Raw genomic sequence first — 72,089 nt, 5'->3', positions numbered from 1 at the left:
GACTATGTCAGTGTTTGAACTTATGACAACAGCCTTTTCCTGCGGTTCATATGCAGACAGAATGAACAGACACAACCAGTCAGACAGAGAGAGCAAAACAGACAATGTGTGATTCGGTTCACAGCGTCCCTCATCAGTGACACCCCAGACACAGTGTCACGTTCTGACCTTTATTTCCTTTGTTTTCTCTTTATTTAGTATGGTCAGGGCGTGAGTTGGGGTGGGCAGTCTATGTTTGTTTTTCTATGTTTGGTTTCTGTTCCCGGCCTAGTATGGTTCTCAATCAGAGGCAGGTGTCGTTAGTTGTCTCTGATTGAGAATCGTACTTAGGTAGCCTGGGTTTCAATGTTGGTTTCTGGGTGTTTGTTTCCATGTGAAAGTTTGTCGCCATACGGTACTTTTCGGTTTTCATCACATCGTTTATTGTTTTTTATTTCAGTGTTCAGTTAGTTTTTAATAAATCGTCATGAACACTTACCACGCTGCATCTTGGTCCGATCCTTACTCCTCTTCAGACAAAGAGGAAATCTGCCGTTACACACAGGCAGAGAATGTGTTCCAAATGGCCCCCTATTCCCTGTATGGTACACTACTTCTGACCAGGGTCCATAGGCAAAAGCTCTGGTCAAACGTAGTGCACTATATAGGGAATAGGGTGCCATTTGGCACGCGGACAGACAGTCCCAGTGTTGATTACAGCACTACAGACATGGAAGACTTCACCTCTCCACACGACATGGCTCACAGATCCTATAGAAGCAGCTGGAGAAGAGGACCAGAGGCCATTTACCGAGCTCCAGATACATCTCAGTGACTAAGTCACGTTGTCTCGTGGACTAAATTACCAGCTCTTAAGATGATTTAGAAACAAACACCTCTTTTTTTGCTTTGCTTGTCCTTAGGGTGCTTTTTAGTCATTCAGTCTTCATTGTTATTCTTTAGTTTTGTTATCCTTTTATGTTTGTTTGTGTAGTAAATATTTGTGTTTTTATTTTCATTGTTTTATTAGTTTGTTTTCCTGTGAAGCACATTGCGTTGCATTCCATGTCTGAAATGTGCTGTTTAAATAAAGCTTGATTTGATTTTGATTTGAAGTGTCAGTTTTTCAATGTAAGGCCATCATGCATGACTATACAGTATGTAGACCAGGACTGCAGAACAAAGTGTAAACACAGTATATCCAGACACTTCAGCTGGAGCTGATTTAAGGGTTAAATCTGCACACAGATCTCTAGTTTTTGGATGCTATTAGTGGGATTCAACTGCAACAGCACACTGTCCAATTCACCATACAAATATTTGGAATCTTTAAGTGGTGTTATTTGGCAGTCTCCTTCCGTCTCCCCCTCAAAACAGCATGGAAACTGCAGGTTGAGAAAGATCAAATAAAATAAAATCAAATTAGTAAAGAATAGTAAAGAATTAATGGAAAAAAATGTTTGAAATGCATCTGAGTGTTGCGCTATGGTGCGCAAATGGTTTATGATCAATCGTCCTAGTTGTAGGTGTTGGCGGCTGGTGCCGGCGCATCTCACACGCATTGTTCAAGACGACCAGGTCAGCTTTCACTTGGATATCAAAATTCATAGACAGAGGGAACAGCAGAGAGAGCACTCTGCTCCACGGGGGGCCAAGTCCACGTCCCCGTCCCAAATGGCACCGTATTCCCTACATAGTGCACTACTTTTGACCAGCGCCCTATGAGTAGTGCACTATGAAGGGAATAGGGTGCCATTTGGGATGCAGGCTTCATGCACCACAGGAATATAAAGCCAAAAACCATACCACATGGCCCTGTGTCTTGGCTTGGAAAATCATCGAAGAACATCGAAAAATGATAGACGTGTTTCAGAGGGATTATTGATTATTGATTCCTAGTGTACTATACATTGCACTACTTTTGAACAGAGCCCTAGCAAAAGTAGTGCACTATATAGGAAATAGGGTGCCTAGTCTATAGCACAGCTTTGTACAGCGGAATGGATTTGGCAGCGGCTGTGGAGCTGCGTGACACTAAATGAACCACACTTCCCCATTGGCAGTGGCGCTCCCTCCTCTGCCAGTCGTGGAACAAGAACTTCAACCGTTTTTAGATTACCACAGAGTTTTAGAAACATCCATGTCACACAAGATGTCGCCACAGCTTTTCATGCATTTTCATTCAACGATATTCAATTGCAGAGCATCATATTTGTTTCTCATGATGTATGATGAGTTTAAGGAAATAACCATTGAGATTTCCCTTTAAAGAGCTGCTGCCTGTCTGTCTTCGTGCTTGCCTTGCAGCTAACCACCCTCTGTAGATAAAGCCCTGAACAGACAGAGTCTCGTCTTCTAACTCCACAACAAGAAGACAGTGTCCTGCTGACACTGCCGAGCCCAAGACGCTCTGTCAAAGACACAAGACGGATGGCCAGTGGAAGGAAGCTCTTTATCAGAGTCTTTATACAGCTTAAGTCAATAAAGTATACTTAAAGTCTTTGGTGGTCCTCTGGTCTAGTGATATCAGCATCTGGAATGCAGCACAGTAGGGACCACAACCGAACACCCCACCACACTGTATCTTTGCAATTAGCTGAAGATAAACTTGGGTTGTGCACTGTCCTGGTTTATACTCTGTTCCCTAAAAATATTTACAAAGTGAGATTTCCCACACAAAGCAGAAACAAATGCAGCCTCTGTTTATGGTAATTGTCTCTGGCCCTAATTAATTTGTTGCCTGACTATGAATGGCCATGGGAGTAGTGAGGGGTTGATGGTGATGTGTGTGTGCGTGCGTGAGACGGGACAGGACGGGACGGGGGGTCTGTGTGTCTGCTGCTCTGTGGAACAGTCTGTCCGTCCATCCATCTCTCTGTCTGTGTGTGACGAGGGCTTGAGGAATGAGGGGGAGACGTGCGGTGGCAGACAGGGCGGTGACCCCACTACTCTGGAGGAGATGGGACCCTGCTGAGAGAGGCCTGAGGCCTGCGACTCGACTGCTCAATCACCCTGACTCAACCCTTCAGTCAGTGGGGCTGACACAGAGGCCACAGCCCTGACACAAGCATCACCCAGCGGTTAATGAGAACCTTACGGCCAGAGGAGAGACGGACGGACCTGACTAACACACAGATGTGCGTGACGTTGTAGCCATTAAGCAGTAGTTAGAGGACATATGAAAAGTTAAAAGAACAGGTGAGGAAGAGCTAGCCTGATGACTCACAGTGAATTCTTCTGCTCTGTCATTCGCTACATACTTTAGTCTTGAGACTACCATCATTGAAGTTGTTTGTGATGACGAGGGGCACGAGGGGTGTTGTACAAAATAAAGAAATCAGCGATTGGATCATCTCTAACCAATCAGAGTATCAAAGCCAATGATGAATTTTCAAACTGCCGCTTTACCCATGTGTGTTCTGGCTCTGGCCCAACCCATGGGATTTCTGGACCAATCAGACGCATTCGGTAAAGGGTAGGGGATGTACTCAGATACAGACTCATTGTGGAGAAGAAACTAGCGTCCGTGGGTGTGGCGTAGCATCTTGCCGGAGCATAGAGTCTGGGAAGTCAGGCAAAGGAACAGCTGCACCTGGACATAAATTACAAAGACATTTCAGATGTCACTATGTTTTGAATGAACCAGCAAGATGAACCACAAGCAGTTGTGGCACACGCCCACACACACACACACACACACACACACACACACACACACACACACACACACACACACACACACACACACACACACACACACACACACACACACACACACACCACGCACACACACACGCGCACATACACATACACGCGCACACACACACACACACACACACACACACACACACACACACACACACACACACACACACCACGCACACACGCGTACATACACATACACGCGCACACACACACACACACACACACACACACACACACACACACACACACACACACACACACACACACACACACACACACACACACACACACACACACACACACACACACACACACTTGTATTAAACCATATGTTCAGACTCTTTGCTATCTGTTGCATCAAAGCTAAAGCCAGCCAAATACTTTCCATGGGTTGCAGTAGCCCCCAAAACACAAAATACTAGACTGCAGTTTGAATTACATTTAGGTAGGCAATATGAAAATGTATACTGTGACAACCGGGCCATGTTTTCTAGCAGACCTACCTGGGACTAACAGAAAGGTATTTGGAACAAAAACATCCTGACGTGAGAAGCTGGATGGCTGCATTATGATTATAACTCACTGTTGGTAATCAGATCCCAGACAAAAGGGGAGGTTTTCAATTTGGGTTTTGATAGAAAAGAACAAGAGAGAGCCAGACTACGAGGAAATATTACTCTGAAATGAGACCTTGATAACGATTCCCCGGGACAACAAAACTCCGTTGGGTTCCCAAACCGTGACCTTTGTGTAACAGGGATGAAAAAGGAAACAATTCAAACCACCTAACTGTCTTCTTCTCTTCCTCCGGAGCGGCTGCTTCATTCCCTTTTGCGTTGTAAAACAACCCCGCACGTAAACCAAGGTTTCACAATGGAACCTCAAGCTCCTGGGAAAACCACCACAGCACAGACGTCTGGCAAAAGGTTCAGGCTGAACCCCACTGTACTATCAAACCAATCTCCCCTTGTACGGAGAGGACCACCTTGAGAGTAACAATTTCCATAATGGTGAATAAAAACGGTGTCCACTTCCCTTAATCTAAATAAGAGCTCCCATTTATTTATCTCTCCGAGGCTCATATCAACCTTTTTGTTTGAACTATAGAAGTTTAATATAAGTGGAGATAAAGCAACACTTCAGATTAGTTGCCTCTGATGATAAGTCCGTGTTTACAGAGTATTAACAGAGAATTGACGCTGCCACATTTGCCGCCCCAACAAGAATTCAGAGCATAAACCAGACAGCGTAGTTAATAAGGAAAGGTACAAATTGCTTAGAGAAGGTACTGACATTGCTTAGATTTGAACCTGTGTCAACAGAAATCTCACCCACCGTGTATATGAACAACTATTTACACGAGTATTTGCTAACAATGCCATTTCAGAAGACCAGAACTGTTTGACTTTTCTCCTTTCCAGGAACAGCAACAAACCGGTCCAGGAACATTAAAACCATTAACGAATGTATGCCGTTTACTTCCAGGGCGTTCTCTTTGAATATCTACCAAGAGGTGTTCAGTCCAAAGCCAATGCTTTGTTAAGGACCAGTTAAAAAGTTACGAAACCCATCAAGAAAAAGCCCATACCTGATAGAGAGTGGAACACTCAATAGACTGAACACTCTACCTGAATGACAGAGAAACACTCATTAGACTGAACCCTCTACCTGATAGAGAGAGGAACACTCATTAGACTGAACCCTCTACCTGATGAAGAGAGGAAAACTCATTAGACTGAACCCTCTACCTGATGAAGAGAGGAACACTAATTAGAATTAACCTCCTACCTGATGGAGATAGGAACACTCATTAGACTGAACCCTCTACCTGAGAGAGAGGAACACTCGTTAGACTGAACCCTCTACCTGATGAAGAGAGGAACACTCATGAGACTGAACCCTCTACCTGATGAAGAGAGGAACACTCATTAGACTGAACCTTCTACCTGATGGAGATAGGAACACTCATTAGACTGAAACCTCTACCTGATAGAGAGAGGAACACTCATTGGACTGAACCCTCTACCTGATGAAGAGAGGAAAACTCATTAGACTGAACCCTCTACCTTATGAAGAGAGGAACACTCATTAGACTGAACCTTCTACCTGATGGAGATAGGAACCCTCATTAGACTGAACCCTCTACCTGATAGAGAGAGGAACCCTCGATAGAATGAACCCTCTACCTGATGAAAAGAGGAACACTCATTAGACTGAACCTTCTACCTGATGGAGGTAGGAACACTCATTAGACTGAACCCTCTACCTGATAGAGAGAGGAACACTCATTGGACTGAACCCTCTACCTGATGAAGAGAGGAAAACTCATTAGACTGAACCCTCTACCTGATGAAGAGAGGAAAACTCATTAAACTGAACCCTCTACCTTATGAAGAGAGGAACACTCATTAGACTGAACCCTCTACCTGATGAAGAGAGGAACACTCATTAGACTGAACACTACCTGAAGGAAAGAGGAACACCCATTAGACTGAAGCCTCTACCTGATATAAAGAGGAACAGTCAATAGACTGAACCCTCTACCTAAATAGAGAGAGGAACACTCATTAGACTGAACCCTCTACCTGATGGAGAGAGGAACACTCAATAGACTGAACTCTCTACCTACCCTATAGAGAGAGGAACCCTAGATAGACTGAATCCTCTACCTGATGGAGAGAGGAACACTCATTAGACTGAACTCTCTACATGATGAAGAGAGGAACACTCAATAGACTGAACCTTCTACCTGATGGAGATAGGAACACTCAATAGACTGAACCCTCTACCTGATGGAGAGAGGAACACTCGATAGACTGAACCCTCTACCTGATGGAAAGAGGAACACCCATTAGACTGAAGCCTCTACCTGATATAAAGAGGAACACTCAATAGACTGAATCCTCTACCTGATGGAGAGAGGAACACTCGATAGACTGAACCCTCTACCTGATAGAGAGAGGAACACTCATTAGACTGAACACTCTACCTACCCGATAGAGAGAGGAACCCTCGATAGACTGAACCCTCTACCTGATGGAGAGAGGAACACTCATTAGACTGAACCCTCTACCTGATGGAGAGAGGAACACTCAATAGACTGAACCTTCTACCTGATGGAGATAGGAACACTTATTAGACTGAACCCTCTAACTGATAGAGAGAGGAACACTCATTAGACTGAACACTACCTGATGGAAAGAGGAACACCCATTAGACTGAAGCCTCTACCTGATATAAAGAGGAACACTCAATAGACTGAACTCTCTACCTACCCGATAGATAGAGGAACCCTCGATAGACTGAACCCTCTACCTGATGGAGAGAGGAACACTCATTAGACTGAACCCTCTACCTAATGAAGAGAGGAACTCTCGATAGACTGAACCCTCTACCTGATTGAGAGAGGAACACTCATTAGACTGAACCCTCTACCTGATGGAGAGAGGAACACTCATTAGACTGAACCCTCTACCTGATGAAGAGAGGAAAACTCATTAGACTGAACCCTCTACCTGACGAAGAGAGGAACACTCATTAGACTGAACCCTCTACCTTACGAAGAGAGGAACCCTCGATAGACTGAACCTTCTACCTGATGGAGATAGGAACACTTATTAGACTGAACCCTCTAACTGATAGAGAGAGGAACACTCATTAGACTGAACACTACCTGATGGAAAGAGGAACACCCATTAGACTGAAGCCTCTACCTAATGAAGAGAGGAACTCTCGATAGACTGAACCCTCTACCTGATTGAGAGAGGATCACTCATTAGACTGAACCCTCTACCTGATAGAGAGAGGACCACTCATTAGACTGAACCCTCTACCTAATAAAGAGAGGAACCCTCGATAGACTGAAACCTCTACCTGATAGAGAGAGGAACACTCATTAGACTGAACCCTCTACCTGATGGAGAGAGGAACACTCGATAGACTGAACTCTCAACCTACCTGATAGAGAGAGGAACCCTCGATAGACTGAACCCTCTACCTGATAGAGAGAGGACCACTCATTAGACTGAACCCTCTACCTGATAGAGAGAGGAACACTCATTAGACTGAACCCTCTACCTGATGAAGAGAGGAACACTCATTAGACTGAACCCTCTACCTGATGAAGAGAGGAACACTAATTAGAATTAACCTCCTACCTGATGGAGATAGGAACACTCATTAGACTGAACCCTCTACCTGAGAGAGAGGAACACTCGTTAGACTGAACCCTCTACCTGATGAAGAGAGGAACACTCATGAGACTGAACCCTCTACCTGATGAAGAGAGGAACACTCATTAGACTGAACCTTCTACCTGATGGAGATAGGAACACTCATTAGACTGAAACCTCTACCTGATAGAGAGAGGAACACTCATTGGACTGAACCCTCTACCTGATGAAGAGAGGAAAACTCATTAGACTGAACCCTCTACCTTATGAAGAGAGGAACACTCATTAGACTGAACCTTCTACCTGATGGAGATAGGAACCCTCATTAGACTGAACCCTATAACTGATATAAAGAGGAACACTCAATAGACTGAACCCTCTACCTGATGGAGAGAGGAAAACTCGATAGACTGAACCCTCTACCTGATGGAGAGAGGAACACTCGATAGACTGAACCCTCTACCTGATAGAGAGAGGAACACTCATTAGACTGAACACTACCTGGTGGAGAGAGGAACACTCATTAGACTGAACCCTCTACCTGATGGAGAGAGGAACACTCATTAGACTGAACCCTCTACCTAATGAAGAGAGGGACTCTCGATAGACTGAACCCTCTACCTGATTGAGAGAGGAACACTCATTAGACTGAACCCTCTACCTGATAGAGAGAGGACCACTCATTAGACTGAACCCTCTACCTAATGAAGAGAGGAAACCTCGGTAGACTGAACCCTCTACCTGATAGAGAGAGGAACACTCATTAGACTGAACCCTCTACCTGATGGAGAGAGGAACATTCGATAGACTGTACTCTCAACCTACCTGATAGAGAGAGGAACCCTCGATAGAATGAACCCTCTACCTGATGAAAAGAGGAACACTCATTAGACTGAACCTTCTACCTGATGGAGGTAGGAACACTCATTAGACTGAACCCTCTACCTGATAGAGAGAGGAACACTCATTGGACTGAACCCTCTACCTGATGAAGAGAGGAAAACTCATTAGACTGAACCCTCTACCTGATAGAGAGAGGAACACTCATTGGACTGAACCCTCTACCTGATGAAGAGAGGAAAACTCATTAGACTGAACCCTCTACCTGATGAAGAGAGGAAAACTCATTAAACTGAACCCTCTACCTTATGAAGAGAGGAACACTCATTAGACTGAACACTACCTGAAGGAAAGAGGAACACCCATTAGACTGAAGCCTCTACCTGATATAAAGAGGAACAGTCAATAGACTGAACCCTCTACCTAAATAGAGAGAGGAACACTCATTAGACTGAACCCTCTACCTGATGGAGAGAGGAACACTCAATAGACTGAACTCTCTACCTACCCTATAGAGAGAGGAACCCTCGATAGACTGAATCCTCTACCTGATGGAGAGAGGAACACTCATTAGACTGAACCCTCTACATGATGAAGAGAGGAACACTCAATAGACTGAACCTTCTACCTGATGGAGATAGGAACACTCAATAGACTGAACCCTCTACCTGATGGAGAGAGGAACACTCGATAGACTGAACCCTCTACCTGATGGAAAGAGGAACACCCATTAGACTGAAGCCTCTACCTGATATAAAGAGGAACACTCAATAGACTGAACCCTCTACCTGATGGAGAGAGGAACACTCGATAGACTGAACCCTCTACCTGATAGAGAGAGGAGCACTCATTAGACTGAACACTCTACCTACCCGATAGAGAGAGGAACCCTCGATAGACTGAACCCTCTACCTGATGGAGAGAGGAACACTCATTAGACTGAACCCTCTACCTGATGGAGAGAGGAACACTCAATAGACTGAACCTTCTACCTGATGGAGATAGGAACACTTATTAGACTGAACCCTCTAACTGATAGAGAGAGGAACACTCATTAGACTGAACACTACCTGATGGAAAGAGGAACACCCATTAGACTGAAGCCTCTACCTACCCGATAGATAGAGGAACCCTCGATAGACTGAACCCTCTACCTGATGGAGAGAGGAACACTCATTAGACTGAACCCTCTACCTAATGAAGAGAGGAACCCTCGATAGACTGAACCCTCTACCTGATAGAGAGAGGAACACTCATTAGACTGAACCCTCTACCTGATGGAGAGAGGAACACTCAATAGACTGAACTCTCTACCTACCCGATAGAGAGAGGAACCCTCAATAGACTGAACCCTCTACCTGATGGAGAGAGGAACACTCATTAGACTGAACCCTCTACCTGATGAAGAGAGGAAAACTCATTAGACTGAACCCTCTACCTGACGAAGAGAGGAACACTCATTAGACTGAACCCTCTACCTGATGGAGAGAGGAACCCTCGATAGACTGAACCTTCTACCTGATGGAGATAGGAACACTTATTAGACTGAACCCTCTAACTGATAGAGAGAGGAACACTCATTAGACTGAACACTACCTGATGGAAAGAGGAACACCCATTAGACTGAAGCCTCTACCTGATATAAAGAGGAACACTCGATAGACTGAACCCTCTACCTGATGGAAAGAGGAACACCCATTAGACTGAAGCCTCTACCTGATATAAAGAGGAACACTCAATAGACTGAACTCTCTACCTACCCGATAGATAGAGGAACCCTCGATAGACTGAACCCTCTACCTGATGGAGAGAGGAACACTCATTAGACTGAACCCTCTACCTAATGAAGAGAGGGACTCTCGATAGACTGAACCCTCTACCTGATTGAGAGAGGAACTCTCGATAGACTGAACCCTCTACCTGATAGAGAGAGGACCACTCATTAGACTGAACCCTCTACCTAATAAAGAGAGGAACCCTCGATAGACTGAAACCTCTACCTGATAGAGAGAGGAACACTCATTAGACTGAACCCTCTACCTGATGGAGAGAGGAACACTCGATAGACTGAACTCTCAACCTACCTGATAGAGAGAGGAACCCTCGATAGACTGAACCCTCTACCTGATGGAGAGAGGAACACTCATTAGACTGAACCTTCTACCTGATGGAGATAGGAACACTCATTAGACTGAACCCTCTACCTGATAGAGAGAGGAACACTCATTGGACTGAACCCTCTACCTGATGAAGAGAGGAAAACTCATTAGACTGAACCCTCTACCTTATGAAGAGAGGAACAGTCATTAGACTGAACCTTCTACCTGATGGAGATAGGAACACTCATTAGACTGAACCCTATAACTGATAGAGAGAGGAACACTCATTAGACTGAACACTACCTGGAGGAAAGAGGAACACCCATTAGACTGAAGCCTCTACCTGATATAAAGAGGAACACTCAATAGACTGAACCCTCTACCTGATGGAGAGAGGAACACTCGATAGACTGAACCCTCTACCTAAATAGAGAGAGGAACACTCATTAGACTGAACCCTCTACTTGATGGAGAGAGGAACACTCAATAGACTGAACTCTCTACCTACCCTATAGAGAGAGGAACCCTCGATAGACTGAACCCTCTACCTGATGGAGAGAGGAACACTCATTAGACTGAACCCTCTACCTGATGAAGAGAGGAACACTCATTAGACTGAACCCACTACCTGACGAAGAGAGGACCACTCAATAGACTGAACTCTCTACCTACCCTATAGAGAGAGGAACCCTCGATAGACTGAACACTATCTGGTGGAGAGAGGAACACTAATTAGACTGAACCCTCTACCTAATGAAGAGAGGAACCCTCGATAGACTGAACCCTCTACCTAAATAGAGAGAGGAACACTCATTAGACTGAACCCTCTACCTGATGGAGAGAGGAACACTCATTAGACTGAACCCTCTACCTGACGAAGAGAGGAACACTCATTAGACTGAACCCTCTACCTGACGAAGAGAGGAACCCTCGATAGACTGAACCTTCTACCTGATGGAGATAGGAACACCCATTAGACTGAAGCCTCTACCTGATATAAAGAGGAACACTCAATAGACTGAACCCTCTACCTGATGGAGAGAGGAACACTCGATAGACTGAACCCTCTACCTGATAGAGAGAGGAACACTCATTAGACTGAACACTACCTGGTGGAGAGAGGAACACTCATTAGACTGAACCCTCTACCTAATGAAGAGAGGAACCCTCGATAGACTGATCCTCTACCTAAATAGAGAGAGGAACACTCAATAGACTGAACCCTCTACCTGATGGAGAGAGGAACACTCAATAGACTGAACCCTCTACCTAATGAAGAGAGGAACCCTCGATAGACTGAACCCTCTACCTAAATAGAGAGAGGAACACTCATTAGACTGAACCCTCTACCTGATGGAGAGAGGAACACTCATTAGACTGAACCCTCTACCTGATGGAAAGAGGAACACCCATTAGACTGAAGCCTCTACCTGATATAAAGAGGAACACTCAATAGACTGAACCCTCTACCTGATGGAGAGAGGAACACTCGATAGACTGAACCCTCTACCTGATAGAGAGAGGAACACTCATTAGACTGAACACTACCTGGTGGAGAGAGGAACACTCATTAGACTGAACCCTCTACCTAATGAAGAGAGGAACCCTCGATAGACTGATCCTCTACCTAAATAGAGAGAGGAACACTCAATAGACTGAACCCTCTACCTGATGGAGAGAGGAACACTCAATAGACTGAACTCTCTACCTACCCGATAGAGAGAGGAACCCTCGATAGACTGAACCCTCTACCTGATGGAGAGAGGAACACTCATTAGACTGAACCCTCTACCTGATGAAGAGAGGAACACTCATTAGACTGAACCCTCTACCTGACGAAGAGAGGAACACTCATTAGACTGAACCCTCTACCTGACGAAGAGAGGTACCCTCGAAAGACTTAACCTTCTACCTGATGGAGATAGGAACACTTATTAGACTGAACACTACCTGGTGGAGAGAGGAACACCCATTAGACTGAACCCTCTACCTAATGAAGAGAGGAACCCTCGATAGACTGAACCCTCTACCTTATGAAGAGAGGAACACTCAATAGACTGAACTCTACCTACCCGATAGAGAGAGGAACCCTCGATAGACTGAACCCTCTACCTGATGGAGAGAGGAACACTCATTAGACTGAACCCTCTACCTGATGAAGAGAGGAACACTCATTAGACTGAACCCTCTACCTGACGAAGAGAGGAACCCTCGATAGACTGAACCTTCTACCTGATGGAGATAGGAACACTCATTAGACTGAACCCTCTACCTGACGAAGAGAGGAACCCTCGATAGACTGAACCTTCTACCTGATGGAGATAGGAACACTCATTAGACTGAACCCTCTACCTGATGGAGATAGGAACACTCATTAGACTGAACCTTCTACCTGATGGAGATAGGAACACTTATTAGACTGAACCCTCTACCTGATGGAGAGAGGAACACTCATTAGACTGAACCTTCTACCTGATGGAGATAGGAACACTTATTAGACTGAACCCTCTACCTGATGGAGAGAGGAACACTTATTAGACTGAACCCTCTAGCTGATAGAGAGAGGAACACTCAATAGACTGAACCCTCTAACTGATAGAGAGAGGAACCCTCGATAGACTGAACCCTCTACCTGATGGAGAGAGGAACACTCATTAGACTGAACCCTCTACCCAATGGAGATAGGAACACTCATTAGACTGAACCTTCTACCTGATGGAGATAGGAACACTCATTAGACTGAACCCTCTACCTGATGGAGATAGGAACACTTATTAGACTGAACCCTCTACCTGATGGAGAGAGGAACACTCATTAGACTGAACCCTCTACCTGATGGAGAGAGGAACACTCATTAGACTGAACCCTCTACCTGATGGAGATAGGAACACTTATTAGACTGAACCCTCTAACTGATAGAGAGAGGAACACTCAATAGACTGAACCCTCTAACTGATAGAGAGAGGAACCCTCGATAGACTGAACTCTCTACCTGATGGAGAGAGGAACACTCATTAGACTGAACACTCTACCTGATGAAGAGAGGAACACTCATTAGACTGAACCCTCTACCTGACAAAGAGAGGAACCCTCGAAAGACTGAACCTTCTACCTGATAGAGAGAGGAACACTCATTAGACTGAACACTACCTGATGGAAAGAGGAACACTCAATAGACTGAACCCTCTACCTGATGTAGAGAGGAACACTCGATAGACTGAACCCTCTACCTGATGGAGAGCCTCAAAAGCCACGCAGGAACAAATGGGCCGAGTACAGTGGCGCGTGGGTACTGGAGAAGAGAGGAGAGGAGAGGAGAGGAGAGGAGAGAGCATTGACACGCAGTCAAGGACCACCATCAACGCAGCTGCTAGCCTGCTGCCCACACCACACCACACTTACCACTCTTCCCCTCCCATTAATTTGCAGTGCACTGATGCTAAACTGTAATGAAACTGCAATTTGCACACATATGTGAAGGAGGGAGGGGGAGAAGGAGGGAGGGATGGGGCATACATGGTTCTACTTTGGGGCTGTTGTTAACCTCTACTGGAAACATTTACAATTAATTGGACAGAGAAAAGACATCCATCTGTTGCATGAACCCTTCGCTAGCCTGTAGGGATGTGGCACTTCCTGGGATGGGGAGTTTGAACAGGAGAGACAAAAAGATACAAGGCATTATGCGAGGGACGTGTATTTCTTTCAAGTAACAGTATGAAATCTTAACTATTCTACCTGTGGTTACTCAGTTTCTCTAGAACTGTCGGGATCATAGTTAGAAGAGAAATGTAGGGCCTCCCGAGTGGCACAGAGGTCTAAGGTACTGCATCGACCGGCCCGGTCGGTTTGGCCTACCACGGGTCAGGTCAGACAACAGCCTATGGGGTCATTGTTTGTGAACTTCCCTGTTGGACAAAATCACTGGTCAGCCCCTTCTGCAGTAGGTTTGTTTTCCTGTAAGGAACACTGCAATCCAATGCTGCTACGGTTCACTTCCTTCTCTGAGGCCTCTCTGCTACAATATGTCCCTGACATGGTGGCGGATGGGGGGGGGGTTGGTGTTCGAGGCATCGAGTGTCATGTAAACAGTCTCAGGACTACTTCATCTTCTCGACTTGCGCAACAACCTGGTGGGGACTCGTGCCACCGACCAGCGGGCTGCATGCGGAGCCCCTGGGTGGCTTCAGTTACTCATGGCCCTGTGTGTACTTTAGCTTAAGCATCCCCAGACTCATCAGGGCTAAGGACATTCTGCTGGGGTGGTACAGGACAGAGAGAGCAGGGTGGGAAGGACAGGGCAGGGGGGAGCTGGTGGGAAGGCAGTGTGGTCCCGGGTGTGATGGTTGAAGCACAGTGATTTAGAGGCTGTTGATTCCGGGCAGGCGGCCCAGGCTGCCGCCACTGACCCACGGTGGATGAGTCCCGCCGCCGCGTAAGTCACTCCACTTAAAACGTCCTCATGTGTTTAGATCCGTTCAAGTGGGAATCGTGCGCTGCACATTCACACACACACACACACACACACACACACGCGCGCACACACACACACACACACACACACACACACACACACACACACACACACACGCGCGCGCACACACACACACACGCACACAAACACACGCACACAAACACATGCACACACACACACACACACACTGCTGTTAATGTATCATTTTTCTTTCTTTCTTCTCCCCCTCCAGCTAAAGCGTTCATAAACAGACGGTGAAAGCCTCATCAATCTGTTGTCAGGAATATTAATGGCATTGTGAACACGTTCCACGCTCGGTGTGTCCCGAAGCTTAGCGCGGCCAAACACTGGGCCATTAGAGCAGGTGTGAGAGTCACACCGTGCTTCTGTGTGATGGAAGGTAGGTAACCTTAGAGAGGAGATGAATGAAATAGTTCCAAATGAGGCTTTCTCATCACCAGCCATACTGAGATGGAATGATAGAATAGCCAGTCAGCCTGACATTTTAAAAGTCAACGGTCACTTTTTTACTTCAAACTTACTTAACACTTACTTCACTAGACACCTCAACTTCAAAACACAAAGAACACAGCAAACCACCTGAGTTCACTCACTGGCACCATCCACTACTACAAGAAGAAAAGCACAAAAGATGTGTGGCACTATCCAACTACATATGTTTATGATAATGACGAACAGAGAGCAGCGAGATTCATCACAAGACGAATACAGCTGACACTCATACGTACAGCCACACAGAGAGAGGAGAAGGATTGTTCTAGTCAAAGCATGTGTTGCTGCATCTGTTTCTCGTTGTGCTTACAGTTCACACTGGGATTCAGTCTATGATGATGACTACAACACCCCTAACTGGTGGCCCCACACACACACATACATACGCACGCACGCACGCACGCACGCACGCACGCACGCACGCACACACACACACACACACACACACACACACACACACACACACACACACACACACACACATTGCAGCCCCTGAGATGAACCCAGCTTGGGCTGGATGGGACCCACAGCTAAGAGTTAGCCACCAGAGAGGCTTTAGGAGTAGTAACGAGCTGTGAGGTGTGAGGCTAGCGGTGCCTGGAAGAGGGATGGGGAGTGAGTGAGGTGTGAGGCTAGCGGTGCCTGGAAGAGGGATGGGGAGTGAGTGAGGTGTGAGGCTAGCGGTGCCTGGAAGAGGGATGGGGAGTGAGTGAGGTGTGAGGCTAGCGGTGCCTGGAAGAGGGATGGGGAGTGAGTGAAAGCAGAGTCCTGTCTGTCATCAGGTCATGTTTCTCATTAGGGTGACCTACAGCAGGGCTGTGTTCAGTAGGGGAGTGGGAGGTAGTTTGAAGAGGAGGTAGGCTTTTACCTGAACATGTCCAGATTAGGTAGCCTACTGTTCACTTAGGGTTTGAAGTGTTTTGAAACATTTTGAAATGGGGAGTTTGTGGATACACAGACTTTAAAGAAATGTTTTGCAACTGTGTGCCCTACTGTCCACGACACAGAAACGAAAGCAATGCTATATCCCCGTGATGCGGAGGAAGAGGAGGAGGAGGAGGAGGATGAAGAGGAGGAGGAGGAAGATGAAGAGGAAGAGGAGGGGGAGGAGGGAAGGAGGAGGGGGGGGACCATATCCGTAACCTGATGGGATATTCTATTCCTACCTCCATCCATCTGCGGATCACATGCTGAATGAAACAAAGCGGACAAGAATTTCCCAACTGACCCTGCTTTCTCATGGGTCAAAATTTTGTTTATGAATGAATGTTGAACTTAAATCAAATGAATCTTTCCCATTTCATGTAAACATAAAAACACAAGCAATACGAACTGCATTAGACTGGGGTTTTCTTAACTATGGTATTCCCAAGTATTCCCAAGTCGTTAAAACAGCTTTATTTTTAAAATTTGATTTAATTGAACCTTTATTTAACCAGGAAGGGCTCATTGAGATTAGAAATCTATTTTTCAAGAGCGTCTTGGCCAAGATAGGCTGCACCAAGTCATAAAACAATTACAGACAGACAACATGGAAAACTATAGGTAATCTAGTAAAAAAACATAGAATTCACAAGAGTATAAAAAAATCATAAAACAGCTAATTAAAAACATTGACAGGTCAGAGAATCAGTCTCAAAAAACACCGATCGGGACAAGTTCTTCCAGTTTAAAAATATTTTGTAAGGCGTTCCAAGCCGATGCCGCAGAGTACATAACAGCCCTCTTACCAAATTCAGTTCGGACATTTGGAACAGTTAGCAGGATAAAGTCCTGCGAACGAAGAGAGTGCCCACCACATTTCTGAACAATAAAAATGGTAGGGCGACAGGCCTTCAGATAGATATACTAAGATGTCAAAGGGATTAGGGTGGGAGGCATCACAACAACAAAATAACAAGATAGTTGAACATGGCTGTTTGTATGTGTAGATCCAAGCCCCTTGCCACTCCGGGACACATTGTTAACTTATAGCTGTGGTCTGTCTTCCCCTCCCTACCCTGTGATTCTCTCTCTACTGCCTCTCTACACGTAGCCACGGCGTCCCACAGCTGCATCCCACATGTTTTCACACTGTTCAACAATGCGGCTGGATGTCATTCTGCTGTTCTCAGACCTGCTGTGGTGCTTCTTCTTCTTCTTCAACAACACACCAACCAGCCCCAAAAATGTTCAGTGGGGTAACAAAGTAATGATGCGAGGACAGCTTCAGAATGCAGGGAAGGAAAGACGGGGGGTAATTCTTCAGGTCAAATCTGGCAGGCAGGGGCTCTGCTCGGGTCACAGCAACACAGAGTCATTTCCATAATTGCCCCACAGTCAAATCAGGCTGGATTCCTCTGGATCGCTCTAGATTGCTGTAGATAAGCAGCCTATTGGGCTCTGGTCAGGACCCCCAAAGAAGAACAGGTGTGGTACTGGAAGTGATTTCCAGCTCCTCTGTGTGTTTCCACTGTTTTTGTTGTAGTAATTGCCACAGGACATTCCCCTTGCCTTTCGGATTGCTATCGTGTAATTTCTCTGAAGAGAGAGGCGAATGAAAGAGGATTTGTCCTGGGTTTGACTTTGTCTTATCAGTGGTCTTCAGAGGAAGAGCAATACCTTCAATTACAGACGTAGGGTAGGCAGCAGACGGCTGATGTTGGGGTAATACTGCCAAGTCTACCTACTTTAAATATGGCCTGATAGATCAATGTATCAATCAGGTGGGACCTCACTTCCGAATTCCAAACTGCTTCACAGCTGGGGGCCAGTTGTGCCAGCCATCTTCCTTGGCCACCAAAATTAGGCTCAAATCACTTCATCTGATGGCAAACGTTATCACTACACATCCAAGTATATCTGACCAAATTATGAAAGACAAGCATCGTCATTTTGAATTCTGTAAAGTGAGTGTGGAAGAGGTGAAAAAATGATTGTTGTCTATCAACAATGACAAGCCACCGAGGTCTGACAACTTGGATGGAAAATTACTGAGGATAATAGAGGACAATATTGCCACTCCTATTTGCCATATTTTCAATTTAAGCCGACTAGAAGGTTTGTGGCCTCAGGCTTGGAGGGAAGCAAAAGTCATTCCGCTACCTAAGAATAATAAATCCCCCTTTACTGGCTCAAATAGCCAACCAATCAGCCTGTTACCAACCCTTATTCAACTTTTGGAAAAAATTGTGTTTGACCAGATACAATGCTATTTTACAGTAAACAAATTGACAACAAACTTTCAGCATGCTTAAAGAGAAGGACATTCAACAAGCACAGCACTTACACAAATGACTGATGATTGGCTGAGAGAAATAGATGATAAAAAGATTGTGGGGGCTGTTTTGTTAGACTTTAGTGCAGCTTTTGACATTATTGATCATAGTTTGCTGCTGGAAAAACGTATGTGTTATGGTGTAACAGTATAGCTTCCGCCACTCTCCTCGCCTCTACCTTGCCTCTACCTGGGCTCGAAACCATGGACCCTCTGCACACGTAGACAACAGCCACCCTCGAAGCACCGTTACCCATCGCTCCACAAAAGCCACGACCCTTGCAGAGCAAGGGAACAACTACTTCAAGGTCTCAGAGCGAGTGACATCACTGATTGAAACACTATTAGCGCGCACCTCGCTAACTAGCTAGCCCTTTCACATTGGTTACAAGGGCTTTACACTCCCTGCTATTTTGTGGATAAAGAGTTACCTGTCTAAAAGGACACAGAGGGTGTTATTTTTTTTGGCCCTTTTTTCTCCCCAATTTCGTGGTATCCAATTGGTAGTACTGCATCGCCACAGGAGTCGCTAGTGCGCGATGAGACAAAGCTATCCCTGCCAGCCATACCCTCCCTAACCCGTACGACGCCATGCCAATTGTGCGCCACCCCATGGGCCTCCCGGTTGCGGCCGGCTGAGACAGAGCCTGGACTCGAACTCAGAATCTCTGGTGGCACAGCTACCACTGCGCCACCCAAGACAGAGGGTGTTCTTTAATGGAAGCCTCTCCAACATAATCCAGGTAGAATCAAGAATTCCCCAAGGCAGCTGTCTAGGCCCATTACTTTTTCAATCTTTACTAACGACATGCCACTGGCATTGAGTGAAGCAAGTGTGTCTATGTATGCAGATGACTCAACACTATACATGTCAGCTACTACAGCGACTGAAATGACTGCAACACTTAACAAAGTGGGTGGCAAGGAATAAGTTAGTCCTAAAAATTTATAAAACTAAAAGCATTGTATTTGGGACAAATCATTCACTAAACCCTAAACCTCAGCTAAATCTTGTAATAAATCATGTGAAAATTGAGTAAGCTGAGGTGACTAAACTGCTTGGAGTTACCCTGGATTGTAAACTGCCATGGTCAGAACATACGGACACAACAGTAGTTAAGATGGGGAGAAGTAAGTCCATGATAAGGTGCTGCTCTGCCTTCTTGACAGTACTGCCAACAAGGCAGATCCTACAGGATCTAGTTTTGTCGCACCTGGACTACTGTTCAGTCGTGTGGTCAGGTGCCACAAAAAGGGACTTAGGAAAATTGCAATTGGTTCAGAACAGGGCAGCAAGGCTGGCCCTTGGATGTACACAGAGAGGTAATATTAATAATATGCATGTCAATCTCTCTTGGCTCAAAGTGGAGGAGAGATTGACTTCATCACTATTTGTATTTTTGTGAGGTATAGTCATGTTGAATGCACTGAGCTGTCTGTTTGAACTACTGGTGCACAGCTCGGACACCCATGCATACCCCACAAGACATGCCACAAGAGGTCTCTTCACAGTCCCAGAGTCCAGAACAGACTATGGGAGGCGCACAGTACTACATAGAGCCATGGATACATGAAACTCTATTTCACATCAAGTAATTAATGCAAGCAGTAAAATTAGACTTAAAAAAACAGATAAAAATACACCTTATGGAACAGCGGGAACTGTAAAGCAACACAAACATAGGCACAGACATACACACACACACACACACACACACACACACACACACACACACACACACACACACACACACACACACACACACACACACACACACACACACACACACACACACACTATACACACATGATAACATACGCACTATACACACATGATAACATACGCACTATACACACATGATAACATATGCACTATACACACATGTACAATTACATTTTGTACTGTAGATATGTGGTAGTGGTGGAGTAGGGGCCTGAGGGCACACGGTGTGTTGTGAAATCTGTGAATGTATTGTCAGTTGTTTTTCTTGTAGAAACTGCCTTAATTTTGTTGGACCCCAGGAAGAGGGATCCATAATTAATACAAATACAAATAATGTATGTTAATGTTTCAGAGAATTGGTGGGGGGATTGGTGTTTACTTTTACATTAAGATATGTAACCTAGTGTTGGCTAATGCTTGCCATTATGTAGATCACATTCTCAAAATATATAATCAAGTAAGTGCTATAGATAGGGGATGCAGAATACACATGAAACGACATATGTAGAAGACTTTACAATCCTAGAAAGAATCACTTCTAGAATGTATTCTCAAGTGCACTTGACTTCTCAATCTCACCTCTTCAAATCTTCTGTAGGCTAATGTCGGTCGACAGCCCGTCCAGTGCTGACAGCCAGGTATTCATCGTTCCGTTCCACAGTAGTGTACAGCCAAGTGCGCGCACTCGTGCTATCCTACGTCACTGTGCTCGCTCCTCTTCTCGCGCGCTGGTTAAAAAGAAGGAGGAAAGAGCAAGGGGAAACATGTGAGCGCTCTGAGGATCTAGTGAGAGACAATTTTGTGCTTACTTTTTTGACCCAATGCACTGTGCTGAAACGGATTTTAAATCAGAAGGAAGGACACAAATTAAGCTTACTGCAATTCTCAGAGTTTGCTTATTCTTTGCTTTGTTTTCTTTACTAGAGAAAAATGTGTATTTCTGGGGTATGCCATCATAACCAGCACTACCATTAATTTATTTTAAATAACATTTTTTTCTTTAGCAAATATTTAATTCTGATTACTTTATGCGTATACCTTTATTAAACTAAATTATTATAATCGTTTACCTGTGATACAGCATATAGGTCTATATAAATATAGAGAATAGAGTATTTTGTAGGTTTGCACCGTTGCTTTCAACAGTGATTTCTCTCACATCTTTTGGTTCCTACGTTTTTTCAATATGAGACATTTGAAATTTGTTCTCGTGTTGGCTATTGCAGTCAACGTTTGGGAATGTGGGGATTCGAAATTTGGCGAGAAGGGGGAAATAAGCCCGAGGAGAAGGAGATGTTACGACGGGAGCATGCCCAAGCGTCTGAAGAAGAGGGAAAGAAAACTGTCAGTGGACAGCGATGCAAGCAGCGGGGAAGTTTGTCACAGGTTGTACCCTCGTGTGTCATGCTGCCCAACCAGGCGTGCTGCTTATCAGATAGTCCACCGGCGTGATGCCAGGGTATGTTGGGCTCGTTGCATTCTTTCATTGTGAGAGCTGTCTGTAGGCTAAAGCCAAACGCCCCGGGGAATGTATGTACTGCGTTGTGTGTCTTTTCGACTTGTTGTTGACAGTAGTAGAATTAACGATATATGAGGGAGGTGGGACTGTGAGGGGAAAATTCAACTGTCCTGCTACTCTATGCTGTTTTTTTGAGGTTTCTTTATCAGTCACATTAAATATGTAGAAAATCCACAAAACTGTAAAAACAAATGAACCTGATTTATCAGCCAACTATGTTGTTTAAAAGTGGGAAATGATATAAGCCTCCTGATTGTTGGTCTCGAGCGTGTCCAACGCGTTACAGTGTTACCATGGTTATGTTATAACCTTTTACGTTCATCCCCGCGCTTCAAAATAACACCACACGAGCGCAGTCCAAGGGAGTCAGCACCGTTGGCTATCGTTCAATTATACTAAGTTATTCTTTGCATCCCACACCGCGGTTATGCGCACGTGTGGCATGTTTGTCACCGCACTTAGAATGTATTTTGCAACAATGTTGCATGTTTTTACGTGTTTCTTCTTTCCAATCAGTTCCTGCACACCATGTGCGCGTTTACTGTACATAGCCTACGCTGATGTCCGTTATAGACAAATTATTAATTATCGTCATGTTTAACTGCATGGATAAATCTTTAACAGTATTCATAGGCTACGTGGAGTTCACGGTAGAATTCGCCATATTCTCATGTAAACCGCTCCCAACTAATCGACTTATGCGGCTGGGTGGTATCTCACTTTGTGTTGTGACAAAAACCATATTGCGTCATTTAATTTGCTCAAGTCATGCAAATAGGAGGAAAAACCCTGTACGGAACAAAAATAACTTCGACTTCTCCTCCCTACTACACTGCCCACACACAGAGCTCTTTTTGCTTATGGCAAAAAAATAACAACACCATTGTGTTTGTTAGTTTCACTAATTGGTGAAGCTGGAGAACATCAGTCTCCCTGTTCAGTCCCTCGACTCTGTCCAAGTGTTAAGGCTGCTGAGAGGGTATTATTTGTCCTTCACTCCCCCCTCTCACACCCACCCCTCACTAACTTACACCTATTCCCAAAGGGCAAGAGTTTTGTTTAAGATTTTTAACACCACTCTTAGTGTTGCCTACAGCACAGCCACTTTTCTCTATAGGGGCTATGTGTGGTGGACTGCCTCTCTCTCTCTCTCTCTCTGTCTCTCTCTCTCTCTCTCACACACCCTGTGATTCCTGATGGTGAGACCTTATGAGGCTTGTGCAGCCCACATTGTCTAAGATTGAATGACAAGCAAATGTTTTCAAGTGTGACCTTTGTGCATTGATATGTTTGTTCCGGCAATTTTACTGACAAAAGCCATTGTGCCGATCCTATCAAAGAAATGAGTCCTCCTGTAACAGCTGCTCCTCTACAGTGAGCTACTTACACGTCTGGCTTTGTGATCACGTCTCTGTGAGGAGGACAACGACCACCATAAAGGAGCTTATGGAAATGCATTTTGCATTTGGGCTGTCCATGTGAATTGGCAATCTTGTGTTATTGATGTGTTACAACACATTTCCCCCCACATGCCAAGGTATGTCACACAGATGGATGTTGTGCGCGTGTGTGGGTCGGTTTGTTTACCTCCGGAGACTTGTGTCCCTTGCATTTCTGTTCCCCCAGTAATGCTATAATAGCGCTTGTACAGACCAGGATCGAGCCTACTGACTGAGAATTTCTCTTTCTCTGCTTTTGAGTAGCGAGTCGGCGGTGAAATTTTGCTGCTAAACACAACAAACAAAGGTCCTCTTGTTCTGGTTTGTGGTGATGGCAACATTGGAGCCCATCCCAGCAACATATGGGCACAGGGTATGGCAGAGAGCCCACAAATGCTCCTCTCCATGGAATGTGTGCCAGCCCATGGCACGCCGAATCAATGGGCAATTTAGAGCAGGAGGGCGGGCGGTTAGGCATGCCCACGGCAGTAGTACTCGCATATATTTGGAGGGGTTAGTACTAGTATTAGTATAGTAACATATACTGTTACCACTTAGCAGACACTGTTATCCAAAATGACTTAGAATACAGTGAGTGGATACGTTTTAGTATCTGTATCCTGCAGGGATTAAACCCACGTCCCTGCCGTTGTTGGCGTCAATCTCTTACCAACTGAGCCACACCTGACCACTACAGTTACAGAGCGAGAGTAAGTTAAAACACACAGACATGGACAACCAGGTTTTAGCCCAAGCTAAGCCTACCCTGCCTAATGCTGACCTGTCAACACTTCTAAAGGCTAACGGCTTTTAGCTGCTCTGCACTCTTTATTAGTATAGTATTAGTATGAGTATATTTATTAGTATGTTTATTAGTATATTTATTGCTTGTTTATAGCCGGGTTTATCAACCTCTGTGTGTGCTTCTGGCAAGTTCTAATCACCCGTGTTTTACAATGTCCCGGTAAGAGGAGTAGAACAAACATTCTTTGGCCATCTCTAGTCGTGGTCCTGAGGGGCTATAAAACAACCAAAGGGCCTGTGTTCAACCTGTGGTCAGAAAACGGTCTCAAACACGACCGCAGGGTGGCCGTATCCTTAAGAAACAGCTTTCTCTTCCAGACCTAGTCAGGTTATTGTTGAACTGAGAGAGAGAGAGAGAGAGAGAGAGAGAGAGGGAGGTGTCCATATGTTGGACCCAGGTCTGTAGGCCTAATTGACTAGGACAGACTGCTAATTTGTTGATACCAGTGCGGGAATGATGTGCCTGTCTATCTCTAAATTGGTGTTTACACACGGACGGACCTCACACAGTGCAAAGCACTACCAGCCTGCCTGCTGCCTAAGCAGCACACATGTCTGGATGCAGGACAGATTATGTTGTGTTTTATTACACCTAATTTGCTACGTAAATAATCCCTGCTAATTTCTGGGGCCTAAATCTCTTGTTTACTTTTGTTTAGCGACCTAAGTAACGTTTCAAACCCTCTAATTCGGCTCCATCCATTTTGGCCCCAGCCGCCCTGACATATGAAATGTAATTTGAACTTAACTGTTTGTGCACTTAGGTAAACAAGTTGTGAGGGAGAGAATCTTTTTTCTCAGAATGTGCCGCGTATTCTGGGTTTAAAAAGTGACATTAAAAGGTAATCAGGTCTAATTTTGATGTGGGCTTAGTTTCTCTGGAGAATATTTTTCCGTGTACCATCAATAAAGCTGCAGCGGTGGTTAATTAAAGTTAGGTTATATCATCTCCATGCTAATGTCTTACAATAATGTTTATTATTAACTGGGTGGTTCGAGCCCTGAATGCTGATTGGCTGAAAGCCATGGGATATCAGACCGTATACCACGCGTATGACAAAATATGTATTTTTACAATAACGCACCTCAGGAGTTTGTGGTATATGGCCAATATACCACGGTTAAGGGCTGTGTCCAGGTACTCTGCGTTGGTTCGTGCATAAGAACAGCCCTTAGCCGTGGTAAATTGGCCATATACAACACCCCCCGGGCCTAATTTTACAATATCGCTGACATGCCATCAAATTACAAGCCATGTTGAGGTGTAAAACTTTCATGCTCACTAAGTCCGTATTTTAATCAGTCATTGTTCCTTGTTGCGTGTGGTCCCTCCCCCTAGATCTTCTCCACCAATAACACGGAGTGCAGCCGTCTCCTGGAGGAGATCAAGTGTGCACACTGTTCGCCCAATGCCCAAGTGCTGTTCCACTCCCCCGAGTCGGACAAGGTCCCCCTCAGAGAACCCCACCTGCCACGCCTCTGCCAGGACTACTGCCGAGAGTTCTACTATACCTGCCGCGGACACATACCAGGTAACCATTGTACTACACCTACCACTAAGATATACCAGGTAACCATTCTACTACACCTGTCACTAAGATATACCAGGTAACCATTCTACTATACCTACCACTAAGATATACCAGGTAACCATTCTACTATACCTACCACTGAGTTATACCAGGTAACCATTCTACTACACCTGTCACTAAGCTATACCAGGTAACCATTCTACTATACCTACCACTAAGATATACCAGGTAACCATTCTACTACACCTGTCACTAAGATATACCAGGTAACCATTCTACTATACCTACCACTGAGTTATACCAGGTAACCATTCTACTACACCTGTCACTAAGCTATACCAGGTAACCATTCTACTATACCTACCACTAAGATATACCAGGTAACCATTCTACTACACCTACCACAGAGTTATACCAGGTAACCATTCTACTACACCTACCACAGAGTTATACCAGGTAACCATTCTACTACACCTACCACTGAGTTATACCAGGTAACCATTCTACTACACCTGTCACTAAGATATACCAGGTAACCATTATACTATACCTACCACTAAGATATACCAGGTAACCATTCTACTATACCTACCACTAAGATATACAGGTAACCATTCTACTACACCTACCACTGAGTTATACCAGGTAACCATTCTACTACACCTACCACTAAGATATACAGGTAACCATTCTACTACATCTACCACTAAGATATACAGGTAACCATTCTACTACACCTACCACTAAGATATACCACGTAACCATTCTACTACACCTACCACTAAGATATACAGGTAAACATTCTACTACACCTACCACTGAGTTATACCAGGTAACCATTCTACTACACCTACCATTAAGATATACCAGGTAACCATTCTACTACACCTACCACTGAGTTATACCAGGTAACCATTCTACTACACCTACCACTAAGATATACAGGTAACCATTCTACTACACCTACCACTAAGTTATACCAGGTAACCATTCTACTATACCTACCACTAAGATATACAGGTAACCATTCTACTACACCTGCCACTAAGATATACAGGTAACCATTCTACTACACCTACCACTAAGATATACAGGTAAACATTCTACTACACCTACCACTAAGATATACCAGGTAACCATTCTACTACACCTACCACTAAGATATACAGGTAACCATTCTACTACACCTACCACTAAGATATACAGGTAACCATTCTACTACACCTACCACTAAGATATACCAGGTAACCATTCTACTACACCTACCACTGAGTTATACCAGGTAACCAAGAAGGATGATGATAGTGCCATCACTACCTCAGTCAGTGCTTGCACTGTATAAGTGGAGTGAGGCACACATATGAACACAAATCTCTCTTACTCGCTCTCTCTCTCTCACACTCTCTCAATCTCACTCACTCTCTCCCTCAATCTCACTCACTCTCTCTCTCTTACTGACTTCTAGACACACTACATACAGACTAATGTCTGAATAAGGAAATATTACAGTTCTGAGCAGGTCTCATCAAGGTCCCCAATTCAAAGTCAGCAAACAGTGTTGAACATATAGGTAGCTTGGTTTTACTTATGCAAGACGCAGTGGAGCGTAAGGACTCAAGAAGGAATATTTATATATGTAGGCTTACCTCATCTGACCTCACCTCCACTTGGTGGTAGAGCCTGCCTGCCTCACGCACCCATACACTGGGTCTACCCACCCTGGCTGGCAGACGTAGCCTGCTGCAGCCATCAGCCTAGCACTTTGTTAATTAGTCTGACTACACACTTTAGACCTGGCAATCAGGAGCTCTCTCTCTCTCTCTCTCTCTCTCTCTCTCTCTCTCTCTCTCTCTCTCTCTCTCTCTCTCTCTGTATCTCTCTCCCTCTCACTCTCTCTCTCTCTCTCTCTCTCTCTCTCTCTCTCTCTCTCTCTCTCTCTCACTCGCTCTCTCTCTCTGTATCTCTCTCCCTCTCACTCTCTCTCTCTCTCTCTCTGTATCTCTCTCTCTGTATCTCTGTCTCTCTCTCTCCCTCTCACTCTCTCTCTCTGTCTCTCTCTCGCTCTCCCCCCTCTCTCTCTCTGTCTGTATCTCTCTCTCTCTCTCTCTCTGTCTCTGTATCTCTCTCTCCCCCTCTCTCTCTCTCTCCCTCTCTCTCTGTCTCTCTCTCTCACTCTCCCCCCTCTCTCTCTGTCTCTGTATCTCTCTCTCCCCCTCTCTCTCTCTCTCTCTGTCTCTCTCTCTCTCCCCTCTCTCTCTGTCTCTCTCTCTGTCTCTCTCTCTCTGTGTCTCTGTATCTCTCTCTCTCTCTGTGTGTCTCTGTAACTCTCTCTCCCCCCTCCCTCTCTCTCTCTCTCCCTCCCACCCTCTCTCTCATCCCTCAGACTGCAGGTTAAACCAACCCGGTACAAGACGTTGTTTTATTGCGCTTGCCGAATTGTGCAAATGTGTAAATACTTGTGGATTTCTTATAAATTTCTGAGTGTGGCAGGATTGTCAGTATTTTTAGTCCCACTTGGACTGGTTGTAGATGTGTTTTAAGGAACATTACTTTTCTTTACTCACATTTACTCAAACTCTTCCTCAATCTATGGAAATTGTGTACACACGCATGCGCACGCGCGCACACACATATACACACACACACGTACCCACACGCCCTAAACAAAGCCCCTACAATCTGCCAGAGAGCTGAAAATGATTGATTTTATGACCCTTTCCTTCCTTGGCCCCGTCCTTCTTTGGCAAGCCCTCCTGAGCTGCCCTGGCTGACGTCAGCCCCCTGACGGTGCTGTGTGCTGTTTGGGGATGTGTAAGCTGTAAGCACCCTGGCTACAGTCTAGACATGACCGGCTCTGACACCTCGTGCCACCAAGGGAGCTCCTCACACAGCCTCAGACACACACAAACTACGGCCTGTTTCAAAAACGCCACTCACACCATCAGTTTGTTTTCCTTGGTGATAAATTCGATGGAACGTAAACACAATCAGAGCTGCCTCGCTGGACCTGGGCCTCGCCTCGTCCCTCAAACTGCTCCCCCGTACGTGTAGGCAAGGCAACGCCAGCCCCGGAGGGAGTCTCCTCCCGATGTGGAATAAGCGAGGAGATGACATGGAGATGACTAGACATGCACTTTCCTCCTAGATAGGATGGTATTGTGAGATGATAGGAGACCTGCTTGATAGGCCGCCCTCCCTGAAAGCTCCGTCCTCAGAAGTAGGGCCTTTGAAGGGCTGTTACCTGCCTGCCGTGCCTCCCAGTGAAGTGCACATTCCTTGTGATCAAACGGCACTGCTTGCCCCCAGCCAATTCTTCTTCCTATCTGTGTCGCCACGGCAGATTAAATCTGCTTGCGTTTGCTGAACAGAGAACAGTTTCAACCACACATGTGGTGGCTCTACACCACCAGCACTATCAACATCAACCCCCCTCCCCATGTACATATTACCTCAATTACCTCGACTAACCTGTACCCCCGCATATTGACTCGGTACCGGTACCACCTGTATATAGCCTCGCTATTGTCTTTTTCTTAACTCTTATTTTTCATAAAACTGCATTGTTGGTTAAGGGCTTGTAAGTAAGCATTTCACTGTAAGGTCAACGCCTGTTGTATTCGGCAGAGAGAGAGAGGGATAGAGAGAGATGGACAGAGAGAGATGGTGAGAGAGAGGGAGAGAGAGAGATGGAGAGAGAGAGAGAGAGGGGGAGAGAGAGAGAGAGAGAGAGAGAGAGAGAGAGAGAGAGAGAGAGAGAGAGCAGCCAGTGAGCTGACAGACAGCAGTGAAAGCTTAGAGTTAAACCCAGAGCTTCATACCAGGAGCTTGAGCCAGAGAAGGAGTCAGTCACCCCCCCCCCCCCCATCAATCCTTCCCTCCCTTACTCCCCCTCTACACAGATCAGCATATGTGGTGACGAATGACACATTTATTTTTCTACAAAGGTTGTGTATATGTAAAGCTGCTGAAGTGCATCAAGATGTCAAGTACTTTGGGTGGCCACCCAGGTTGTGTTGGAAGACAACCAGATGGAAGTAGAACTATAGCGCTAGCTCACTGCCTGGGATGTGGACAGAGGTCTTTTCCCCTCTTTCTTTCTTTCTTTCTTTCTTTCTTTCTTTCTTTCTTTCTTTCTTTCTTTCTTTCTTTCTTTCTTTCTTTCTCTCTCTCTCTCTCTGTCTCTCTCTTTCTCTCTCTGTCTCTTTCTCTCTCTCTCTCTCTCTCTCTCTCCCTCTCTCTCTCTCTCTCTCTCTCTCTCTCTCTCTCTCTCTCTCTCTCTCTCTCTCTCTCTCTCTCTCTCCCTCTCTCTCTCTCTCTCTCTCTCTCTCTCTTTCTATCTGTCTTTCTCTCTCTGTCTCTTTCTCTCTCTCTCTCTCTCTCTCTCTCTCTCTCTCTCTCCTCTCTCTCTCCCTCTCTCTCTCTTTTCCCACCAGGCCAGTACAATAAAACTGGTACATAGTGTGGAGGGAGAGAGAGGGAGAGAGAATGCAGTGCTCGGTGCCACATGTTTATGGAAGTAGTTAACCATAAATTGTCTAAAATTAGATGGCCCTCTAAGTACATATCATTCTGGATGCAGACAGAGGTTTTTCCCCCTATGGATTTAAGAGTCCCTTTCTGGATTTGTGTCCTTATGTATATTTTGGGGGGAGGTTAAGCAACGTTTTTTCTACAATTTGTTGGTTTTCTGTTCAACTGTAATATGCATTTGTAGTAATCACTATTGCCTCTTAAGAACATGTTTAATTAAATCTCAAATATAAAGCACTGGCAAACATGAGTTTTTTGGGCGCATGTACAGTATGTATCACAAAAGATGAAATTCAGAACCCTTCCAGAACTGTACTTTGCATCGACACATGCAAAGTGCTGACCAACAGTATTAAACCTGGACGGTAGCCTTTACTGTGTCTTTAAATGTCCTCCTGCTCCCGTGAAACTCCCTCTCCAGCTCCCCATTAGGCTGTGTACTTATCCCTCATTTCTCCATAAAGACATTTACGGCCTGAGTCTCACTTTAACCTAGAGGTCTCCCTCCCTCCCTCCCTCCCTCCCTCCCCCTCCCTCCCTCCCTCCCTCCCTCCCTCCCTCCCTCCCTCCCTCCCTCCCTCCCTCCCTCCCTCCCTCCCTCCCCTCTGCATCTGAGGTCCTGGGACCAGCATGGTTAAGATAACTGCAGGCACAAAGTAGGTGGGTGGCATAGGCCTGGGAGTGTTTGTGTATGTGTGTGTGTGTTCTGAGTGTGTGTTCTGAGTGTGTGTTTGATCTCCGTGTTGTATTTAGATGTTTCATGGGATATCCTATCACCTCCAGTGGTAGTGTGGTCAGCCTTGTGGTCGGTGTGGGGGGGGGGGCAGGATGGAGGGAGGGATGTGTGGGGGCCGGAGAGCGAGATGAAAGAGGGGAGAGACTGTCCTGTTTGTGTTTTTATCACTGCTGTGTTTGCTCTCCTCCTCCGCCCCTCTGAGGGTTGTGTTAAGGGAAACAATATTGGCATGGTTGTTTTTAGGTCACGGGCAGGTTTTAAGATACGCTGCTTGCTTGCGTTCTTTTCACCCTGTTCGTGGTTTTGCCCAGCTAGCACAATAAGAAAGGGGGGGGGGGGGGGTTCCTAGAATCTTGGAATAATGTTGTGACTGTGGGTCTCTGAAGGTGGCCAATCAGGCGGTGTTGGGGCTGCTGTGTCTAATGAGGATATATTCCCAGATTACTTTGTGCCCCAGACCCTGGTGTTGAACCAACTTTAGCTCTAGTACAACTAGCAGCTCCTAGAGAAATCAAGGTGGTCTTGGGAAATAACCGTGTGATGTGGACATTTTTGTTTTGAACTTCCCCAAAGCACAAGCAAGCAGTGGAACACAATCAATCAACATTTGGGAACATCATTTCTTGATTTGGGTTTTGAGGCAGACAGAATATTTCTATCCCTAAAAAATGTGCAACGTTAGTGTTTGGAAGACTGGGCTGTTAATTAAACATGGTCAGTTTTGAATTAGAGTTTCTCACATTTCACATGCTGTGCCCATGTGCCTGCCACTGGGCTGAGGAGGGCGAATGCATCTAGGCTGTGGCCCAAATAGGTACTGGTCAAAAGTAGTGCACTATATAGGGAATAGGGTGCCATTTGGCACTGGCCCCTAACAGTGCTTTAATTGTATGAGAATTTCAGCCTATGTTTTACTTAGTATTCCAAATATCTGGAAAGCTATTAGGTATCCACAGCAGTCACCCACGTGAGGTAGAGCTGCGAGGTATAGCAACAGGGGTCAAACAGCCATAGCAACAGGGGTCAAAGGATAAAGGTAAAGATGGATGGGGCCTCAGTGGTGCATGCTGCAGAGTTGAAGACCTGAGGAGCAGTCGGAACAGCATATTCCTCACATTCTGCTCAGATCTAACCCAGTTGGCCTGTCTGGCCAAGCGTTTCTTCACTTGTTCAGCCCAGGCCTAGCCAGGATTTGGTTTGGCTCATTCAGCACAACTCTCAAAAACAACTGTATGAAGACTTAAGGAACTAAAGCTGCGTAAACATGAATTAAGGGCGACTAACTAGGAGGGGATTTAGCTTCAGCTCGCTGGTAAATTGGATGATGTTGCATCATGGTTTGAACGAGGCGTGATGTCACTTGAATTGAATCGTCTTTCTCTGCCTGCGGGCCGTTGTCTGTGTCCATGGTGTTTTTCAGAGCTGTTCCAAGCCGATGTGGATGAGTTCTGTCAATACTACGGACGGCGGGACGGAGGCCTGTGCTTCCCAGATTTCCACAGAAAGCAAACACGGGGACAGGACTCCAACTACTTGGGAGATGAGAAAGTCGAAGACATCAACAGGTTTGTAGCGTTTCACTTTCAAAATCTCTTTAGTAAGAGTGCATTTAAGGTATGCTTTTTAAATATTGAGTTCACCATCCAAAAAGGACACTTTCAGTGAGTTGAGGAAAGAGAGGCCATAGTGTGTATCGTGGCATCTCCTCACTCTGAACCCAGTGTGTCACTTTGATTGGCCACCACCACCGGTCTCGCCCCAGGCAATATGTACTATGAACCAGGGTCATGGGAGACATGCCAATACCAAGCCTGGATGACCTTACTCGTCACCCATCTCTCCAGTCATCACCAAAGCCTGCCGTTTGTTCAGGGTGCATTGGGCCAGGCTTTGGCCACACAATGGAAATGCTTACCCAGCCCTCCCTCACCGCTAGCTAGCAGTACGTCATAGACAAACTTTCCCACTTTTTTTTGTCTGCTCCGGTGGAGAGAGAGCCTCTGAGCTCCCCGTCTCCGTCCCAAATGGCACCCTATTCCCTACGCAGTGCACTAGTCCTATGGGCCCTGGTGAAAAGTAGTACACCATATAGGGAATAGGGTGCCATTTGGGACGTAGACCCGTTCGAGCCCCCCTGACGCGAGCTAAGAGCGCTGCTGCTGGACATGTGACCAACTGACCGTCCTGCTGTCTCGAGCCGGATCGGACCAGACCAGACCAGACCAGACCAGACCAGACCAGAGAAACCATGCTGATGCTGTCTGTCTATGATGTCTAGCTAAGTGCTGTCTGCATTCCTGGGGTTGATGGGGTTCTCCTCTAGTCGTTTCTAGTAAGGACCACTTGCTATGCTAAAGAGCACTGTAATTGTAATTGCACTGAACTCTAGGATGGATGGCCGGGATGGCCGAGGAGAGCTATAGAGCTTCTGTTGGCAGCCGCTCATCTAAAGGGAGTCTTGTTGAGCTGACTCTCCCCTTCTCATCTTCCGCCTGGGGCCGGCCAAGAGATGATGAGCAAGGAGAGAGGGCCAGGTTTTAACCACCGATGTCATCTAACATCGTAAGTCTTAATCAGACCTCCCACTTCAAAACTGGCCCGAGGGAGAGAGAGAGAGGTAGAGCGAGAGATAGAGAGAGCTAGGGAGCGAGAGAGAGAGGCAGGGGAAGAGATAGAGAGAGAGCCAGGGAGCGAGAGAGAGTGGCAGTGAGAGAGATAGAGAGAGAGAGCCAGAGTGAGGGAGAGAGAGAGAGAGAGAGAGAGAGAGAGCCAGAGTGAGGGAGAGAGAGAGAGAGAGAGAGAGAGAGAGAGACAGGGAGCGAAAGAGAGAGATAGAGAGGGCGCACATCTGCTGTGTGTATGAACTTGACACATGCGTCACGATGACAGCATAGCACCAGACAGGAAACTGACGGGGTGAGATAACTGAACTTACACCCTTTTTCCTCCAATGAATATCCATCCTTCACTCAGACTCAATGGCAAATTATGCCCAGGGATTGGGAATGTCTTGAAACAAGTGTGTGAGAGGCGAGAATCAGCGTCATGTGTTAGCTAGCCGTTGCGATGTTGTATAATGGAGTTTGAATGTTCTGTTTCCCACATCAAATGTGAACTGTGGTTTTACGCAACACTTGTTGCACAGCTGGAGACCCCTCATCCCCCATTTAAGCATTGCTCCACTAAATTCACCCGTGGAGTGACATATGTATGTGTGTGTGTGTGTGTGTGTGTGTGTGTGTGTGTGTGTGTGTGTGTGTGTGTGTGTGTGTGTGTGTGTGTGTGTGTGTGTGTGCCCAATGCACATGAATCAAAGTCACTGCCTATGGAAGTGTCTATACTCTTACTCAACCCTTCCCATCGTGTCATGCTATTGCTTCACTCGTACTTTGTAAATCACTGGTATTAACTTACTGTCAAAGTCAACTCAATCAGTGTATGTATATTGTGGGGGTATATTCTGTCTTTCTCTCTCTCTCTCTCTCTCTCTCTCTCTCTCTCTCTCGCTCTCTCTCGCTTTCTTTCTCTCTCTCCTCGCTCTCTCTCGCTCTCTCTCGCTCTCTCGATCTGTCTCTCACGCTCACTCTCGCTCTTTCTCCTTCTCTCCATCTCCCTCCTTCTTTTCCTTTCTCAACGGGATTATCTGTCTGCGACCCTTGACCTTTCGTTCCTCCTCCGGCCGCCCAGGAAGCACAAGCACAACTGCTACTGTGCCCAGGTGGTGTTGAGTGGGCTGAGGCAGCCAGTAGCCGTGGTGCACTGTGGGGACGGATCCCAGCGCCTCTTTGTCCTGGAGAAGGAGGGCTTCGTCCGGGTGCTGACCCATAACATGGAGCTGCTGAAAGAGCCTTTCCTGGACATCCACAAGCTGGTGCAGACCGGACTCAAGGTCAGTGAGGAACACAACACGCATCCCTAATGACACCCCATTCTCTACATAGTGCACTACTTTTGACCAGGACCCATCGGGGCACCTGAAGTCTGCTCCAAACCCTAATTCACATATAAGCGATGGTACTTGTTCGCCCCATGTCTTCTCAATGTGAATGTACCTTAACACCAGTTTTAACACCAAAGCGGTTAACTATCAATGTAGGGAGGGACACAGAGGGGGAGCAACACTTACGTAGTTTTATTTCTGTGTTGCAAACATTGAGGAGAGGGAGAGAGAGTGGAACACAGTCTTGGACACTCCTCAAACATTTCCCCTTCTAAGACCTACCTCTCTCGTCTGATAATTCCGACCAGCCAAGACCCTTCCTTCCAGACTTAACCCCCCCCCCCCCGGAGTCTGCTCGCCAGTCCTACACTTCATTAAGTAATTAAAGAAAACCATCAGCTATTTATTAATTGTCTCACCACGGCTAACTCACACGTTGTTATCTTTCAATGAGCTTAGCACACACGTTGAGAACATTGCTAATGTGCTGCTAATTGGTATAAGGTGGATAAATTGCTTTTAAGTGTTACTCTACTCTCCCCCACCAAGCTGTTTCCATATAGGTTAGCACTGCACACTCCCACAAGATGAAAAACGATCAGACTGAGACGTCACTGGCCAATACTTTATTTTGATAAATAGTATGATATGATTTCACCCAGCAATAGCCCCTCTCACAACAGTGGAAGACCAGCTGTATCTGTCTTTTAGTGGTCAAGCCTGTCTATACCATCTCTCTCTCTCTCTCTCTCTCTCTCTCTCTCTCTCTCTCTCTCTCCTTCTATTCTCTCTCTCTTTCCCTCTCTATTCTCTCTCTCTCTCTCTCTCTCTCTCTATTCGCTCTCTATTCTTTCGCTCTCTCTCTCCCTCTATCTATTCTCTCACTCTCTCTCCCTGTATCTATTCTCTCTATTCTCTCGCTCTCTATCTATTCTCTCTAATCTCTTGCTCTCTCTCTATCTATTCTCTCTCTAATCTCTCTCTCTCTCCCTCTATCTATTCTCTCACTCTCTCTCCCTCTATCTATTCTCTCTCTATTCTCTCGCGCTCTCTATCTATTCTCTCTCTCTAATCCCTCGCTCTCTCTCTCTATCTATTCTCTCTCTATTCTCTCGCTCTCTCTCTCCCTCCCCCTCTCTCTTTCCCTCTCCACCCTCGTTTGCTAAAGAAACATCTGGTGTCTGTCGAGACCGTTCTAATAACGAGGGGTCTAAGGAGATGAACTGTGTTCACAGTGCACAAACACACACACGCGAGAAGTACTCGTCACCCTTCCCTCTCCGCTGCAGTTTCCTCGAGACAGGAAACCATTGGTATGTCTGGTACTTCTGAAAAGAATTAGCACCTATCTGACATTTACTCACTCAGTCTGGTCTGCTCTGACCTCCCATCATCATGGAAATCTATCTTCCAGAGAACAGGGGAGGAGAAGAGGAGAGAGGGGCCTGGAGCTGGGGCTCGGGTTGGCTGGCCTCCCCCCTCAAAGATATGTTATATACTGCCGTTTGGTTTGGAACCTTCTCCGAGAGAAGTGGGAGAAGAGAGAAGAGGTGCAGCACACCCACGAGAGCGAATCAAGAAGAAATTCAATCATCACCGCCCGCCCGCTCCTCCATAGCTTTGTGTTGGCAGAGCCTCTGGGCAACAGTTGAATAGGAAGTCATCATTTTCTTTATCGACGTCGTCTTGGAAGCCGGGGAGAGGATTGGTGTAGTGGAGCAGTATTCCATGTAGGCATCATTTCAACCTCAGTAGTGTGCACCATAGACATGCAGCGTCAGGTCCAGTGCCAGTAGTTGGAAACATCTTTATAGCTGTGTAGGATTGTTAAGCTTTTGAAATGGCCTATAATTTACTATGTAATTTCAGGTTCAGTTTCAATTTCTCACCTGCTAGGACCTGTTAATGCTATTGTAGCTCTTACCAGCTCTTACCACATAACTTTAAATGGAGACATCCACTTCTGCCACTGACGGTTAGCTATGTGTCACAGACAAGTTTGGGGTCAATTCCATTTAAATTCTAGACAATTCAGGAAGTACAATGACATTCCAATTCTCTTCAACGCTTTTCAATGAAGAACATTTGGAAATGGAATTAGATTTTTTTCTTTTTCTGAATTGACTGGAAATCAAATGGAATTGACTCCAGCCCTGCTCACAGACAGTTACATCTAGAGCTGTCTCAGAGAAGGAGTACTGATCTGGGATCATCTTTCCCCCTGTCCAGGTAATCAAGGTCATTGTGTGAGTTAAAAGGCAACTGTTAATACATATGGCCCCTGATGATGTTTATCCGTATCCAAGGCGATAGCTGGAGTTTTTGAATTTGAGAGTGATATGATAGTGTCCAGAGATAGGGAAATGGGGAAGAGGAGGAGGAGGGGGCACACTTTTTGGACAGGAAGTTTATCTATCACGCATGCCTCCCACCGTTCCTTTAGAAAGAGGACAGCGGAGATTACAGGGAGTGAAGCGGACCCCAGCGAATGGACATGCAAACAGGCCCACAGGGAACACAGGACGACCCTCCTGCTGTCTTATCATCATTAAACCTAACTGCTAGCGGATAAAACAATCATTATGACAATTAGAGAGTGGCTTGAGATCCGGCAGGCTGGCCAGTAGGCCCCCTGAGTCCTATTCTGTGATGTTGGCTATTGGCTGCTACAAGACTCTGGCCGCACGGGGCCCCCAGCACCAGGGGACCAGGGGGGATACTAGGGGGGGCATCCAGAGGGGGCTACCAGGGGGGGCTGAGGTGTTTACTCACTGCATCAACAGGACATAGTTCTCTCTATACATATAGAACACCCAGGAGCCTCAGGGGAAGTGGGAGATGAGAAGGGTGGGCTAGAGTGAGACTCACTGAGAGGGGAAGATAAGGGTTTATCATTGCCCTGACTCCCCTAGCTGCCACATGCTTTGATTGTAATGTTCTGTGGTTCCTTCTGCCGGCCCGGCCGACCCCCCGTGACAATTAAGATGACCCGCACAGACACAATGCTGCCGAAGGGAGGGAGCAAGGGAGGCTCTCCTTCTCTCTTCATTGCACCGTGGGTGTTCCCTGACACCCAATCTCCCCTTCCCCTCCTGTCATTACTTGATTGTGTGTAACGCACTTGCTGGCATCCTCTTCCCGGTAGGAAGCCTGCTAATTCCGACATTCCCTAACACCCCTTCTCCCACACACAGAGTCCTCTCTCAAACTTGCCCTGTTTGACAGACATTGTTTCTGTCCATCTGTCCCGGAGGCGTCACAGTCACCATCCTCCAAGCCCATTGGATCAGATACTCTCATCTCTAACAACTGATTGACTGATTGTTTCCCAGCTGCTTGGTGATTAAACGGAGGCTTGTACCACCACCGCCAGGCTGTGGCTCAGATGTGGTGAAGGCGGCTCGGCGGGCACGGTGCCAAACCGTGTGGCACAGTCCTGAACAGGGCGCTGTTATCTTTACGGCTCGTCACTACTAACTGTACCACACGGCGTGTTCAGCACGTCTCAGCTCAGTACTAACACCTGATAGTGTCATGCTGACTATAAAGCCATCACGGCGCGTTAACTGAGGTGCTCAGACAGTTAACTTGTTTTGGGTTTTCTGTTTCAAGCGGGAACCACTTCCAGATGCTGTTGAAGGAGAGAGAATGCAGCCCAACATCCATACTTCATCTCCCTGTATCCAGCGGTGGCTGACAATATGCTGGCTTTGATTTCATTCATGGTGACACATTGCCTATGTGCAAATAGAGCGACGCCGTTGTTGGTTGCTTACATCAGCCAGCTGCAAAGGCAATGGGGCGAAAGCGGTTTGGAATGAAGACATCTGCTTTGAGCAGTGTGGGTTCGCCTAACACTCTTATTGAAGTGTGTTAGCCTGTGTGACAGGGCTAGGGGCGCGGACGCGCAATAAAATATATTCACTGTGAGACAAATATCTCATGCTGTGTTCTTGTGCTCTGTCACACTGCATCTACAGCTGTTGTGCTAACTCAGCCAGAGACAGTAGAGGTTCCTCTCAGACTGTCAGGCTAACTCAGCCAGAGAGAGGTTCCTCTCAGACTGTCAGGCTAACTCAGCCAGAGAGAGGTTCCTCTCAGACTGTCAGGCTAACTCAACCAGAGAGAGGTTCCTCTCAGACTGTCAGGCTAACTCGGCCAGAGAGAGGTTCCTCTCAGACTGTCAGGCTAACTCAGCCAGAGAGAGGTTCCTCTCAGACTGTCAGGCTAACTCAGCCAGAGAGAGGTTCCTCTCAGACTGTCAGGCTAACTCAACCAGAGAGAGCAGAGGTTCCTCTCAGACTGTCAGGCTAACTCGGCCAGAGAGAGCAGAGGTTCCTCTCAGACTGTCAGGCTAACTCAACCAGAGAGAGCAGAGGTTCCTCTCAGACTGTCAGGCTAACTCGGCCAGAGAGAGCAGAGGTTCCTCTCAGACTGTCAGGCTAACTCAACCAGAGAGAGCAGAGGTTCCTCTCAGACTGTCAGGCTAACTCAGCCAGAGAGAGCAGAGGTTCCTCTCAGACTGTCAGGCTAACTCAACCAGAGAGAGCAGAGGTTCCTCTCAGACTGTCAGGCTAACTCAACCAGAGAGAGCAGAGGTTCCTCTCAGACTGTCAGGCTAACTCAGCCAGAGAGAGCAGAGGTTCCTCTCAGACTGTCAGGCTAACTCAGCCAGAGAGAGCAGAGGTTCCTCTCAGACTGTCAGGCTAACTCGGCCAGAGAGAGCAGAGGTTCCTCTCAGACTGTCAGGCTAACTCGGCCAGAGAGAGCAGAGGTTCCTCTCAGACTGTTAGGCTAACTCAGCCAGAGAGAGCAGAGGTTCCTCTCAGACTGTCAGGCTAACTCGGCCAGAGAGAGCAGAGGTTCCTCTCAGACTGTCAGGCTAACTCAGCCAGAGAGAGCAGAGGTTCCTCTCAGTCTGTCAGGCTAACTCAACCAGAGAGAGCAGAGGTTCCTCTCAGTCTGTCAGGCTAACTCAGCCAGAGAGAGCAGAGGTTCCACTCAGACTGTCAGGCTAACTCAGCCAGAGAGAGCAGAGGTTCCTCTCAGACTGTCAGGCTAACTCAGCCAGAGAGAGCAGAGGTTCCTCTCAGACTGTCAGGCTAACTCAGCCAGAGAGAGCAGAGGTTCCTCTCAGACTGTCAGGCTAACTCAGCCAGAGAGAGCAGAGGTTCCTCTCAGATTGTCAGGCTAACTCAGCCAGAGAGAGCAGAGGTTCCTCTCAGACTGTCAGGCTAACTCAGCCAGAGAGAGCAGAGGTTCCACTCAGACTGTCAGGCTAACTCAGCCAGAGAGAGCAGAGGTTCCTCTCAGACTGTCAGGCTAACTCAGCCAGAGAGAGCAGAGGTTCCTCTCAGACTGTCAGGCTAACTCAGCCAGAGAGAGCAGAGGTTCCTCTCAGACTGTCAGGCTAACTCAGCCAGAGAGAGCAGAGGTTCCACTCAGACTGTCAGGCTAACTCAGCCAGAGAGAGCAGAGGTTCCTCTCAGACTGTCAGGCTAACTCAGCCAGAGAGAGCAGAGGTTCCTCTCAGACTGTCAGGCTAACTCAACCAGAGAGAGCAGAGGTTCCTCTCAGACTGTCAGGCTAACTCAGCCAGAGAGAGCAGAGGTTCCTCTCAGACTGTCAGGCTAACTCAGCCAGAGAGAGCAGAGGTTTCTCTCAGACTGTCAGGCTAACTCAACCAGAGAGAGCAGAGGTTCCTCTCAGACTGTCAGGCTAACTCAACCAGAGAGAGCAGAGGTTCCTCTCAGACTGTCAGGCTAACTCAGCCAGAGAGAGCAGAGGTTCCTCTCAGACTGTCAGGCTAACTCAGCCAGAGAGAGCAGAGGTTCCTCTCAGACTGTCAGGCTAACTCAGCCAGAGAGAGCAGAGGTTCCTCTCAGACTGTCAGGCTAACTCAACCAGAGAGAGCAGAGGTTCCTCTCAGACTGTCAGGCTAACTCAACCAGAGAGAGCAGAGGTTCCTCTCAGACTGTCAGGCTAACTCAGCCAGAGAGAGCAGAGGTTCCTCTCAGACTGTCAGGCTAACTCAACCAGAGAGAGCAGAGGTTCCTCTCAGACTGTCAGGCTAACTCAGCCAGAGAGAGCAGAGGTTCCTCTCAGACTGTCAGGCTAACTCAACCAGAGAGAGCAGAGGTTCCTCTCAGACTGTCAGGCTAACTCAGCCAGAGAGAGCAGAGGTTCCTCTCAGACTGTCAGGCTAACTCAACCAGAGAGAGCAGAGGTTCCTCTCAGACTGTCAGGCTAACTCAGCCAGAGAGAGCAGAGGTTCCTCTCAGACTGTCAGGCTAACTCAACCAGAGAGAGCAGAGGTTCCTCTCAGACTGTCAGGCTAACTCAGCCAGAGAGAGCAGAGGTTCCTCTCAGACTGTCAGGCTAACTCAACCAGAGAGAGCAGAGGTTCCTCTCAGACTGTCAGGCTAACTCAACCAGAGAGAGCAGAGGTTCCTCTCAGACTGTCAGACTAACTCAGCCAGAGAGAGCAGAGGTTCCTCTCAGACTGTCGGAGATAAGTGCCCTGCGGATGATAAATTAGCTCTTACTCCTACTGTTGACTCCCTCTGAGAACTGAAGCGCTGAAGCTGAAGGAAGGGGGGCAGCAATGTTAATCTTACTGTTATCCTATTTATGTAATGGGAAGAGGAACATACACTGGAATACGTCAAGAGAAAGTTCAGTGAAAGTCGTAGTTTATCAAGATTGAGTCGTAGACCTAAAACATTACTCTGTTGGCCGACGTGTCGTGTGATATAGGAAATTGCCTGGCTGCCTCCTCCATTATAAAAGTGGTTTTGCATCCAATCTGATTGGGCTGGGTGGATTGGTCTCTTTAGTATTTCTCCTCTCTCCCTTCGTTATGAGACTGAGTGATCACTGGTCTAAGCTCCGACCTTGTCATAGGATTAATGTGTGTTAACAGGTGGAGGGGGGGGGGTTGACTTGGCTCCCTGGTTTCATTGTGCTGGAGTAACCAGGGGGAGGTGGGGGGCTGAATGAGTGTGAACATTTCAGATTGCCTTTGAGGTAAAAGGGACTGCATTGTTTTTCTCCAATCAGCTCTCCTCGTAGTGGAATGTATTTTTGTGAGGATTGCCAGAGCCAATGAGGATCAAAAGGCGCTGGGCTAACAATGCAGGGAGCCAAACCATGCATCATGGAACAGAAAGGCAGCTGCCTGGCGGGATTGGAAACGGTAGCCACTCACTATGCTCCGCTCCCTGCTCCGGCTCCCGTTCCACAGCTCTATGGAATGCTGCTGATGTTCTGGTGAGAACTCCAACTCTGCCTCGCCTGGCTCTTGACACCAAAAACAACGGCCAAGAACGGAAGAATAAAGTCCGGCCTACGCTGTGAATCTGGAGGCAGGTGTTGGTGGAGCATCAACAGACAGACAGACAGACACAGCCCCGTGAGATTCCACCAGAACCCACTACCACACTGGGAGGAAGAATGATGGTGGTCGTAAAAAAGGAGGGAGAAGGAAAAGAGCAGTTTAAGGAGAAAAGGAGGTAAGCTTGTTCTCAAGTCAAGGCGTTGAAGTGATTTGTGGAGGGCCTGACAGAGGTGTCACAATGACATCAACGATGGCCATTGTCCCCCCCTGCTACTAGGCTTTGTTCTCCCATGACCAGAAAAGGGGGTGGTCAGAGGACCTGTAGGAGGCTAGTGGGAGGAGCTATAGTAGGATGGGATCATTGTACTGGCTGGAATGGAATTAATGGAACAGTATCAAAGAGATCAAACATATAGAAACCCCGTTTGACTCCGTTCCATTGATTCCATTCCAGCCATTACAATGAGCACGTCCTCCTATAGCTCCTCCCACCAGCCTCCACTTCAGTACACCCAGTACCTCTCCTCTAAATAACTCCGCACAGTAGAGCAGGGAGATAGTGAAACCTTACTTTGTTTATATTTTAACTGGAACTAATACTCAACACACGAACACTTCAAATGAGCTCTTTTGTCTATCACTTGGAGCAGAGCTGCCTACTTACATTGTCAACAGTATATCTGCTGTAGCTTTGGCAGTAATTTGATAGCGATCCGTCTGCCAAGGTATTTTTTCTCTTCTCCTAATCAGGAGTTAAGATTGAATTGGTGTGTGTCCCAAATGGCATCCTATTCCCTATCGGGCTTGGGCCAAAAGTAGTGCGCTATGTAGGGAATAGGGTGCCATTTGGAACTCAGACCTAGTTTCCAAGTGTTTGTTTCTTATGACCTGGTGTTTGCGCTGCTGCCGTCCGTATGCCTTCTGGTTATGACGAGTAGTCATTAGCGAGAGAGCTAATATTTCAGCCCATTTACCGCCTCTGTGTTTTAGTGGTCTTTTAGCTGAAGATCAAATGGCTCCTTCCTTTTGGAATTCTTGTCTTGACCCGCTCCTTCCCAGTGTTTATGGGGGGGAATTCGGGTCACTGCATCCCAAATCTGACATATGGGTCAATCATTTTAAGGTGAGGGACGGGAATGGTTGTCTGTGGCAAACTAGAATCATATCCCACTCATTACTGTCAATATGCAGTTTATTGGACTCACTACCAACCCCACATAAATCCTGTTATTTTGAGCAACACCGGAATTTACATTGAGTAGTTCTCATAAATTCTCGTCGAGAGGAACTCTTATTTATTCGTCAACGTTCGTATTTTTTAATCTTAACGGCGGTATTGAAAGGACCCCGCTGTCTGATCACTGTAGGCCTAGCTCGTACAGAACAGGGCTGACGACACGGACATCACATTCCATTGGAATGTTTGACTGGGATCTGCCCTTCGCCGTCCAAACAGTTTCTGGGGGATCCAGTACACTTTAACCAATTTATGATCTGTGTTGCTAGGCCTGTGACCCGGGACTACACCTTTGCTAATGCCTCCACACTGTAGGCCTAACACAAAGGCCAGACCTCCTTGCTCTCTTTGCCTAAATTCCTTTTTAAATATTTTGAGAGGGAATTCCAAGAGGTTGACGCAGGCAGATCGGCATTGATTCTGGCTGATGTTGATGCTGCTGGTTTGCCTCCTTCAGTGAGGTAGCCATTCTAGGTGGTTTTGAGGTTGATTTTTTTGCATCCACACCAGCCAGCATCAATTCTTCTGTTATTGAGGGAGGAATGGGGCTTGAGCTGTTTTGGAGAGGGGGGGACAACAACATATGGCCAAAAATGTAAGGGGGCACGTTTTAAACATCGTTAACACCTAAGCCTGGCATTCTGTTCATTCTTTTGTTAAGAGAGGGAGAGAGAGAAACACAAAGACCTGATTGCATTGCCTAGGGACTGAAACGCTATAGCTGCTTATTACAGCTAACTATGATGGGAGGACCACCAGAGTTGTGACTGATGTAGCTGCCTCCGGGGTGAGACAAAGGTTTACGTATTACACAAGCAATTTAGATGGTTTCTAAACATGTTGCCAAGACACTGGGTGCTGGCAGCCCTGTCCTTGTTTAGGTTCTCTTTCTCTTCCCCCCTCCATCTCTGTCCTCAAATTTTGCCTGGTGCGGGGGGGGCTGAAGGACTCTGCACTTTTGTGTTCTCTATGAACTACGAGTGAGCTAATAAATTCTTTCAGCCACTCAGCATAGCATTCACGGATATCCCCCAAAGATTACACACACAAATCACCGGACAATGGAGGCCGCCGGGATGGCCTGGGCGTCGCAGGGGCCCCGAGGACAAGCTGGAGAGAGAGAGAGAGAGGGGGCTGGGGTGGGGTGGGCTGGAGAGGGATCGAGGGGGAGCACTGGCTGGAGTCAAATGTTTTATAATGGTTTGTAATGCAGTAGTCAATGAGGGCGGTAGTGGAGGTACGGTATGTGGGGAGGACAGAAGAGGGGGATTTGGTTGGGAGGGGGGGGCACTGGGTATCTACAGAGACCAAGATGGAAGGAGACGAGAGAGAAGGAAATATAGTGAGAAAAGTAGAGCGAAATTGACAATGTGAAGGGTTATTGGCTATGGTTTATAGGTTGGCTTTGACTTTAGTTCCTACAGCACAAGCAGCAGAAAGAAAGAAAGAAAGAAAGAAAGAAAGAAAAAGTAGGGACATAATTAACTTGTTGGTCCTTTATATTTGTCCTTTGACTGCAGGCAGGAGATGAAAGGGGTCTGCTAGGTCTCACATTCCACCCCAATTACAAGAAAAACGGAAAGCTGTACGTCTCCTACACCACCAACCAGGAGCGCTGGGCCATCGGACCGCACGACCACATTCTGCGCGTGGTCGAGTACACCGTCTCCAGGTAACTAGTTGAGAAACCCATGCCAAACATTTACCATTTACGGTTCAACCACTGATAGTACAGAAACGTCCTGCGTGTGGTCGAGTACACCGTCTCCAGGTAAAATCTGTGAAATTACATTGAACCAAAGTTGAATAAACGTTGAATTGACATCTATGTCCTGTGGGCACCGTCTCCAGGTAAAATGGGAGAAACCAAACCAAACCACCCCCTAGATACATTCATTGACCACACATGGTTCAACCAATGACGATGCAGAAACAAGCAAAGCCTAAATAAGATGGATTTCAGTGTCGATATTCCCGAGATAAATGTTTGCAGGTATAAAGTAGGGCTGGGAATTTCCAGGGACCTCACGATACGATATTATCATGATACTTAGGTGCCGATATGATATTTATTGCGATTCTCACGATTCTTTATGTATTGCGATTCGCACTGTAATTTCATTGCAATGTTATTCGATGTTTCAAACATATTGCTCACCATATGTCTGCTGCAGAGAGACAAGAGAGAGAGCCATGAGAACACGAGTCTTGATCAGTCAGGAAAATAAAAGTGCTGAAAACATCTTGGCTCCTTATTTTAAAAAGAGGATGGAGAACAAGCTATGAGGGGAAAATCCTGGAGTTTTGGAGCAGGTACAGCCAACTAGCACACAAATAACATTGTGACACTGTCAAAACAATACCATACATCGTCAAAAATAATATCCCGATATGTAACATAACTATTTTTTCACCATTACTAGTATAAAGTACAGTTGATGAACAGGAAATGTTTATTTTCTAGTGAGTTTTGAATGCAGCCCGTGCCGGCTCACTGCCAAGTCAAGTCCCGCACCGTGAAACTTGTTTTCTGATGGCGACAGCCTTTTCTGTTATTGAAAACTGTAATGGCCGCTAATGACAACTGTAGATGTTTGTGGCTCTGCAGGTGATATACCAGAGCTCCGTTGCACAACAAGTCGTGATTAACAAAACAATCTTCTCGTAACTATACTAGTTAAAGTATTACGTTTTTATTATTATAATCACTGTTGTATGGCTCGGTTTAAAGACTTCATTTTTCAAACTGTTATAATCTTGGAGGTGCAGGCGTTCTGAGGAGGAGCCATGGCGTTGGTATTTGTATGTCACTCAGTGTGAAATAGTCCATCTCTTCCTGGCAGAGCAATGACCCTGAAGGAAAATAATAAGAAACTCTCTGTCTAAATACCATGCCCAAAATAACACATCATTAAACATTTTGTGGCTGTTAATATGAAGCCAAATCTTTTCTCTGGACTTGGAAAGTCATCACTTTATGGGTTTGAGTTACAGCTTTGAGTTGAGATTCACCCCAACATCGTAATAATGTCCTAACTCTGAGCTTTAATGAAGCGTCAAATCTAAAACCCAATGTCTCCAGACAACAAGCTCATTAAACACTCTTCTCGTTGGCGTGTTGTCGGTGAGCTCGCTTGTTTATACATGTCAGCATGTTCTCCTGCAGTGGTATCATCTTACTCACGTACATAATTGCTCTTTTTCCCATCCAGGCATTACATGAGCACCTCTCTGTTTAATCAGGACATCCTTTAAATATACGTCGCAAACGTTCTTTACCTTTTGTCTCAATATGTGTAGTAGGCCCCAATAGTGTCAACATATGTTTAGGGCTCATTTTGGTTAATGCAGGGGTGTGTTAGGGCTTGGTTGGAGAAAAAGCATGCACACACTATGACCCCTAAGACTGTCCACCCTTGGTATGGAATGTATTGAAGCGTCACGCCAGCCTCTGACAATACACTCTAGGTTCCTCTCATAGAGATATAAAACAATACCCTCTAGGTTCCTCTCATAGAGATATGAAACAATACCCTCTAGGTTCCTCTCATAGAGATATGAAACAATACCCTCTAGGTTCCTCATAGAGATATAAAACAATACCCTCTAGGTTCCTCTCATAGAGATATGAAACAATACCCTCTAGGTTCCTCTCATAGACATATGAAACAATACCCTCTAGGTTCCTCTCATAGAGATATGAAACAATACCCTCTAGGTTCCTCTCATAGAGATATGAAACAATACACTCTAGGTTCCTCATAGAGATATGAAACAATACCCTCTAGGTTCCTCTTATAGAGATATGAAACAATACCCTCTAGGTTCCTCTCATAGAGATATAAAACAATACACTCTAGGTTCCTCTCATAGAGATATAAAACAATACACTCTAGGTTCCTCATAGAGATATAAAACAATACACTCTAGGTTCCTCATAGAGATATGAAACAATACACTCTAGGTTCCTCATAGAGATATGAAACAATACCCTCTAGGTTCCTCTTATAGAGATATGAAACAATACCCTCTAGGTTCCTCTCATAGAGATATAAAACAATACACTCTAGGTTCCTCTCATAGAGATATAAAACAATACACTCTAGGTTCCTCATAGAGATATAAAACAATACACTCTAGGTTCCTCATAGAGATATGAAACAATACACTCTAGGTTCCTCATAGAGATATGAAACAATACCCTCTAGGTTCCTCTCATAGAGATATAAAACAATACCCTCTAGGTTCCTCTCATAGAGATATGAAACAATACACTCTAAGTTCCTCATAGAGATATAAAACAATACCCTCTAGGTTCCTCTCATAGAGATATGAAACAATACACTCTAGGTTCCTCATAGAGATATAAAACAATACCCTCTTGGTTCCTCTCATAGAGATATGAGACAATACCCTCTAGGTTCCTCTCATAGAGATATGAAACAATACCCTCTAGGTTCCTCTCATAGAGATATGAAACAATACCCTCTAGGTTCCTCTCATAGAGATATGAAACAATACCCTCTAGGTTCCTCTCATAGAGATATAAAACAATACACTCTAGGTTCCTCATAGAGATATGAAACAATACACTCTAGGTGTAACAGCTCTCGTTGGTAGAAGGAGACCTAGGCGCAGCGTGGTAGGCGTACATCGTATCTATTGATGACACCAAACAAAATAACAAAGTCAAAAAATGAAAGCACACAGTTCTGTCAAGCTACAGTAACTAAACAGAAAACAAGATACCACAACCTAATGGTGGGGAGGTATGAAGATATGAGAAACAATGCATTTGATCGAACACTTTTCAATTTAATTTTGTTGATCAGGAAAAACCCGAACGTGGTGGACAGTAGGACCATGCGGATGCTGATAGAAGTGGCAGAGCTGCACAGGAAGCACCTGGGAGGACAGCTGCTGTTTGGCCCTGACGGCCTGCTGCACATCATCCTGGGAGACGGCATGATCACCCTGGACGACATGGAGGAGATGGACGGCCTCAGGTGAGACCCAGGGGTCAGGGGGTCAAAGGTCAAGGGCAATATGTAGGCTATTTAGGGATTAGTCTGTGGGGATCATTCTGTCAGAATCTTTAGTATGTGTATCTCTTCTATGGGTATCTTTCTATGGCCATCTTTCTATGGGTATCTTTCTATGGCCATCTTTCTATGGGTATCTTTCTATGGCCATCTTTCTATGGGTATCTTTCTATGGCCATCTTTCTATGGGTATCTTTCTATGGCCATCTTTCTATGGGAATCTTTCTATTCTCATCTTTCTATGGGAATCTTTCTATTCTCATCTTTCTATGGCCATCTTTCTATGGGAGTCTTTCTATGGACATCTTTCTATGGACATCTTTCTATGGGTATCTGTCTATTCTCATCTTTCTATGGGTATCTTTCTATGGCAATCTTTTTTGGGGTATCTTTCAATGGCCATCTTTCTATGGGTATCTTTCTATGGCCTTCTTTCTATAGGCATATTTCTATAGCCATCTTTCTATGGCCATCTTTCTATAGCCATCTTTCTATAGGTATCTTTCTATGGCCATCTTTCTATGTGTAACTGTCTATGGCCTTCTTTCTATGGGCATCTTTCTATTGCCATCTTCCTATGGCCATCTTTCTATGGCCATCTTTCTATGGCCATATTTCTATTCACATCTTTCTATGGCCATCTTTCTATTCTCATCTTTCTATGGGTATCTTTCTATGGATATCTTTTTATGGATATATTTCAATGGCCATCTTTCTATGGCCTTCTTTCTATGGGCATCTTTCTATGGCCATCTTTCTATGGGAGTCTTTCTATGGGAGTCTTTCTATGGACATCTTTCTATGGGTATCTGTCTATGGGAGTCTTTCTATGGACATCTTTCTATGGGTATCTGTCTATGGGAGTCTTTCTATGGACATCGTTCTATGGGTATCTGTCTATGGGAGTCTTTCTATGGCCATCTTTCTATGGGTATCTGTCTATGGGAGTCCTTCTATGGCCATCTTTCTACAGGTATCTGTCTATGGGAGTCTTTCTATGGCCATCTTTCTATGGGTATCTGTCTATGGGAGTCTTTCTATGGCCATCTTTCTATAGGTATCTGTCTATGGGAGTCTTTCTATGGCCATCTTTCTATAGGTATCTGTCTATGGGAGTCTTTCTATGACCATCTTTCTATAGGTATCTGTCTATGGGAGTCTTTCTATGGCCATCTTTCTATAGGTATCTGTCTATGGGAGTCTTTCTATGGCCATCTTTCTATGGGTATCTGTCTATGGGAGTCTTTCTATGGCCATCTTTCTATGGGTATCTGTCTATGGGAGTCTTTCTATGGCCATCTTTCTATAGGTATCTGTCTAGTCTTTCTATGGCCATCTTTCTGGAGTCTTTCTATGGCCATCTTTCTATGGGTATCTGTCTATGGGAGTCTTTCTATGGCCATCTTTCTATAGGTATCTGTCTATGGGAGTCTTTCTATGGCCATCTTTCTGCTGGTATTTTTTAGGCCACTGTAGGCCATTTCCCAAAAACTTAAAGGACAGTAAGTCTTCTAACATTTGGCAAGATGAAGCAATATGGCAGCAGTAAACCAAGACAGTAGCTACAGTTTTTCACTTTCCTCCCAACTAACCAGTTGTCCTTTCTTGTGTGTGCTGTCTGCAGTGATTTCACAGGGTCTGTGTTGAGGGTGGATGTGGACACAGACTGCTGCACATCTCCCTACTCCATACCCAGGAACAACCCCTACTTCAACAGCACCAACCAGCCACCAGAAATATTTGCCCACGGACTGCATGACCCAGGCAGGTGAGTGAAATGCTCCATGGCCATACCTGATACCTGTACCTACCCAGAGAATCCCACCAATACTTCACATACCTGATACCTGTACCCACCCAGAGAATCCCACCAATACTTCACATACCTGATACCTGTACCTACCCAGATAATCCCACCAATACTTCACATACCTGATACCTGTACCCACCAAAATAATCCCCCTAATACTTCACATACCTAATACCTGTACCTACCCAGATAATCCCACCAATACTTCACATACCTGATACCTGTACCTACCCAGAGAATCCCACCAATACTTCACATACCTGATACCTGTACCTACCCAGAGAATCCCACCAATACTTCACATACCTGATACCTGTACCTACCCAGATAATCCCACCAATACTTCACATACCTGATACATGTACCTACCCAGAGAATCCCACCAATACTTCACATACCTGATACCTGTACCTACCCAGAGAATCCCACCAATACTTCACATACCTGATACCTGTACCTACCCAGATAATCCCACCAATACTTCACATACCTGATACCTGTACCTACCCAGATAATCCCACCAATACTTCACATACCTGATACCTGTACCTACCCAGAGAATCCCACCAATACTTCACATACCTGATACCTGTACCTACCCAGAGAATCCCACCAATACTTCACATACCTGATACCTGTACCTACCCAGATAATCCCACCAATACTTCACATACCTGATACCTGTACCTACCCAGAGAATCCCACCAATACTTCATATACCTGATACCTGTACCTACCCAGATAATCCCACCAATACTTCACATACCTGATACCTGTACCTACCCAGAGAATCCCACCAATACTTCACATACCTGATACCTGTACCTACCCAGATAATTCCACCAATACTTCACATACCTGATACCTGTACCTACCCAGATAATCCCACCAATACTTCACATACCTAATACCTGTACCTACCCAGAGAATCCCACCAATACTTCACATACCTGATACCTGTACCTACCCAGAGAATCCCACCAATACTTCACATACCTGATACCTGTACCTACCCAGATAATCCCACCAATACTTCACATACCTAATACCTGTACCTACCCAGATAATCCCACCAATACTTCACATACCTGATACCTGTACCTACCCAGATAATCCCACCAATACTTCACATACCTGATACCTGTACCTACCCAGATAATCCCACCAATACTTCACATACCTGATACCTGTACCTACCCAGAGAATCCCACCAATACTTCACATACCTGATACCTGTACCTACCCAGATAATCCCACCAATACTTCACATACCTGATACCTGTACCTACCCAGATAATCCCACCAATACTTCACATACCTGATACCTGTACCTACCCAGAGAATCCCACCAATACTTCACATACCTGATACCTGTACCTACCCAGAGAATCCCACCAATACTTCACATACCTGATACCTGTACCTACCCAGAGAATCCCACCAATACTTCACATACCTGATACCTGTACCTACCCAGAGAATCCCACCAATACTTCACATACCTGATACCTGTACCTACCCAGATAATCCCACCAATACTTCACATACCTGATACCTGTACCTACCCAGAGAATCCCACCAATACTTCACATACCTGATACCTGTACCTACCCAGAGAATCCCACCAATACTTCACATACCTGATACCTGTACCTACCCAGAGAATCCCACCAATACTTCACATACCTGATACCTGTACCTACCCAGATAATCCCACCAATACTTCACATACCTGATACCTGTACCTACCCAGAGAATCCCACCAATACTTCACATACCTGATACCTGTACCTACCCAGAGAATTCCACCAATACTTCACATACCTGATACCTGTACCTACCCAGAGAATCCCACCAATACTTCACTATGGTGTGTGCGTATCTTCGCATATATTAATATTAGTATATATTATGTCGTATTTAATTCTGAGTGACAGTTAATTGTGAGTGACAGTTCATTCTGAGTGACAGTTAATTGTGAGTGACTGTTCATTCTGAGTGACAGTTAATTGTGAGTGACTGTTGCACCTATTCCTTTCTCGTGTGTATCTTCTCAACTATGGGCATGATCAGATCACTCCGTGTGTTACTGCCTCGGTTGTTCTGTGTCTTCACATGGTAAAAGGTTGATCACGGATTGACTGTACTATGCGTTTCATTAGAACGTGTTCATCAATCTTACTGAGTTGTAGCTGGGTGTGTGAGATATGCAGCTATTGATTTACAGTACCCCCGTTGCATGCCACTGTTTTATCATGTGGCACAACCACGCATCATCGCAGATGGACAGTGTCATGGCGTTCCAATGTTTTTCCCACTTATCCGTTCATTCCTGTCTTTCCCCAGGTGTGCCGTGGACCGGCATCATACGGATAACAACGGGAGTCTCTTGATCCTGTGCACGGACGCCAGCGGTAGGAACGCGTCTGCAGGGAGAATACTGGCGATCACTAAGGGGAAAGACTACGGTGAGTTCCTTCTTCTAATGGTTTTCCCTAACAACACTGAGGATGTGTCCCAAATGGCACCTTATTCTCTATATAGTGCACTACCTCTGAGCAGAGTGCATGAGCCTTGGTTAAAAGGAGTGCACTTTATAGTGGACAGGCTGCCATTTGGGACCTTTAGGAGTCTGTCTGGAATACATCAATGGGACATTAATGTTGCTTGTTATGAAAATAGCTCTGTCTGCCTTACAGTCTCATTTTATGTCCTCTCTCACCTTGGGAAAGTGTGGAAGAATCTGATGGAATTCCTCACAAATGACCTTTTTGGATAACCTTTCATTTTACTCTGTGTTCTGCACGAGAAAAACGATGTCTGTTTTTTTGGAACACAACTGGATTCTTTCCTGTTGTGAGAATGAGGTATTTGGTCAGCCTCCAACTTGTTCAGTACACAGTGTATCTGAGTAAAAAATATTTTTAAAAGTATCAGAAGTTATTGTGATCCACAAACGATTTGTCCTCGCATACTGTTGCCAGGGGAATGTGAGTTTGTGTCCATGACTAGGATTTATAGTTGTCAGCCACGATGAATATCTTGATGATGGGTTAGTATAGTTGAAAGCACACTAACCAGAGCCATGAGGATCTGGGGTTCATATTCTCCATGGTGCACGTCAAAAGAGCATAATCGACACCAGAACACTCTTTCTAACACAATGAAGAAATGAGTGCTTATGTTTGGTTTGAATCATGTAGAGCTGTTTGTTTGGTTCTAATAACCACACAATGAGTGCTATTTCAGCCACCCGCAAAACAACCCCCCTAACCCCCTCCCTCCCAGCCCCTCAGCCTAGTTTAAAGCTCCCACCCATTCCATTGGCCACCTCTCACCCAGGACGATCACTGATTGGGCCAAATTAACCCAGACCCCGGCCCCGATTATACTATTGCCATGATGGAGGTGGAGTTCATTACCTATCTGATTACACCCTAATAGGGGCGAGAACTCCTCACATCATAATGTCCATTATTCCCATGTAATGACTACATAACGATTTACATTCATGTTGTCCCAAAAATACACTAAAACTACATCATCAACCTTCTGCGCTATTTAGTACAACCATCACTTAATACGTTCAGTTTCAATGTTAATGAGGAGGTATCGTGGCGGTTAAAGCCCTACATTACATTTAATCCAGTTTAGCAAAGTTGTTTTTAACAAGGCAAGGCCTCAGTCACAGTAATTGAAACCACCCTCCACTACGTACTAATGGACTCGTGACAGATGGCAGTAAACATGGATATCCTTTTCTCTTCCTACACCAACAGAGAAAACAGGACTCATTAGAGTTGGCATAAATCACACCCAGGTCTCAGGGAGTCACAGTCATTAGGCTAGGGTCCGACCATGGCAGCTCCAGGTCTCAGGGAGTCACAGTCATTAGGCTAGGGTCCGACCATGGCAGCTCCAGGTCTCAGGTAGTCACAGTCATTAGGCTATGGTCCGACCATGGCAGCTCCAGGTCTCAGGGAGTCACAGTCATTGGGCTAGGGTCCGACCATGGCAGCTCCAGGTCTCAGGGAGTCACAGTCATTAGACTAGGGTCTGACCATGGCAGCTCCAGGTCTCAGGGAGTCACAGTCATTAGGCTAGGGTCCGACCATGGCAGCTCCAGGTCTCAGGGAGTCACAGTCATTAGACTAGGGTCTGACCATGGCAGCTCCAGGTCTCAGGGAGTCACAGTCATTAGGCTAGGGTCCGACCATGGCAGCTCCAGGTCTCAGGGAGTCACAGTCATTAGGCTAGGGTCCGACCATGGCAGCTCCAGGTCTCAGGGAGTCACAGTCATTAGACTAGGGTCTGACCATGGCAGCTCCAGGTCTCAGGGAGTCACAGTCATTAGACTAGGGTCTGACCATGGCAGCTCCAGGTCTCAGGGAGTCACAGTCATTAGACTAGGGTCTGACCATGGCAGCTCCAGGTCTCAGGGAGTCACAGTCATTAGGCTAGGGTCCGACCATGGCAGCTCCAGGTCTCAGGGAGTCACAGTCATTAGGCTAGGGTCTGACCATGGCAGCTCCAGGTCTCAGGGAGTCACAGTCATTAGGCTAGGGTCCGACCATGGCAGCTCCAGGTCTCAGGGAGTCACAGTCATTAGGCTAGGGTCTGACCATGGCAGCTCCAGGTGCAGAGCGAAGGAATGGTGCCATGTTTGCCACCACAGAGAATACTATTGTACACTCTTAGAAAAAAAGGTGCTATCTAGAACCAAAAATGATTTTTCGGCTGTCCTCATAGGAGCACCCTTTGGGTTCTCCTAAGGGAACAGCCACAGAACCATTTTGGAACTTTTTTTTCTAAGAGTGTAGGGAATAAACAGAGTGAAACTCCCTGCATCGCCCATATTTAATGAGTGTAATATCTAAGATGTAGCTAGTCATATTTTGGTCAAGCTGTCAAATGACAGCTATCTTAGGCTGAAAATAATAACTTTTGACAAATGCTATATGTTCCAAAAAGTAATTTTTTTGGAGGGATACACAAATTGACTTAAAATACCACAATACTTCAGAATTCGTTTTTTGGAGCTTGTAGAGATCTACAAGTGTCATATGGCACTATATACTGTGTATAGTGCACTATATGTATAGGGCACTACTTTTGACCAGAACTCTATGGGCCTTGGTTAAAAGAATAGTGCACTTTAAAGACAATAGGGTGCCAGTTGGGGCACAGCCTCTGTAATTACACTGATCTGAGTTCTGTGTATCTGTGTTTATGTAGAGAACGAGGCATCCATCTTAATGATACTGATCTGAGGCCTGTGTATCTGTGTGTTTCTGTAGAGAACGAGGCGTCCGTCTTAATGATACTGATCTGAGGCCTGTGTATCTGTGTGTTTCTGTAGAGAATGAGGCATCCATCTTTGACCTGGCGACCAGTGGAGGAGCAGCACCTGTGGGAGGGTTCATCTACAGAGGCTGTCAGTCCAGGAGGCTCTACGGGAGCTATGTGTTCGGAGACAAGAACGGGTAAGCTTATAAGTTATAAATATTATAACAGGGTTTTTATTTATCGTCAAATGATCTAGATTAAATGTATAGCTAGTTTGAATCAAACATTATTTTCTCATTTGGAACGTTCTCGAACGGTTCTAGTGTTCATTGACTTTGAATTGAACAAACACAAGCAGCTGTGTTCAGTAACCCAGCTTTGCTATGGTGAACGTAACTCTGAGGTAAACACTATGCCAATTGACGTCCATCCCCTGATTCTGTCCATGGTCACCGTGCCAACATAAACCCAGTGTTCCATCCACGTTGGGGGGAAAACATTACTATCACATTACTGACACTACTACTGCTCAGGCTCATTCACTGTAAATGGAGATGTGATTTCCTGCCCCGGTTGGTTGGTCCGTTTGGCTACGGCCTCGTGTTGTTCACACGTCTCATTGGTTGATAATTAATCTTCCTCTCTCGCTGAAGTCAAACCTCGCCTCTTGAATAAACAAAGGAAATAAAGACGCTGAAGGAAGTACGCTATTGAGACATCATGGCAATGTGTTTGGAAAAATGACTCGCAGCTCCTTAGTCTCATTTCGTTTTTTGAAGGGCACGTTGTTGTGAAAGGGCGAGGAGGATTTTGGCATCATGTTTATTTGGAAACCAAAAGACTTCATGCACACTAAGGCACTAAAACACAAGACTGTTGTGCTGTGACCTAGAAGGAAACAATGTGTGCCGTTTTTGCTAACCCCTGACCTGTGCTTAATGCTAGTATTACTGTAACAGTGTGCTGATGTTGCGCTGTGCTTTTGTGTGTGTGCGTATGTGTGTGTGTGTGTGCGTATGTGTATGTGTGTGTGCGTATGTGTGTGTGTGTGTGCGTATGTGTATGTGTGTGTGCGTATGTGTGTGTGTGTGTGCGTATGTGTGCGTTACAGGAACCTACGGATCCTCCAGAAGGGCTCAGCGGCAGCGAGGGACCAGTGGCAGGAGAAAGCTCTGTGTCTGGGGACCAGCAGCTCCTGTGGCTCCGCTCTGGTGGGACATATCCTGGGCTTCGGGGAGGACCAACTAGGTCAGTAGAACCAGCACAAAGGTTGTTTTCCAAATGGCACCCTATTCCCAATATAGTGCAGTACTTTTTGACCAGAGCACTATGAAATTAGCGCACTAAATAGGGAATAGGGTGCCATTTGGGATTCAGCCAAACTCTCTCTAGTCTAAAGGCTGGCCCCTACATGTATAGCCACATTATTATATGTCAATTTCTGTGTGTTTCTGGGTGTCTCTCTACATCTGAGCTGATGTTATGAGTGACAGTTTTTGTCAACAAAGAGTCTGGATGCAGAAGATAGATTGCAGAGTGTCAAGCCATCCTGAAATCTGTGTTTACACCCAATGACAGATGTCAAAACTGTGGAAAACTCTAGTTCAGAATCATTGGGGCATTGTATATGGAACAATTGTACATGTATTTACATAGTACATCCCTGGAGTGCGAAGTCAATGTTCAACATGTTTCCACTCGGTTGGGTTTAGAAACAAGACTGCTCCAATTGAGTTTCCGAGATTAGGAAGTGAGGGGAAAAACGTACGCGGAGTCTCAAATTCAAGCCGTTATTCGAGTGATATTCATGATATTGGACCAGAAAACTAACAGAGGTCACACACGCTGTGTGAGGGGAACTAATACCTCCATCCCTTCCCGCCGTGTCACCTTTCCTCCATGGCACGTTCCAGCAGCAGGATATTAAAGTCTCCCTGCTTCCTGAAGGATTATATGGTCATTTCCATACGATAGCACCAGGCCTCAAAGAGCCTACTGATATGGCATGTAGTTGGCCACCTGGTGATGAATGTTTCTGGTCTGTGTTATTGTTTACCAGCCTGCCAGTCATACCATCTTAGGTGAGGTTAGGTTCGCTACATCAACAAACCCACTGAACCCAATTCATTGTATCCCTGTTTGACAAAAGGACTCACTGTGAGCTCATGTTTTGCAGAGAACTAATTATCCATATTGGCATACAATGGGCACACAGGGTTAACCATGGGACTTGCCAGTATCTTGGCGTGGTGTGAGTTGAAGATTTTTGCTTTTGTTCATGATTTGTAAATGGTGTGGGGGTAGGCGAATGGTGGAGGCCTGTGCTGAGCTGGGCTGGCTTCCCACAACAGGGCCCCATTGACACATGTTTACAATTTGTCCTCTTATGGAGCCGTGTTGTGGGCTTGCTCCTCATTAAATGACTCGCCTGGTTCCAGTCAGGAGTATTCAGTTGTCCTGTGATACTCACTCTATCCCAAGTCCCATGGCAAGTGCAGCGCTGCAGGGACCCTGATCAGCGACCCTCTTATTTTCTCTCTGTTTCTCTCTCAATTTCAATATCATTTTAAGGGGTCTATTGGCATGGGAAACATACAGTTGAATTTGGAAGTTTGCATACACTTATGTTGGAGTCATTAAAACCTGTTTTTCAACCACTCCACAAATTTCTTGTTAACAAACTATAGTTTGTTCAGTGCCTCTTTGCTTGACATCATGGGAAAATAAAAAGAAATCAGCCAAGACCTCAGAAACATTTTTGTAGTCCTCCACAATTCTGGTTCATCCTTGGGAGCAATTTCTAAATGCCTGAAGGTACCACGTTCATCTATACAAACAATAGTACGCAAGTATAAACAACATGGGACCACGTAGCCGTCATACCGCTCAGGAAGGAGACGCGTTCTGTCTCCTAGAGATGAACGTACTTTGGTGCGAAAATTGCAAGTCAATCCCAGAACAACACCAAAGGACCTTGTTAAGATGCTGGAGGAAACAGGTACAAAAGTATCTAAATCCACAGTTAAACAAGTCCTATATCGACATAACCGTAAAGGCCGCTCAGCAAGGAAGAAGCCACTGCTCCAAAACCAGCATAAAAAAAACAGACTGCGGTTTGCAACTGCACATGGGAACAAAGATCGTACTTTTTGGAGAAATGTCCTCTGGTCTGATGAAACAAAAATAGAACTTTTTGGCCATAATGACCAACGTTATGTTTGGAGGAAAAAGGAGTAGGCTTGCAAGCCGAAGAACACCATCCAAACTGTGAAGCACGGTGGTAGTAGCATCATGTTGTGGGGGTGCTTTGCTGCAGGAGGGACTGGTGCACTTCACAAAATAGATGGCATCATGAGGGATGAAAATTATGGGAATATATTGAAGCAACATCTCAAGACATCAGTCAGGAAGTTAAAGCTTGGTCGCAAATGGGTCTTCCAAATGGACAATGACCCCAAGCATACTTCTAAAGTTGTGACATAATGGCTTAAGGACAACAAAGTCAAGGTAGTGGAGTGGCCATCAGAAAGCCCTGACCTCAATCCTATAGACAATTTGTGGGAAGAAATGAAAAAGTGTGTGCGAGCAAGGAGGCCTACAAACCTGACTCAGTTACACCAGCTCTGTCAGGAGGAATGGGCCAAAATTCACCCAACCTATTATGGGAAGCTTGTAGAAGGCTACCCAAAACATTTGACCCAAGTTAAACAATTTAAAGGTGTCACGCCCTGGTCGAAGTATTTTGTGTTTTTCTTCATTTATTTGGTCAGGCCAGGGTGTGGCATGGGTTTTTGTATTGGGATTGTAGCTTAGTGGGGTGTTCTAGATAAGTCTATGGCTGTCTGAAGTGGTTCTCAATCAGAGGCAGGTGTTTATCGTTGTCTCTGATTGGGAACCATATTTAGGCAGCCATATTCTTTGAGTGTTTCGTGGGTGATTGTCCTATTGTCCGTTGTGTATTAGTTTGCACGAGTATTAGGCTGTTTCGATTTTCGTTACGTTTATTGTTTTTGTAGTGTTTGTATTTGGATTCGTGTTGCTTCAGTTTATTAAACATGGATCGCAATCTATACGCCACATTTTGGTCCGACTCTCCTTCACACCTAGAAAACCGTAACAAAAGGCAATGCTACCAAATACTAATTGAGTGTGCGTAAACTTCCGACCCACTGGGAATGTGATGAAAGAAATAAAAGCTGAAATATATAGTTCTCTCTACTATTATTCTGACATTTCACATTATTAAAATAAAGTGGTGATCCTAACTGACATAAGACAGGGAATTTTTACTAAGATTAAATGTCAGGAATTATGAAAACTGATTTAAATGTATTTGGCTAAGGTGCATGTAAACTTCCGACTTCAACTGTATGTTAACGTTGCCAAAGCAAGTGAACTAGATAATAAATAAAAGTGAAATAAACAATACAAATTAACAGTTAATATTATACTCACAAAAGTTCCAAAAGAATAAAGACGTTACAAATATCAAATTATGTGCAAATAGATAAAGTACAAAAGGGAAAATAAATAAGCATATGGGTTGTATTTACAATGCTGGTCTTCACAGGATGCCCTTTTCTAGTGGCAACAGGGCTTATTAACTGGTTGTCCTTCTTCTCTCTCTCTCTCTCTCTCTCGCTTCGTCTCTTCTCTTATTTGCTCTCTCTAGATAGGGCTGATGACTGGACTACATTTCCCATGTAACCCCTGTTCTCCTCACCCCCAGGTGAAGTGTACATCCTGGCCACCAGTAAAAGCATGGCTCAGTCACACAGTGGGAAGCTCTACAAGCTAGTGGACCCTAAAAGGTAAAGAACGCAACTTTCTTTGTGTGCGTGTGTGTATGTGGCCTGCCCATATACCTACACATAGCAGATATAGTGGCAGTCCAGGATCACAACTTCACAGGGAGAGGGAACGTCACACCTCCCTTCATCCCTTGTTTTCTACACCTCTTCAATACATCACACACACGCACACACACACACACACACACACACACAAACACACACCAGGGCTCTTCTCCGGCCGGTTCCCCGGCCAACACAAATCTCAGCGTGGTAATTGGAGAGTAAGCATACCGTTTCTAACACCAGCACTTCCAACGGGCCCTGTTAGAGAGTGAGGGAAGATAGGAGAGACGAAAGAGAGAGAGGATAGTGAGGAGAGGGGGGAGAGAGAGATAGCGAGGAGAGAGAGAGATCGAGGATAGAGAGCACACGTGGCTCGCTGGGTATTTTCGTAGCGTTTGACCGGGGTGCTTATACACTCCTGGAGAGAACGGAGGGCACCTGTCGACGAGTGGTAATGTTTTCCTCATAGTCGTAGGGAGGGATTTGTTACATGTGACTGGAATACCTGGTGGTTTGGGTTTTAAGGAAGGGATGCTGTGTCCCAACAATGTGCCCCGCTGCGTCCCAACAATCCAGGTCGCACACAGCTGATAATGTGCTGGAGTTTCTGGTGATAAATATTACTAGAGGAGATGGTTGCCTGTTAATCATTGTTGTATGCTTGCTAAACATTTTACCATGTGTTTTACTCTATTCAATATTTTCGATAATCATGAATCTTTAACAAATGATGTTTGAGTCAACCCTAGTACATGTGAAAAACCCAGCACACCAGGAGTTACGTATACAGGCTGTATGAAGTCCCCCTCCACCGCAGCCAACATCTGAGACATGAATGTCACTGATATATAGTCTGAATCATGAGACATTACATTGAACACAACCAGATCCTCTCACTTTCTAATTCAAACCAATCGCTCCTCAAGCTGTGTCTTTCCACCCTCAGCCACCCAGAAACGATCCAGTCCCCCTTTTCAGCACGCTGGAATGGAGAACTAGAGATCCTCATGTAGGTTTAGGTCCTTCAGCTTAAGTGAAGTTGGCAGGGAGGCATGTGGAGCATCTAAAAACACTGGGCTTACAGTGGGAGTTAAGTCCAGGAAGGAGACAGAATAATGTTTCCTTAAGTCCATTTCACTTTATTGGAGTGTGTGTGTTTGTGTGTGTGTGCGTGCGTGTGTGTGTGTGTGTGTGTGTGTGTGTGTGTGTGTGTGTGTGTGTGTGTGTGTGTGTGTGTGTGTGTGTGTGTGTGTGTGTGTGTGTGTGTGTGTGCGTGCGTGCGTATGTGTGCTTGCGTGTGTGGGACAATAGAAACAGATCCCTGGCTAATTATTGCGAAGGTGTTGACAGTACCAACCAAGTCACAGTTAATTACGCCACAGATGTTTCTACGGGCCCCTTGCTGCTCCGCTCAACGTTTTATTTATGTTTTTTGGCTGGACACATTTTTCCCAAACAACAATTCTTTCCACCCATATATTGGGCTTGTTTAGTCTGTATAGTGGCCTGTGTGGTGCTGGGAGTTCGGCTTCTACGCACGCACACACACACACACTCACTCACTTCGCTATTAGTATCTCGTTACAGGGAGGAGGGGGAGGGATGGAGGCAGCTAACGTTTCTGACCTTGCTGCGTTATCACGTCTGATGGGCCACCCGTCCTCCTCTACCCCTTCTGGGGTACCTGGCGCCCCCTCACCCTCCTCCTTTACAGAAGACTTGTATTTCTGAGAGGCGAGCCTTTGGTGGTCCGGGGGTCCCACAACATCCACCATCCACCCACATGGTGTTTTCATTACATGTATGTTTGGGGAAGAGGAGGGGGGCTTTAGGAGGTAGGGGGCTGGGGAGGGGAGTGAAAGAGGAAAATCACCTAAACCCCCCTGCAATGTTTTGGGGTAAACACACGTCCCGGCAGCGCGCTGACTTCATTTGTAGGTATTTGTTTGTCAGTCGGGTACCGTCCAATAATAAATAGGCCACCATGCGTCTCAGTAACATCATTATACGTTGTCACTGTCCCATGTGGACACTGGCGTGGAAATTCTATACTGAGAGAGATTTCAGTTCTAAATATACAACACAGAGGCAGAGTAGGATCATGTGGCATTGTTTACTGGCTCTACTGTGGAAGGAGACAGAGCTGTTTAAAAATTGCTTGCCCGGGATTCAAACCTAGTCCATATGCATCACACTCTCACACACACACACACACACACACACACACACACACACACACACACACACACACACACACACACACACACACACACACACACACACACACACACACACACACACACACACACACGATATGCCGTCTTCCCCAAGGCTTCAACGGGTTTCAGCTCTGTTTTTAATTTTTTCCTTTTCCCCTCTCTCTATAAATAGATCAGAATAATGTCTGATTGAGACATGCAATGCTTCATTGAATATGTCTTATCTCAATTGCCCTGCCACACGCAGTCAGAGGTCCCCATGGGAGAGAGAGAGAGAGACTTTTATTTATTTCTGGTGCTAACATCCATTTAGAAGCAGAGGAGGAGGAGGGCTCTATTCCTTGAGAGAGGAGAGACACAAACAAACACCGCCTCTGGGTATTGGGTGGGTTGGTTATGTGGGGGAGGATGTCACTGGCCACATTGTAAAGCTGTACAGTATGTAACTGCCAGGTTGTTTATCGCGTATAAGAATGGAAGGAACAGAGCCATGTTTTATTCAAAACCAAATTCTATCCAGTCCTCACGATTCCATCTGGAACCTGAATGGGGGGAGAGACAGTTGAAACAGTAAGAACTCCTGCTGATAATGGCAATGAAAAAAGTTGTCTTTCCATTTAAACCGTTCTTTTATGCAAAGAGGGAGGAAATGGTTCTCCTGTGTCATAATATACTTTTCACACAATTTAGGGTTTAGTTGAGTCAGGTGCAGTCCTCTGGTTGAATTGTGTTGAGTAAAGAGGCTGAGAAGACCCAGTGGACATAGAATAGGGCTCTGGGACCTCCTTTATGAAGTCACTGTGAAAATCACAAATTACAGGAAGCACTGGGGAGAAGGAGCAGGGAGGTGTGTGTGTGTGTGTGTGTGTGTGTGTGTGTGTGTGTGTGTGTGTGTGTGTGTGTGTGTGTGTGTGTGTGTGTGTGTGTGCGTGCGTGCGTGCGTGCGTGGGTGGTACGGTAGCTCCCAGCTCCCAATATGCTGGCTAAAAAAGCTAGCTCTTTTATTCAGATGTCCCTCCTAAATCTTGCTGCTGCACTACTGTGGTCCTGCCCTTGACAAAGCTGCTCCACTGAATGGCCCTGGCTCCTACAATACACAGTACATTTCTGACACAATTAAAACAAGGGATGAAACCACAAAGAAGCCCCCAAACAATGGAGCCGGATGACAAAACAGCCAAAGGACTCACACTGGGCCGTTTGATTTAGCCATTGTTGGGAGGCACAATGTACACCACTCCAGGGCTTTTTTCTCACATACACCTCATGCCAATCAAGCAAGCCCCAGCACATAGCCCCAACACATTCCTTCCCAAAAACCCTCCCCACCAACTCCCAGGCTATCAGCCACCCATCACTATCAAAGCTTTAAGTGAAATACATCTGATAGTTGTTAGAGTATCCCTCACTAATAGCATCCCCTATATCAATCAGCTGTATGATTTGATCTGGGGTGACTTTTGAGGCGGTGAGATATTATAAAGAGGGCTGTGTTGTGAGTAAGAGGGAGCTGATCAGGGATCAGGCTCAGCATATGGTCCCTGGCGGTTGTCTCCTGTTCTGGAACAAAGGGGGAGGTGGGAAGGGAGGCAGCTGAGCCAAGCAGAGCTCCATACATCCCTCCACCCCACCACCACCCCGCCTCCCTCCAGCCACTAGGACTACACTTTGAAAAAAAGAAGCTATCTAGAACCTAAAAGGGTTCTTCGGCTGTCCACATTTGAGAACCGTTTGAAGAACGCTGTATGGTTCCAGGTAGAACACAGAGGGTTCTAAATGGTTCTAAAAAGGTTCTACATGTAACCAAAAAGGGTTCTCCTATGGGGACAGCCGAAGAACCCCTTTGGAACCCTGTTTTCTAAGAGTGTTGGGAACCAGCCAATAATGTATACAAACCCTAGATGGCTGATGATATGTATTGGCCATTGAGAAGTTTTTGAAGCCACCGGTCGGCCATATTGGCACTCCCCCCAGTAGGAGCAGTCCTCCATAGGAATTAATGGAATTCTACAGTATTTCAATTAAATGTTTTAATGACAAAATTACATGTGTTGAAGTATTTTTTTGTTGTAGCGGTGACAGTAACATTAGTAATAAATAAAAATATATACTTTAAAGAAAATGTTTTAATATATTTTTAAATGTTTATGTTTAGCTCACATAATATAATTTAAGATTATGCATTAAGGTATCTGTAATAGAATGAATGTGGCAAAAAACGAATATAGACATTAATAAATGCATGTCTAAAGCTCCCCCCCAAAATTTCAATGTGAGGGAGTGCCAAGATGGAGGCTCAGGGGGCTTAAAAACAGCGCCCCCTATTAGTCATCTAGTGTATATATAAATCATTGGGACCAGCCTGGCCCAGCCCCGTGGACACTCAAACTAATAAGCGGCCCTCCTTTAATTTATCAGTCTTCATCAGTCTGTGTTTTATGCAAGTGTCCTCGCCGAGTTTATACATTCCCACAGTGCCTGTTGACCCAGCTGCCTTTGTCAAGTGGCGCTCAGGCAGGTGTTGTTTTCACCCGGACCATGGCCACCCATGGTACTAATACAAACTGATGAGGGGCAATAGCCGTGGCTGACCCCTGCCCGCCTGACACTATTAACAGTGTTGTACCCCAATCCTCCAGGGACTAGCTGTCCCCCTTTTCTCTCTCTCTCACCCTGGTCTCTTTCTCCCAACTCCATCACTCTCCCACCCTCTCTCTTTCTGTCCCTCCTTCTCTCTGTTTTAACTACGTGCAGCCTGTCACAACAAAGGCCCAGAGTGTGGATGAGAAAAGGCACAGGGTTGGGTGGGTTCTGAGGGGAGCGGAGCATGGGAATCGCCCCCCCCACCCCTCTAGAGACCCCCTCTAGGCTCTGGTACTGCCCCGGGACTGCCATCAGTCAATGTGGCTGTCAGAACAACACTCTCCCAGCCACAGTGTCCAACACCCTTCTCACATACCCCCAGAACCCTGACCAGGACCCCCTAACTCACTCACACACACAACACAGGCCAGGAGCCCCTCCTTTGAGCACTAACCAACCAGTCAGTAAGTCAGTTCATTCACAACCAGACCCCAATATCACATTCAGTTGTGGCTCCTGTCTGTCCATTGGTCATTAGATCTCTATAACATTATCTCTCTACAGCATTAGAGCTCTACCCAGCATTATCTCTCTACAGCATTAGAGCTCTCCCCAGCTTTATCTCTCTATAGCATTAGAGGTCTCCCCAGCTTTATCTCTCTACAGCATTAGAGCTCGCCCCAGAATTATCTCTCTACAGCATTAGAGCTCTCCCCAGCATTATCTTTCTACAGCATTAGAGGTCTCCCCAGCTTTATCTCTCTATAGCATTAGAGCTCTCCCCAGCTTTATCTCTCTACAGCATTAGAGCTCTCCCCAGCATTATCTCTCTACAGCATTAGAGCTCTCCCCAGCTTTATCTCTCTACAGCATTATACTCTTTCCAGGATTATCTCGCTATAGCATTAGATGTCTCTACAGCATTATCATGCTTCTACACCTGCATTGCTTGCTATTTGGGGTTTTAGGCTGGGTTTCTGTACAGCGCTTTCAGATATCAGCTGATGTACGAAAGGCTATATGAATCAATTTAATTTGATATCTCTCAGCGTTATTTATCTACAGCATTAGGTCTCTACAGCACCCAGAGAGTCCAGCAGGCAGAGTCCAGCAGGCAGAGAGTCCAGCTGTGTGCGTGTGTGTGTGTGTGTGTGTGTGTGTGTGTGTGTGTGTGTGTGTGTGTGTGTGTGTGTGTGTGTGTGTGTGTGTGTGTGTGTGTGTGTGTGTGTGTGTGTGTGTGTGTGTGTGTGTGTGTGTGTGTGTGTGTGTGTGTGTGTGTGTGTGTGTGTGTGTAGTGTGTGTGCGTGTGTGCCTGATGGATATGTCAATACACTGCCTGGCTGAGGCTTGTCTTGTCTCATTAGTCAATGCTGTTTGGCCCCATCCACACACACAGGAACACACACAAGCTAACAGGCAATTCACATTTGAATTCCATCACGTAGAACGCTGCTATATTATTTCCAGGTTTTTGAGCCCGGGCCGGAGCGTGATATGAAATGATCATATTCTAAGCCTCCTTTGGGCCAGTGCGTGTGTTCAATGTTTGTCTTGTTATGAGATGATCACAATATGTCTGTTTAGTATGCTGCCTGTTGGCAGTGTGGTTGGATATGTTTGCGGGTGTGTGCTACATCTGTGTGTGTGTGTGGAGGGTGTTTATGAGTCTCCTGTCATGCTGAATTGCAGCAGCAAATGGCTGTTCTCGGTGGCCTGTTCCCGGTGGCCTAGACACACCACAAACACACACACACATACACACACAGTGGTAGTGGTATGGAAAACAGAGAGCCTCATGTCCTCAGTGGAAATAAAACCCTGGTCCAGTCATTCAGTCTGTCCACCATTCTCCCAGCCTCCCAACCTCTGATGCTCCAAATTAATTATTATACTCAAAAACTCATTTAAAAACATTCCAGAAACAGAATATTCCAGAAAGAACCCTGTCACACACAGAGTCTCTCCGTACTCAAACATTCATTCTCCCCATGACTCCTTTCCATCACATCAATGTTCTGTAAAGGCACATTCTGTTGGAGCCGTTTCCTCTTCCCTGTTGTGCATGGTTAAGTGTTCTGCTGCCTCTAGTGTGTGTGTGTGTGTGTGTGTGTGTGTGTGTGTGTGTGTGTGTGTGTGTGTGTGTGAGAATATGGTGTGTGAAAGAAAGGCCACATATCCGTATGTAATGACTCAGAACAGTGTGCATGAGCCTTTAGAGTGTGTGACCGTTGCCCTCCCTGTGTGGCCCCTGCAGGCCCACGGTCCCTAAGGAGTGTCAGAGACAGGTGGAGGCCCCGGAGCTGCTGGGAACGGCCTGCTCACGGCAGTGTAAGAACGGACACTGCACCCCCACCGGGAAGTGTTGCTGCAGCAACGGCTGGGAGGGACCCTTCTGCAGAGTGGGTGAGTCAGAGAAAAGTGCTGTTTGAAGTGTTCAACCATAACCTAGAATATTAGTAGAACATAATAACCCTCTGCAGAGTAGCTGAGACCTACTGTATAACAAGAGTTACACAATAATGTGAAGAATTCTACTGTATATCTTGAGTAATGTTGATATTTATCAAATAGACTATTTTGGATCCACAGTGGACCCACATAAAGGGTTTATGAATGTTTTGTTATCGCTTGTCAAGATAATCTCTCTCTCTCTCTCTCTCTCTCTCTCTCTCTCTCTCTCTCTCAGCTAAATGCGAACCGGCCTGCCGCAACGGAGGCGTGTGTGTTGAGCCCCACAGCTGCCTGTGTAAGAGCGGCTACTCGGGTGCCCAGTGTGAGAAGGGCGAGCGGGGCATGCCTAGCGACCAGGAGAAGGACGGCATCCTGGACCACATCATAGACATGACCTCGTACCTGTTGAATCTCACTAGCTACATGGTATAGGGGCATGGGGAGGGGGTCCACTCCCACCGCAACCCCCCCCCTCCCTCCGGCCCCCTTGCTCAACCACCGGAGAAGCCCTAGCAGAGCCTCCCTCCTCCGTGAATCACCCCTGAGACACACCCCCCTGTCTGAACGTATCCTGTCCCCGTCAACACCCAGACTCTGGTCATCTTCCTGCCCATAAGCTCCGGTAGGCTACGTACACCAGGCATCCAGGCCAAGCATCATCCAGGCCAAGCATCCCTCCAGAGACCATCACACAGACAGACACAGCAACGTGATGGTTGAATGCATGGCAATCGTCGTCTCTGGTCTAATGGTTGGACCTCCACTGTGGCTACATAAGCTCTTTTATACTCTCCTTCTCTCCCACTCTGGAACCCCCATGCAGATGACTTGATATTAGCACTGCACCCCTGCTGAGAACAGAGGGAGACCCCCTCGCGGTTCTCTCAACACAACAACAAAAAAACAGCGGCCATTTTGACTGAAGCCTTACAGAGAGCGAAGGGGAGTCGGCTGAGCTGAAACACGGCGAGGCGGGCGGAGGCGTGGTGACTTAAGTTATCCCCCAGGACTGGAGAGTGGACAGCCCAATACTGGGGGTTAGCTTTGGGTCTGCCTTCACCAACACAACACAGTCTATATACAGCCTTTAAATGAACATGCCAATCTCTTCAGCATCAGCAATGCAATAATACTGACACTGACTGAAGAGTTTCTGATAGTCTTACTGTGCCGTGTATAGAGCCCCATACAGAGTCCTGTACTATCTTGTCTAAAGGCACTAATATGAATGACCAATAGACCAATGTCACAGTAATAATAATGATTATTGTTATTTTGACCCACTGTTTTCTCCGGGTGATGTTTTGTGGGCACATCTTCATAGAAAAAGCTACATTATGATACTTCATGATACAGCGGTATAGATTTGTTGTTCATCGCTCACTTGACATGCTGCCAATGTACAGAATGGATCCATAGCTGAAGAATGACTGTCTTTGGACTCAACAGGTATCGATAGAGTTTATATGTCTGTGTCCCAAATGGCACCCTGTTCCCGGTAGAGTGCACTACTTTTGACCAGAGCCCTATGGGCCCACGTCAAAAATAGTGAGTATCATACGGAACAAGGGTGCCATTAGGGACAGAGTCTATGACATTGTTAGGATAGAGCTCATAGCTTTGCACTCCCAATGTCAACGCCAGTTTGATACATTTGAAATGGAGTCATCAACTCCACGCACTGTAATGTAATGTTTTTTTTTGTGTTTCACAATCAAGGGCAGACGATTATTTTGGGACTATAGTACGGTGTCATACAGCAGTGACGTTGTCACACACTAACACAGTGGCACGCAGCAGGTCAAATCTCACTCTTAATCTCTCACACTGAACACACACACACACATACGCACGCTACACAACTTCAGTGGTCGTTCTACAGGGACAGAAGCTGATGTATATTTCATACATAAAGAGCTGAACTAAGTACTACTTAGCCTTGCTAAATAATATAGCGTTACTATTGTTTCGATAGAGGAGGGTTTATTTTTTTAACTGTGATATTGTATGGGAGAGGACGGTGTTTGTAGAAAGTGGTTTTGCATTAAGCTTAAAAAAAAAAATCGAAATTTTTTTGGTCTTTTTTTTGCTAACACAGAAACACAATGTATGCAGTGTTTTCCCACTGTATAAAAACACACAGTGACACGTGCAGTACAGATCAGCACCGTGTGTTAAAGGCCACGCGTGTCTACACCTAAATGGAAGAGTTTGGAACCGACCACTGAGACACAACACAAGGCTCTCTGTGTTTCCTTCCCGCAGTACGCCTCTGTCTGTGGCGCTCCACTGCAGCATACCGCTCGGTGTTTGGTCTTTGTTTTAGGCCACCAACTTATTGGAGCCTGTTCCCAGTCGGATGAGAAGAGTTCCTCCAGGTAGATCAGATGAAAGGTGGTTTCACACCAGACGCTCTACTCTACATACTGTGAGACGTTCAGATAAGACAGATGGAATGATAAAATGTGTCAAGTATGAACCCAGACTTCTTTAATCCACTTTGTGGTGAACTGTGATCCCTTATCAAATGAACAGCATAAAGAAGACTTTGCTCACCTCAAAGCCAGGGATCTAAACCGTCTTCGGCGAGCCAAACGACAATTAAAAAAAGACTAATTATGTTGGAGCCCATCGATGTGTTGTCTTTCTTCTGAAGACTGTATAAAACACATCGCGTAACGCCACTAATCTACAGGTTGATCAGGATTGGTTCATTTGATATAGTGCCATTGCAAATTCCTTGATACCGTATTAATCTTGAGTCTCCTGACAGTAGTTCAGCAAAGATCAAAGCAACCTCTTACATCCTGTGCCAATGTTGTCTTTTTTTAAGTGCCTGCCCCCCCACACAATTGGAATGTCTTTATGTCTATGATCATATTTTGTTTTGAGTTCCCGTTCTAAGCATGGTTAGAAGTGTTCAGGGTCTTCCAATTCCTCTTACTCTCTCACTCTCTCTCTCTGTTTTGTTTTTCTCCTCTGTATCTTCAGTGACAGCAGTTGTTGAACCTCTGTCTCGCCAGTGTTCTCTCTGGTCTATAATGCGTCAAATGGAACTCATGCTGTAAAGTGGATACTATAATTTTAGCACTTAATGTGAAACTTGCATTTTAGCTGCTGAGACGGCGTGGTGTGAATAAAATAGAGTAACCGTTTTCATTATTTAAGTAGTTACGCAAACAAAGTTATTTAAGTTCTCTACAATTGTTTTTTGCCGCTGTATGTGAGGATTTTGATCATGTATTGTAAATAAAACCTAGGGCTATCTTTGTTTCTTTTCAGAAATATCTATATGTCTATTAAAGTTTATAGCATGTCTGAAAACCTCGTCACAGTGTCTGTTTGATGATGACGTTTAGGATGACGATGTAGCATAGAGCAGAATGTTTCGTCTTGAATAACAACCCGTAGAAAATAGTCATAGAATCTATTCATTATATTTCTATGTGACTAACAATCCTTGATTCAGCAGGAAAGGAAATGATAGGTTGTTGCAGGATGATTACAAATGGAGACAGATTGAGGCCTTCTGCCATGGTGTGGAACAGTGACCTCACCTTAAATGTATCCTCGTAATGTTAGATCTGAGCACGCAGAGGTTGTCTACAGGAGCTAGTATATTTGGCCTTAGATTTCTAGATTTCTGAGATGACATGTCGATCCGGACAGTCTTTTACTGTTCTATGAGTGTAAATCAATAGCGTAACATCCTTCCACTATTAGTATTAACTGTAACGGTTTTCTTCTGGTGAAAGAGAGGCGGTCCAAAATGCAGCGTGGTTAGTTTTGTACATCTTTAATAAAGATGAAAGTACAACAATCTACAAAACAAGAAATGTGAAAAAACCGAAACAGTCCTATCTGGTGCAGCAAACACAAAGAGAGGAACAATCACCCACAAAACCCAACACAAAACAGGCTACCTAAATATGGTTCCCAATCAGAGACAATGACGAACACCTGCCTCTGATTGAGAACCATATCAGGCCAAACATAGAACTAGACAAA

General features: G+C 45.7%; 1 protein-coding gene across 1 annotated transcript; it reads left to right on the top strand.

The window, feature by feature from the left end:
• The first annotated feature begins 21,511 nt into the window (after positions 1-21,511).
• On the top strand, positions 21,512-71,352 carry LOC135507566 (hedgehog-interacting protein-like). The gene is made up of 13 exons (XM_064927084.1): positions 21,512-22,220; positions 25,863-26,055; positions 32,742-32,886; positions 35,009-35,210; positions 45,355-45,506; positions 48,667-48,840; positions 50,501-50,644; positions 53,033-53,154; positions 56,046-56,169; positions 57,084-57,220; positions 60,702-60,783; positions 67,885-68,033; positions 68,317-71,352. The coding sequence occupies exons 1-13, from the start codon at positions 21,948-21,950 to the stop codon at positions 68,511-68,513; spliced, it is 2,094 nt and encodes a 697-aa protein (XP_064783156.1). The 5' UTR covers positions 21,512-21,947; the 3' UTR covers positions 68,514-71,352.
• The last annotated feature ends 737 nt before the right edge of the window (positions 71,353-72,089 follow it).

Source organism: Oncorhynchus masou, chromosome 21, assembly GCF_036934945.1.
Source record: "Oncorhynchus masou masou isolate Uvic2021 chromosome 21, UVic_Omas_1.1, whole genome shotgun sequence".
Classification (NCBI taxonomy): Eukaryota; Metazoa; Chordata; class Actinopteri; order Salmoniformes; family Salmonidae; genus Oncorhynchus; species Oncorhynchus masou.
This window is presented reverse-complemented; position numbering and strand designations above follow the sequence as displayed.

Bases quoted from the DNA above. Each gene is read 5' to 3' on its own strand.
- LOC135507566 (XM_064927084.1), top strand. From the start codon at position 21,948: ATGAGACATTTGAAATTTGTTCTCGTGTTGGCTATTGCAGTCAACGTT. The intron at 32,887-35,008 runs GTTTGTAGCGTT...CCGGCCGCCCAG, and splicing joins AAAGTCGAAGACATCAACAG to GAAGCACAAGCACAACTGCT. The intron at 48,841-50,500 runs GTGAGACCCAGG...TGCTGTCTGCAG, and splicing joins GAGGAGATGGACGGCCTCAG to TGATTTCACAGGGTCTGTGT.